Here is a 60,430-nt window from a genome sequence, read left to right on the forward strand (position 1 = left end):
CATGGGGCCAGCAGGAAGAAGCCCAGCGGTGCAGCACCCTCAGTCCTGCCTCCCACCAGAGGAAAGTCAAAACTCACCTAGAAAAGCCTGACAGGAACATCCTGATGTCCTCCTCCTCACAGCTGGTCCCACCAGGGTGACAGGGCTGAAGAGCCCTAAATGCACTCAAATCCCACAGCCCCCAGTACTGATCATCAGGGAACTCTCTTGTTCTTTCTATTGCAAACCTGATGGGATAAATACTACATTTACATCCCTTTCCATTCCAAAATATAACCCTATCCCTTAAAGATCACGGGATGAGGCCCTGAAGGGTTTCAGCAGAAGCTGTCAAGAATACGCTGACTCGCTGACTACAACAACACATTTTTGTTCATTTTCTCCTCTGAGCTTTGTAACATGTGTTATCTCCCATTTAACAGATCAGGGGATTGAGGTGACAGCAGTGACAGACAGCACTTTGTAGCAGGCATTTCATCTACTTCCTCTAAGACACGTCTCCTCTGACACTTCACCTGGGGACACACCTTCAGACTTGTTTCCATAAAGACGGCTGTGCTGTACGATGTCTGTAAAGCAAAGGTACAAAGGATTAATCTGAATTTAGGGCTGGGGAAGGAGCATGAAGGGTGACGTTCACGGAGACAATCTTCACCAACCTGTGTGTGTGCGATGACCGGAACCAAGCAGCAATGCTTGCGTCACCAGGGATTCCGCCTCTGAGTCCACATGCTGTTGCTGGCTCAGTACAGCTCCGTACAGTGCTCGTGTTACTGCAGCGTGCCACCACTGCCCCCCTCCCCCTCCACGTAACAAACTTTCAGAGCCACTTTCTAGTTCAGCTTGATTGGTTTATTTTAGTTTTACACTTTGTCCCTCACATACAGTTATTCCATAGTCCTGCACTGTTAGTTTTCTACAAAAATATCAATTTTTCAAAAGCAGAAAAGAGGGAAAGATATATTTTAATATATAAAAGGAAAAAAAGCTAAATCTGACATTTCATTATATTCTTAAAAACATTCCAGTCTATTTACAGGTGTGTAAAAAACAAAATCTCCAGGTCTCTTGGTCTAGTGAGGATGTGCGCCTTGCAGGGCTTTCCTTCTCCTGACTCTAAAACCTTCCCATGTCACGTCACATTCTTGCATTATTGCCTCAACAGACAGCATACAGCATTTTAAAAGCTCTGTGCCAAATAAATGGGAGTTTGAGGAAGAAAAACAAAAACCAGGGTAGGGTGCGAGGGGGAGCAGCATTTAAATTCATAGCGAAATATTCACCGCAGTCAGGAGCTGGTGGGACGAGGAGAAGCAAGAACAGAGAGCATTTCAAACACGCTTTGTTGCCCGGTCTGCACCAACCACCTTCTGCAGCTAAATCTGGGCTGTGCTCCTACCTGACATACTGCGCTCAGCAACACACATTTTTTCCAAGCATTTCCCATTACCTTGATACTGAACAAAACATCTGCCAAAGCAGAACACTGATTTCAGATAACCCTTGTGCGGCTTTAAAGCTGCCGCTTCCTTTGTCTTACAGAAAGAAGCGTGCAAAGCACAAAGCTTTTTAAAAGCACTCAGACAACACAATTCTGTAGTTACACATCAGAATTCAGCGACTGCGGATTTGAAAGGAATCACCGCAGCTCTGGTTGTCGTTTCATGCACAGGGGGCCATAAAAGCACTTGGCAAAGTGAACTGCCACAGGTTATTAAAAAAACAACTCGAGCCTATTAGAAATGCTCAGAACCAGATGCCCGGGTAAATCATTTTATGTCTGATGTAACGCTACCGAACTGATAAAGTTACTCCAGACTTCCACTGACTTAAAACGAGGTTTAAAATCCTTAGCAGTGAGCAGAGTATGTGTATTCACACATCAATTCCCTTGGAGAAGGGATTTTACAACTGTCAGACTCCTCATGACTCTCAGGCTGGCATATATTCTCTCTTCTAAAGAATTAATATAACGTTGTTCTCAAACATTTAAATAGTAAATAAGCAGATGGCAATGAGATACATGCAACTGCCTTATAACGCATCACCACTTAGAGTGGCAGGGTGAAGACACCTTACTCACACAGGCTCTGAAGTAACTCGCTTGCATACCTCGCTCTAAGGGCTCCTCTCCTTCGCAGCATAATAGAAAAATGATAAAAAAGACCAGGAAACACCCAAGATACGCACATCCCCTAGGGGGCACAAGCAGACACAGCTCCAGAAGCTGCAGCTTACCCCATACGGTTGCAGAGCACGCAGAGCAAACGCTGCTCTCTAGCTGCGGAAGAACATCATCACTCAGCACCGCACAACCTCAGTGCGAAGATGAGATCCCTCCTGCAGTGCCTCACCAAAGACTGGGAACCTGGGATGATGGGGGAGAAATCCCAGCTGCTGCTGCTGGAACAGCGAGTTCAGGGGATTACATTCCTAAACGTAAAGCAAAATGCACCTCCTGTTTTCCAAACTGTGGATCATTATCACAGCCATGTTTCTGCCTTCCAGGAGCAGTTCAGAAGCCCCTCAAGTGCACCATAACTCCCATTACAAACTTGATAGGAAAAGACCGTGTATGCACTCATTAACAAATCAACTCTCCTAGGCTGAAAATTTCATTTTTCAAGAAAACTATGAAAACAAAAACTGCGTACAAAAATATAAATATCTTTACAGTCTGCAGGCCCTTCGCCTCCAACAGAGGGATGGCGAAGAGCTCCTACAAGTTATTGAATAAGCAGTGGCAGAGAAGAATAAAAAATACATCTAGTGATTCAATACTGCCCTATTTCCCTGGTAATGAGCATTTGTGTTGGCTTTTTTTTTTTCCTATACACATCTTGTGCAAACGCAGTGAGAAACCTCTGAGTACCTTTCCTGAATTCATGAAGAAATGTAAGGTTTGAAAAGCTATACACATATTTTCATATATACATTCACATATACACCTCACTCCTTTATTTTAGGCTCCAACAGCCCCGAAAGCGTTCTGTATTTCACGAAGAAACACTTCCTATGAACACATCTGGCCACCAAACGCGTCTTGAAGAATGGCAGGAGAAACAAAGAAGAGAACTGGGAAAATGCTCCAGCTACTTCAGCACTGTATTCAGAGATGGAGCCAAGAGGTACCCAAATTCTTCTCTACTCTCTGAAATCTTCCCTTGCAGATGCCCAAACCACCCAAGGCAGAGTTATCTGGATAGGGGCATGAGGTCAAACTGGTGGGTTTTCAATTTTTCTTCTTCTTTAAGAGCTTACCTACTGTTCTAGTTCTAATTACAGTGGGAAATATCTTTCCCATGTACTAAGAGTTCTGTGCATAAGCTACTAAAAGGAGTCTCTGCCAGAGCACTAGCACCAAGGAACTGAAACGCTTCACTTCAGCCCTCCACACAATCTGCAGTTTCCCTTCCTCTGCTCTAGGTAACAAATCTGAGAGTAATTGCAATCTCATTTCTGCACATGCATTGTATTCTGCAAAACACTGGATACAATAAACGTGAACAATTCCATTTCTGCATAGATAGTTTGCCTGGTACAAAACCAAATACACCTGATTTTTAACTCAACAACAAACAGCTGCCTGTCTACTGGGGAAAAAAAAAACCTGTCAACAGCCTACGTTTCTCAGTCCTCTTATGAACTATTTCCTCGAAGATCCTATTTTGGAAGGATACCATGTGCCCAGCAATGGTTTACAGATCATCTTCCATATTTTGTGACGGGGAATGAGAACTCCCAGAATACAACAATGAGGTAAAAATACGTCAGCATGCTTTAGTTTCATAGCACTTATTTCTCAATACGGGGCCTGCCCTCAGATGAACAGTGCTGATGCCACACAGAAAACAAAATGATGCAGACAAGGGAGGTTGCCAAACACAGCCATTGGTTCACACTGCTCCAGATCTCCATTCCACTCTCTGATAAAATATACGCACGCTTATTTGCCAACAGAATTTGAAGGTAGGGTCCCACAATTACTAAATTTTGTACCCACGGGAGCTAATGCAGGCATTACTTTGTTATCCTGTCCTTCTTGAGCGGTTACAGATGAAGTTTTTACCCCAGCGGGTGCCAGTTTCGCAACTATGGGTGCCAGCAAGGGCATCACTTTAGCACTCTGCCCTTCTGAGTCCACTGGCAGACTTGCCACTTTTAGGCCAAGCGGAGCCAGCTTGGGCATGGGCCTCCACAAAGTGTCAGCACTGCTAGCCTCCGGATTAGTTTTCATCTGCAAAATCGGTGGAGTCACACCAGTGTTCTCTGCCAAGTTTGCTACAGTTTTGCCATTCCCACCACTGGTTACGGACAGGTTGGGAAGCGCATCCTTCATTTCAGCACCTATTACTATTTTCAGAACATCTGCTTCAGATGAAGGCTCCCCAGAGTTCTTGTCCCCCTCAGTAAGGTCATCGTCTTCCAGGTGCAGCAAGAGAGGGCTTAAAGAGCCACCACCCTCTGGAACCTCAGAAAGGTCTTTAAAAGCGCCTCCCAGATGGCCGAACTGGAAGGAGGAACCATCTGCAGTGGTCAGATCACTGGCTGCTCCCTGGCGAACCTCTGCATCTCCATGGGAGAAATCTGAGCTCAGAGCGCCGGGCAGCTCTGACATACCTGCAGCGTCATCATTCAGTTGCTGATTGAGAAAAGCAATCTCATTGAGCAGTGAAGTGAGGGTCTCATCAGTGTCATCACTCTCCTCAATGCTGCTCAGTAACTCACCTGCATCCAGCTCTGCTTCCTCCATTGCGGAAGCTACTTTCCTCAGTTCCATTTCTATCCTCGAATCTTTGATCTGCAGCTTGCGAAATGGCAGTTCTTTCATTTTTAATCTTTCTCCTCCGTGATCACCATCCTTCTTCCTGGCTTGGCTTCCTACAAGCTCACCAATGCAGAGCTTTTTGCCAAAAGGCTCTGGATGTTCTTTTGCACACGATACACTCTGGAGCTGTGGAAAACCACCCTTATTTTCAAAGAAATCTTTTGTGGACCCTGTGGCACTCCTTCCCTCGGCGTCACTGCCTCCAGGACACGCTTTGGTCTTTTCTTCTAAGAGGATGCTGTCACTTTTCCTATTTTCGAGAGGCGTTACCAAAGATTTCTCAGAAGCCTGAGTACTTGCAGCTGGCACGTTACAACTTTTGTTTCGGTTTGGGTTTAGACTCAGGCTTTCTTCAGCAGCCAGTGATGTTACATTAACAATCTTTGGCATCATGAACGAATCTTCACTTTCTGCAAAACCAAACAAAGCACAATCCATCCCGATCCATACTAACTGCAAGATAATTCCTATTTATATTTCATTTGCTTACTTTTCTCTGGTAAGCTGCAAGTCACAATTTAAACCACTTGCACAATTTTGGTTAAGTGAAGATCCAAACAACTTAATAGTGTAGTTTTCATCGCGTGGAAAAAAAACACTTGCCCGATCCCTTCCTTCAGAAGGTTGGCCAGATGGAAGCAGCTGCAATGCTCACAGCTCTTAGAGCAATGCACGAAGGAAACAACATCTTTGCCCTCACAAAGGTTTTCAACAGCCCCACTGTCCCTTTTTCCTGAACTTCCCTAGCTCGATGCTTTAGGCCAAGGACACATTCTAGGCCTCAACTCTTTTCAGTTTGCTGAGGGCCAGAAGAATCATTTAGACTAAGAGAAAGACTTAGATAAATTAAAAAAAAAAGAAAAAAGAAAAAAGAGAAAAAAAAAGAAAAAGAAAGGTCTTGTATTTGATCCTGTAAGGTCCTTCCAAACTGTTACAAAGTTAATGCTGATTTCCCTTGAAAACCCCAACAACAACATCTATTGTTACTTCCTAATAAGAGAAACAGTTTAGCCTCTTTTTTGCAAGGGTAACCTCCCCTACAAACATGCAGAGAGATCCATAAAAAAATCAAGAGCCTACCTGAATGGGACTCTGGGGCTGGTACTACTGCTGAGGGCACTGGGTTTCCAGCAACAGTTGACAGTGTAATGGGAATGGCAGAGTTAGTAAGGATTCCTTTTACTTGGACAGGAACCGCTGATCCTGGCAGCTGAATCATCACAGAAGCAATACCTTACCCAAAAAAAGGGGAATGGGAGTTGAGAGGAAACAAGATCCTTTCAGATACTCAGTCAAGCCTGGAAAATAAAAGCCTTACACTTCCATGCAAGGTTTTACACGCTAACACCAACCGAAAGTGGTACAAGATGTAAGTATGGATAGGTTAGGTAACAAAAGAGATCTCAAGTTTTTCCTTCTGCCTTTACTTTCTGGAGACTTCCCATCTCCCTAATTTAAGAACAGTGAAAATGTAACAGATTTTACTTACCTGTTGACAAACCAACCATTTGAGATAATCATGTAATATTTATCTTATCAAAATCAGGTTGTACCTCACCAAATTGTAAAGAATGAAAGATTAAAGGAAAAACTGAATGTTACCACATAAACAGAGACGCACAGCTCTGAATGCATGGTTATCTCCGTTGACGTGTTCTCACATGACCATACCTGGCTGTGCTGTCATGGTATTGCTGGCAGCTCGAGGCTTTAATTCAGCCTGCAGGAGAGTGGAGGGCACAGCTGCTACCTGCCCAGGTACCAACGGGCTCTTCAGCGTGAGCACCTGTCCCTGGGGAGTCATCACTAGGCTTGCAGCAGTTAGTGTCAGAGAAGAGGATGAGGTGTTCTCTGTAAAAAAGAAATGTGTCAATCATCAATTTATTTCAGCACAGCGCCTGTAATGGCAAACGATACGCTGCAATCCAGCATCAAGCACAGGCATACAAGAAGTTCCAGCTAGAACGTTCGTGATCCTGAGATTAGAAATGTGCTACAGATGCGACACAGGCTCCAGGAACCCTCTCTATGCAGTGAGAAACAAATCCACACTTCCTCTTTAGGCAGTCTAATAGCCTAACCCTATGGAGTGACATTCTGATCAAGTATCACATCAGTCGTGATGACATTAAAAGACGACTTCATTCAGTGACAAGTGCATTCTTTTTAACTCACCTGTGGCATGGCTTCCTTTTCTGGCAAGTATCAATGGCTTGCCTCTTCTATTTGTCATAGGCACTTTGCTCGGATCTCTGGGTAGAGCAGAAGAAGATGCTTCTTGATGTGTGCTAGCAGGTGAGGTTACAACAGATTCTGCCGGCTGAACACTCTTCTTCTTCTTTTGTGCTTCTCCGGCTTTTTGTTTGGCATACATGTATTCTAGCTTCTTTAGGACAACCTCTTCTGTCTTCCCTACAGAAACATCATTGGAAAGTTAATCTATCTTTCCAAACACTCTTTCCAAACCTAAACACGTGAGGATGGAACTTCAAACTTATCACACTGATGTGATTTAACTACTTCACAGTAGAAAACCTCACCAAGTCACCAGCAGACTTAAAACCAGAGAGTAATAATCATGTATTTAGTACAAGTTATTTTTTTTTTTTCTTCCAGAAGCATCCATACATTTCAGAACTCTTCTGCAACTTCGATAAGAAGAAATCAGCTTGGATATGCAGTAGCTCCTGTTCAACAGGTATCACTGGGATCCAATTCAGAGTTTAAGTTCTAACGTGGACAATCCTTGTGGGCCCCTTCCAACTCAGGATATTCTGTGATTCCATGAGTCTTAAAACCCCACAGTGAGCAGCAGCTCAGAGTACACTGCAACTCTCTTTTACAACAGAGCTGCCTCCTCCATCTAGATTTTACGAGTGCTAGTTTTCAAGAAAAGCAGGAAATGGTCAGTTATTTGCAAAATAGAGCAAAGAGTCAAGAGGTTTTGGTACTGATGTTATCAAGTACATAACAGTGCGTGCTTGTGAAGCACTGAGCAGAAAAGCTGTTTTGGGAAGCAATCAATCACAGAATTAGTATTTTTTCCCCCTAAAACATACCTAATACACAGGAACTCAGGCCCATGGCTTGCAACACATATTATTCTACATTTCCTTTAGGCATTAAGAAAAACAAAAGCATTTCTTATTGGTGTGAGTGTATCACTAAGTCGGAGCTTGGCAAGCCTGGCATGAAGGGTCTATCTAAATTTACATGAATGCTGATGACTTACCGAGATCCCCCCAAAGATTAGATCTATTCTGTTTCTTTTATTATTCCATGTGGTTTGCACCTAAAAAACATCCTCACCTGAAAGTATGGAAACTTTTCGAATCAAAGTATCCTGTTTGCGTGCCAATAAGTTCTTCAGTCCAGTAAGCTTATCTGCATGGTCAGTCAATCCCTGGATTTCATCGAAGGCCTAGAAAAATATCAGGAAAATGGTTTATAAATGAAGAACACACACACAAAATTACAAAATATTTTTCCTTCCAAGAAAGCTTTACAAAATTTATTCAGACATTCTTATCACCGTGAGAAAGCAGGACTCAATCAGAATGTAAAGTATATCACATAAAGCTAGCTTTCCCTAAATGCAAGTTGAAAAGTGATAAACATACTGGTCATCCCCCATCCCCGGTTTTCCATTTTAAAGAAAATCTATCTCACCATGTCAGGGTACAGCTGATGAACATAATTATTCACCTACAACTTATGTTTTGTTTCCTATGTGATGGGGCAGTGCAAGTTAGCAGATGACACAAAGCTGAGAGGAGTGGCAGACACACCAGAGGGTTCTGCTGTTATCCAGAGTGAAATTAACAGGTTGAAGAAATAGGCCAGTGGAACAATTCTAGGCACCAGTACATACTAGAAGTCACCCAACGAGAAAGGAGCTTTGTAGAATCTGGAAGAACCTGGAGGTTCAAACTGACAACATTCCCTTGCTGCAAAGTGGACTAACGATACACTGCACTGCAATAAGCAAATTATTGTCAACAGGACAGGGTGGGTAATCCTTTCCCTCTTCTTAGTACTGGTGAGGCTACACCTAGAGTAGTGTTCAGTTCTGGGCTCCCTAGCACAAGAGAGGCACAGGCACACTGGAAAGGGCCACAAGATGATTTGGGGCATCTCTCTGCTGAGGCAAGTCTGAGACTCTACAGCCTAGAGAAAGCTTGGCAGGGGATCTTATCAACATACATAAATACCCAAAGAGAGGGTAGAAAGAAGATGGGGGTGACAGAGCACAGGCTTGCCCACAGAGGCTGTAGAGTCTCCCCTCTTAGAGATCTTCTAAAGATGCCCAGACACAGGTTTGAACAATCTCCTCCAAGTGGACCTGCCTCAGCGAGGGCTGGACCAGAGAGCCTCCAGAAGTCCCTTCCAAACTCAACAACACCACGATACTTTGTTTGGATTAAAGCTCCCTCACCCAGGCTTCAAAATACTCACTTGCTTGAGAATGTAGCATTTAGACACCTTGGGAAGACTGTGCAACCCCAGAGCTCTCTTCAGTTTTTCAAAGAGATCTCTCATTTCATTACGTCGCCGGCGCTCATTTGCTGTGTGTGTCTGGCGGTAATAAGCAAAAACATCTACTTCGGACTTCTGCCTTCTGCTCCAGATTGGACGATTCCGCTGGAAAAGTAACCATATGGACCAGTTTAAAGACAAAAGGAAATCTAACAGCAAACTATTCAAAGGCATGCTTCTTTTGCAACGTTTCAACAGACACCTGAAGATATCACCTCATGCTACTCGTTTATTATGTCTTCATGAAAGAGCATGAAATGCCGACCAACAAAAAATGAGCGTTCTGTTTTTGCAGTACAAGGCCACATGGGTAAGCCATGGTGTTACAGCAAAGTCACACATTTGAGCCCAGTGGGTTTTTTTTCTGTTTGTCAAAACTCACACTAGTAAATGAAAATATCCCACACATTTTTTTTCCCCCTGATGTTGAACTGATTTTGTTTGTATTTTCTTTGATGGGTAAATATAAATAGGAGCAGACAGACAAAAGACACTGTGATACTGATCAGCCCAGACACGTGCCAATTAACAGACAATGTCAAGGTCAGACTCTGATTTTGATTAATTTTGTTTGTGCCCACAAAGCCTGACAGGCACTGATTACCCTTACAGGTTTAAAGATTTGGGTTTTTTTTCAGCATTACCCTCACAGTTTTTCCATTATTATGATATTTACTTCATGATGAAATAATTCTTTAAAAGTCTTAGTGTAATAATTTGATGTCATTTTTGGGCCTGCTACGAATCCCAGTGAATCAGCAGAAAGACTCCTTGGGTTCAGCAATGATATTCTTGAGCTCTTTGGCCTCGTGAGGAGTCTGAAGGCTCCTGATGCTGACTTTTGCCCTCACAGGCAGAATAAGCACAAGTAAGGCTGTAATTCCATCTACTCTTCTGCTGGGCACAAGATTCCTTTACAGGAAGGGCCTCTTGCCAGTTTCAAGGGCAGAGGGAGTAATACATGAAGGAGGCAAGGTGCCCTAAAACCCATCTTCATCTCAGGCAAAAACATATGTACCAGTCTGCTCTAATATACAAGACATTCACCAAATTCACAACCCACCTCAAACCCCACCCTCCCAACAGGTTTAAACTTTAAACTGACTTCAGGTGCATCGCTGACAGTTATCACAGTTAGTGAAATATGCCCTAAAGTGACCCTAATGTACAGCATAAGTTCAGGAGGACTGCTATGAGTTTAGCTTTGAAAGGCTGCTGCACTGTCTTTAAATAATACATCCTTAGGCAAGTTAAACTACTGTTTTCAGAAATCCTTTACTGCAATCTACATAATCCTACATATTACTGTCTTACGTATTTTATGGGTGCTGTAAAAGTTACTTACACCAAAATCACAGAACCTCGGAGAACGTAATAGCAAGTAAGAGGCAGGTATTTCTCCTGTACAAGAAGCTGAGTAAGAATCACTGATGGCAGCTGCAGCCCTTCTTTCTTTAATGAGATTTGGACTGCTTCCCCCTTCCCCAACACATATTTTGTTTCTTGCATTTAATCACCAATACACAGAAGGCAGATAAATCGCATTAGGGCAGCGCTCGAGATGAAAATTTATCTTTCAAATGGAGATGTGATACCAAAAGGAAAGAGGAGAGCATATACCTTCGTAGGACTTTCTGATAATTTTTCATCCGAAGAATTACGAGCATGGTATCTGGAAGAAAGGCAGAAAGTTTTTCCCAACACTACTCATCTCATGCACTCTACCCTCGTTAAGTATTTTTCAACAGCCCAGAATTGCTCAGCTTTACCCCCTGAAATTAACTTTTCCTTTTAACTACACGAAAGCAGAATAGTGTTGATCTTTCTCAAGGAAGTCAACTATCTTCAATGCCACCGTCCTGGAAAAAAAAAAACAGCTGGTCCAAAAGCTGTGAAATTAGCCCACGGTTCAACAGTGAATTAAGCCAGTGCCTGTTACCTTTAGGAAGTAGTTCTATTTGATTTCAGAGAGCATTTTGGCTGTTATTTTCTTTTTGTAAACACGGATTAACACAGATCAGATGATGTAACCGCCCCCCTCCCCCAACCAAGATCAATCAATCAAAATCCTCACCTTCATTTCTATCCTTACATATAAAAACAGCTTCCTCATATTATTTCTCAGGCATTGAAGAAAACAAAGAACAACACACATATGAAAGAACTATTTGTACACTGCAGCATCTTGACAGCTTATAGAGAATAGCTGATTCGCTCTCAAAGAATGAAAGCCGAGCTGCATCTTTGGAAGAAAAAAAAACCCAGAACCACCTGGGAGGCACAGAATAACTCCCATCAGATTACAGCTGAGGAATAGCCATGACCATCCTTCCATTATCTTAAATAAACCATGTTTTTACGTTGCATTGTCATAATAAATGCCAATGTAGCAGCAGCAGCAGCAACAAATAAAAACAGAACAAAAAAAGAGCCAAGCTATCCAACCATGGCAGACTACATACAGATAAGAAAAGGGCTTTCTTCACTGGGGGCAGTGGTCCCAAAGTCAAAGCTTTCATTTATGGGATCATGGATGAAGTCCATGACTGCTCCTGCCTAGAAATCTACCAGCAAGAATAAACAAAACAGAAGCTTGCAAAATCTTATTTAAAACCAAGGTGGCCATGCTTATAATATTCACTTTGCAGGAACTGAATCAATTCACTAATAAATATTACATGTTGCAAGATACATATCCTTATAAACAAATCAATTACAAAGAATTATAAAAGACAAAACAAAACAGAAGCTAAGATAAGATACCTCACATCTACTCTTAGTTCTGACAGCCCCATCCTCACGGACACAAAGGTGCACCAACACTTAGGAAAACCTGACAAGCCTTGCTTTATCTTACCATTACGTGAAATCTCTTGTTTAATAGGCTTATTCAGTATTAGCTCAGCAATAAAATACAGAACTGTAGTGCTCTCCAAGGATGCTTACTTCTCTTTGGAAGGTCGGATATTAGCAGCTGTGGCCTTCAGACGGGCAATGTTAATCTTCTCTGAAAGCTCCTCCACGGTCTCAATGTCCACCTGCTCGTCATCCTCACTGTATTCACACGCATCCTGGAACAGTTTTTGTTTTGTTTTTTAAAATGAGTATCTACTCAGCAATAGAGCTCAGGCCTAAACAAGTTGCACTTCAGCCTCAAAACAGTAATATTAAGAACCTTTAAAGAACGGCACTCTTCCGCTACACCAGCCAATAAACAGTGCTAAGCAGGCAGATCCTGTAACTGTCACCTGAGGAATGTCTCCCACTAGCAACTTCACCACATTCACATCTGCTAATAAACGCTGATTTATAGATTATGTGCAACTCATTAGTGACAGAACACAGTAACGCTGCTGTCCTAGGAAACTCTTATTAGAAAGGAGAACGCACTTCAACTTCTCAGATGGCCATGGATTAGACTACAGTGATGTAATAAGAACAAGAATAAAATGAGAGTGGCCTACATTGTCCCACAAGCATAACTAACACGTCGTTAATGATGAATACTTACAGTTATCACTCAAGAAATTCATACCTGTGAAGTTCTTAACTATATGTTAATTGAAACATTCCTGATTTGCAGCCAGGAGCAACTCCTTGCTGATAATTTCCTTTTTGACAGAGGACTATCATTTCTGATCACTTCGAATGCGATACAGTGAAGAGCACAGTAAATTGCTGTCGGCTCCCAATGCCCATTTAGAGTGACCACTACATGCTGCCACACAAAATAATCTGGATTTTTCAAAGTCTTGTAAAATAACATCTCCCACGGCTGTGTGAAGCAGCAATAGAAAACAGCAACCGCTGTAAGAAATTAAGTCTGCCCTCCTTTACTAATGCCTATGTTGATAATATAGCCTTTAGTAAAGTATATAGTGTGTTCATGCATACATACACAGAGAGAAAGAGTAAACACATTTATAATGTGTATATATATGTATAGCACATACATCCACATAAGCTCACACATTACTGCCTACAGAATCTTCTAGTCCTTTAAGCAGAATGAAACCATGTACGGTCCTCTATGCAAAAAATACAGACTTCTGAACTTCTCACACATGGACAATCTGATGCTTCTTCCTGAATGATGAATTCTCAAGAAATTACTAATGAAATAAGGGAAGGTGAATCTCAGATTCACCAGCTTTACTAAGGAAGCAGTATATGTCACTTGGAACTTGAGGGGCTGGGCAGGAGCTCTGTTACTACCGCTCCCCAAGACAGACAGCACAAGAATGAACGTCAGGAGATATCGTGGGCCGCCCTGGGTCCCAGGCATAACCACATGCTGCTTGCAGTTGAGATCCAGAACGTGGAGGCTACTGAAAATGAGACCTGGGTGAGATACTTGTTCACTGCTGCTTAAATATGCTAAAAGCTTACACATACTGCCCATGATCAGTGTGCAGCTTTGCTGCATGCCTGGAAAGTGGGTCTGTATTGCTGGGTTGCTTCCAGAAACTTCAAGTCCTACCATACAAAAATCTAACTTATATACTTAAATATCACTCAGCCCTACAGACGACTTCTCACATTCATATTTGCTTGTTACAACCTTTGTCAATATTCAGCTTTAGTGTTTTGATTCAAATCAAGTCACTTGCTTCTTAAGAAAGATGCATCCAAATTGCCTTTAAGTCAAGCCAGAACTACATTTCCATTTGCCCGACTGAAAAGCAAAGAATGATCCACATTTGTACAAAGTCACGAAACTGAAGAATGTAAACGTGAGTCTGAAATTAAGGTCTACTACCTGGGAAGAGAGGAGGGAAAGGTAAACAAAATGGAACTAAATTAATTAGAAGTTGGAAGATACTAAAATTACACCATTTTCCACCTTCTGTGGAGCTTCAACATGAAACACAGCACAGCTGTTTGCACAGCTTTTTTTTTTTCCTAATCCACTATGAGCATTTCTAATTCTTGTTTGCTCTCCTTGATCATTCATAGGACATCCCTTGCTGTTGGAAACCCAGAGATATCTCCTCTAGCATTCCAATTTTATCCTGTGATCCTACATGCAAGAGATGCACAGTTTCTCTTAAGACAGTGAAGCTATGCAGGGAATGGGGTTTCTGCAGGGCCTCTCTAAAGATGCTAGGATTAAGAGTGAGAAAAAAACCAAAACAACCATGAAATTAACTTCTACTAGAACCATTACCACAGTAAAGCTGTTGAATGCTGACAAGTCCTCTGGGTTAACCAAAGGGCTGAGAGAAATGATCCAGATAGAGCTGTTTTCATGGTGAAACTTGTTACATGTTATCAGACTAGAAAAATAGTATCCAAAACCTGAGGTGTGGTGTATTTTCCAAAGAAGACAGAGTAACTGTCCACTGCCACTAAGAACATCACATCTTTAAATGTACAAGTCCTGCCTGCAGACATAAGTAAAACAATCAACACTTCCTACTTTTAACAGCAAAGGCAAAAATGCTTCAGAATGAAAAGTCTTTCTTCTCTACTTTTTTTTTCCTGACTTCCCAACATTAGGAAATGTATCACCATTACACATAACTACAAAGTCCACTTCCTAAGTTCTGCCATGAGATCAGCGATATCTGGCATGTAGTAACAATCCCCCATTGGCCAAATTCTCTGTACAGCCTAACATGACTTCTTCTTTGTTTCAACTTCTTAAGAGCCTGTGGAAGCTTCACCTTTCTCAAGTTAGCAAGTCCCACATTTCACAGAAATGTGTTAGAAAGGACCTTAAGGCTCATCCAGTTCCAACTCCCTACCATTGGGTAGTGAAGCTTCCCGCTAGACCAGGTTGCCCCAAGCACCACCCAACCTGGGTCTGAGCATTTCTTCCCCAGTTGTGTCACCCACAACGTGTCTAGGCAAGCTGTCTGTCACCCTCGTAGTAAGAAACTCCCTCCTCTTATCAACTCTCCCTTTTTTAGTTTAAAACTGTAACTCCAATCTTGATCTCTGTGATAAGGTTTTCTGCATTGGTGAACAACAGGTCCAGCAACATCACTCCTGATTGGACCTTCTATCACCTGTACTGGGAAGTTATCCTCCATGCATTCCAGAAGCTATAAAACTCCTAAATGCCTTTGACCTTAAAATAATGGGGATACAGCCCTGCACTAAACCAAAACGTAAAGTTGCTACAGAAACATCAGCACTTTTCCCCTCTCTGCACTTAAATGACTGTTTCTAAGTGCATTCTTCATTTGTCTGCTCCTGGCCGCCTACATCCCTCTTGCTGGTTCCTGAACAGTGAATTGCCTAATGGCAGCGGGTTTTCTGTGACAGTACTAAGGAGGAAAGTAAATAACAGATGTCCCTAGAGATTCCCCAAGGAAATTCTTCATTTCTGGATCTGCCTTGTGCTCTACAATGTCTGCAGGTCTCACATGTGACATATCTGTATCAAAAGCTCAGACCTTGAAAAACCTGTCTACTCATTAACAGGGACTGGACTTAGGTATCTGTAGTCCTTCACAAAGGACTTCTGCCACTCAATATTGGGTCTTCACAACCTGAAGAACTAGGATAAATTCTAACAGCTCATTGTTATGGGAATGCCACTTCAACTAGCACTGTTTGCTCTTGAGGAAGATGTTTGTTCAGACCTGTAAACTACTCTTGGAAATCTTATCTAAGCTTCCCACTCCTCAAATCATATTAGCCACAAAGCTTGAGCGTAGCTCTCAAGGGCTGAGCAGCTCCAACTCTTCTGAGGTCTTTCAGGCAGAATTAATCACAGAAGCAGTGCTACACGGAGAAGTGCAAAAGGTTTAACACTGACCCACTTTCATACTCCTACTTCTGTGTTTTCAGGCCACTGCTGATAAACTTCAGACCATTCTTAGCAAAGGAATTTGTTTCCTCGTGAAATAAAAACATAATCTGCACATCTCAGGAGCACAGGGAAGGGAATCAAGAAGTATTTTCCTCATTCTATAGATCTACTGAAAATGTCATCAGTAACAATAAATAAATAAATAAATAAATAACAATGCTTAAGTGCAATTCTCCCAAACAGGTGTTCCTGGCTGCGTCAAGTCTTTTTGAAACAAATACATTCTTACCAACAAGCTCCCCAGCACAGAAGACTACAGACTTACTTAACTAGATTTAAAACTGAATTATCTGAATTAGGCCTTAGACGTGTTAACTCGACCTGCAGGCAGCACACACTGATGCACCAAGAATTCACCCAAATTCTGGACAGGTTTTAAAATTCCTCTTCAAGATCTCAAGGCCCAGCTTTGCTGCTCTAGAACCAAAGCTAGTTTAATCAAGTTTGTATAAGCTTTAGTAAATACTTAGAAAATACCTCGTATGGTTCCCTGAGCTGTGCTAACCGCTCTGGAAACACGCAAAATACACTTCTTCCAAAACAAATTCTTCTTAGAATCTCTGATAATTAGTTTTATTGTTCTGTCATAGAACACAAAAAAAAACCCAAAAACCCAGATCTTTAAAACATCAGTCCTGGCAACAGGCTCCTCTGTGACCAAGACACTGCATTTATTATCTGTTTGTAAACAAACAGATTCTTAAGGCTACTTTGAAAGGTTTATTGGCCAGCTGATACCTATGAACTGCAGTTCTCTAAACTTGATGATAACCCTGCTGAAGATACAGAACTGTCAAACTGCCACCACCCCACTCAACACAAGACAGCAAAAGCTCAATTTTGCGAATTGGAAGAGCTTCCGAAAATCACAGATGCTTTTGTTTTCATCACCTTCATGCAGCTGGGATGCTACTATCACGGCTGAAAACTGTGAGCTGGTACATCAATTGGTTTGTCTATTTTTTTCTTAAATAAAATACGTTCTTCAGAAGCTGTGGTTGCTGGCTCAACTGAGTTAGTCTGGGTATCATTACAAGAGGAAGTAGTCTAATTTGGTCTTCAATAGTAGATAGGAATTAATAGACAAGAGGTAAAAGAATTTTACATGATTGGAATTATGTATCTGGAGCTTCACATTCTGAAAACGCTAGTGCAGACTACCATATTTTAATCCATTTACTCTTCAATTCTTCTCCCTTTTATCTCTTTCCACTTTTATCTCATTGCCCCAAAAGACTGATTTCTTACATCCATTTACACCAACCAGAAAACCCCAACTCTGTATTTTTTAACAAACAGTGTGCTGTTTCTGAAGCTGCATGCACGCTCCGCTGGGTGAAGAACTGGTTGGATGGCCGGGCCCAGAGAGTTGTGGTCAATGGAGTGGAATCCACTCGGCATTGGTGAGACCTCACCTCGAGTACTGTGTCCAGTTTTGGGCACCTCAGCACAAGAAGGACATGGAGGTACTGGAGCAGGTCCAGAGAAGGGCAACGAGGCTCGTGAAGGGCTTGGAGAATCAGCCTTACAAGGAGAGGCTAAGGAAGCTGGGGCTGTTTAGTCTGAGGAAGAGGAGGCTGAGGGGAGACCTTATCGCCCTCTTCCAGTACCTGAAAGGTTCTTACAGCGAGAGTGGGGCAGGTCTCTTCTCACTAGTGACAAGTGACAGGATGAGGGGAAATGGCCTCAAGTTGCGCCAGGGCAAGTTTAGGTTGGATATTAGAAAGAACTTCTTTACAGAAAGGGTGGTTAGGTACTGGAATGGGCTCCCCAAGGAGGTGGTTGAATCGCCATCCCTGGATGTGTTTAAGAGCCATTTGGATGTGGTACTCAGGGATATGATTTAGCAGAGGTTTGTTGTTGTGGTGGTTTTTTTGTTTGTTTGTTTGTTTGTTTTAAGAGATGGGCTACTGGTTAGGCTGCGGTTGGACTTGATGATCTTCAAGGTCTTTTCCAACCTGAGTAATTCTATGATTCTATGATACAACAAAAATGCAAGAAGTAGTTACACGTATGATTGTTTTCGCTTTGGAACAAAATCAGATGGAAACTCTACTAACATTAAAACCTAAACTTATCTTACAGAGATTAACCACACCACTTCCCTTATCCTGTGGCTTCTGTAGCCAGTTTCTTTTCTACTGAACACAGAATGAGAGCTTTCAGTGCTACTTGAATTTATTACTAAACTTCAAGAGGAATTCAAGGAACAATTCAAGCATTCTTTCCAGAAACAAACATTAACTAATAAGAACTATGAACGCTCAGTAAAAGGAAACAGATTAAACTAATGAGAAATTCCAGACTGATACAATTTAGAACCCTATGTCCTATTAGGCAGAACCAAGTTGCTTGAGTCAATATAGTAGCAACAGCACATGTAACAGTTCGACTACAGCTGTTTCAATGTAACACATAATGAGAAACAGTTTCTAAAAGGCCACTTACATGCTTCCCAATAAAAAAAAAGAACTGACAGTTAAAGAAGTCAGAAGCATTTTCACTTGGGAATCATATCTAGGATTTCTACAGAAACTGAGGCCTAGAACACAATTATACTTTCTCTTTCCAATCCATGGGTTCAGACATGATAGCTGGTTAATTAAAAGAAGTCCCTTCATAAAGAGTTAAATACTTACCACTTTTTCAACATCTATTTCCTCTTCACTTGAGAAATCAGAAGCGCCATCCAGCATCTCATCAGCAGAATCATCAGTTTTTTCATCATCATCATCATCTTCTTCTTCTTCCTCCTCCTCCATATAATCAGTTGTATCAGTAGTAGGCGTAGAACTCTTTTTGTGATGCCTGGGTTCCTGTGCCTTCTGTTCAGGTATCATGAAGTCACCTCTCTCAGATCTGTCAGCTTTCTTATCTGCTTCACTTCTGTTTTCTGAAACAGGAGCAATGCTGGATATTTTGCTCCAAGAACTGTTAGCATGTATTACAGTATCTTCAACTGTTTTCATTTCCCCCTGAGAATCAACAGCACCTTGTTCTTCATTTTTAATGCCTTCCTGCATGGCTATGTTGGTTTTGCTTTCCTCAGTACTTACTGCCTGCTTATCTCCCAAAGCATTATGTTGCTCTTCTGCAGAACTTATTTCAGACTTGTTTGGTTTTTTCTCTCTCGAGCTTTCTGCTTCTGCAGAATCCTTGCACTCCCTTTTTTCCACTTCTGGCTGCACAAGACCATCCTGGAATTCTTTTTTGTTCTGTGACACTTTAGTTCCTGCCTGTTTGTCTTTGTTCTCCAGCTGCGTATCTTGCTCTTGCTGTCTGTGGGACTGCCCAGAACTTGCTTTGTTATTCTCTTTCATATGTGTCTGCACTTCACCTTCCTGCTCTTTAACTGGTTTATCTTCCCTTTCAGCATGTATTCGTTCTTTTTCATGGTTCTTCAACCGTGCAGTCTCTTGATCCTTAAGACTCTGAGCATGTGCATCATTCACAGGAGCAACTAGGGAATGATTTAATGACTCACAAACTGTTTCAGAGATAGTTGAAACAGCCCCTACATTTTCAGAAGAGACAGAATTCTCTTTCTCTTCTGTGATTGTTTCATTTTCCTCATCACTTGGCTTTTCGCTGATGTATGAATGGTCAGATGATATAACATCTGTGGAAACATCATTCTGAAGACAGGGGTCATCATCACCAGAACCCTCAAGAACCTTTGAATCCTTCTCAAATGCCTCTAAAGCAGAGGAACTTTTAACAGTTGTGATTGTTCCAGACACTGACTCTTCAACATTATTTGACTGGTTTACTGACACCTCCATTTCTTCTTGTTTGCCACCTGACACCATGACCTCAGACTCTGCAACTGCAGTCTCCTCTGAGTGCAAATCCTTCCCTGTTTCTGTTTGCTGAGCAGCACCTGAGTCATCTTTCTGGCTTATTTTCTTGGAGTCCTTCTTCATCTGAAGAGATGCAAAATGGTGAAGAATGGAGTTTGGTACAGTCTTCTGTCCTGGGAGCTGAAGTAAAGCAAAACTACCAGATTGTAAAGGTACGACATTAGCATTTGAAGCTGGTAGAATGCCTGAGTTGCCAGTTATTTTTGATTCGGTGGTGGTTTGATTTGTCACATTACTAGCAGCAGGAGGTGAGATCTTCAGAGTCAGAGTGCCTGCTTGTGACACGTAACTTGTTACTGAAGTAGGAACAGAAGATGCATGAGTAGCTGGAGTGGTCGTAGAGGACGACTTGGGTCCTGCAGTTTGTACAGTTGAATTTGTGACAGGAGAAGTGGAAGACGCAGACGAAGCAGGAGAAACAGGTGGCTCAGGAGGCTTAGAAGGTGTAGGCAACCGAATTCCTACAACAGATCCTGTGAAGAAAACAAAATATCAGCTTAAACTTGCCCATACAAATTTCTTTCAGAATATGACGCTGTACCAGAAGCAGCCGGCATTCTCACAGATCACAACATAACCAGCTTCGTAACGATTTCTCAGTGAAAAAGTCAGTACTGAATAAAGTAAACGATTCGATTTTTACACAGAACTCCCCTCCCCCCCCTTCAAAAAATAATGAGGTGGTCACTCGGGAACAAACAGAGGTAATGGTATATTTTCATTTATTATGGGGTCCTTTTCACTCTTCAGGTAACCCTTGCATCATTTTTCTTTACTGAAGAAAGCACTGTATTTAGCTGAAATTCTTTCCATTTTACTCTTTCCCACCTACCAGAAAACAGGGAAATGAGGATTTCTCTTAAGACAAATGTTTAATCCTTTTTTTTCCTCCCCCAGTAAAATCTTCCACAGAGAGAAAAGGTGACAAAATCCTGTGATTATACCACAATCTTTTTCAGCTTCACAAACCTATCAGTGCATTTGATTAGACACACAGAACTCCTTTTAAAACAAGAAAAATAAGACCAAAAATAAGACCACTGGCAGCAAGCTTCTCCTGTAACAGGCTAAGTCCTCATATCAGAAAAGAACTTCAGTTCAACGAGACACAGCTAACAGCTTGTTCTCTTTAAAAGCGTCTCCAGCAAGCATGATTTCTGAATTAGGAGATCATCAGCTCTTTAAGTGATAATACAGCATGTCACACACACGGACCCTTTTACCTGCTGTGAAAAACTCCCAAACGTTGGTAATTTAACTGTTAATTGCACTTTCTGCATCTTACATGGGCTGAAGTCCTGGCTAACTATACTGAACAGTCTTTACTCACAGAAAACTAAATTACACCTTCCTCTATTACTTTCAGTACGATAAACAAGTATCACAGACAGAAATACGGTGCAACAAACATAAGTAACACATCAATCAACCAAGAAAGAAACCTTGGGCTTTGTACCTGGATTGCGGAACATTGCTGGCTGCTGCATGTTAGGCTGGGCACCAGGCTGGGCACCTGGAGCTCGAAAATGCTGCAGTGGGACGAGCTGAATTATCTGTCCATTAGGATGCCTGAACAGGTTCACCCCACCAGGGCTCCTGAGGGGCTGAAGAATCATCCTCTGTTTCTGAGGAAGCTGCACATTGTTTAACGGTCGCAAAGCAGGGGATGTCTGGGGCACCGGAATCAACAACAGCCGCGGTCCTACACGTTTCTCTGTTGCAGGAGGTATCTTTGGAGGTGTTTTATTTAGAGCTTGTGCTTGTGGAGTAGCATCTTCTAAAACATGTTTTAAAGTTACATAAAATAAGGTTAAGAAAACATTCTATAGATCAGGTATTATCCTTAAATCAGGCACAGATTTTTTTAGAAACAATTGGATCTTTATACGCACGTCTAGTTCTCAACCATGACTCAGAAAACCCCCAAGTAACAGTGAAAAGGTAATTCCACACCTACTGCTTCAATTCTATACCAGTAGTGAAATCATAGCAATCACAGTAATAACGGTGCTGCACATTTCTACAAGCCAAGAAACAATGGGAGAATTCAAGATCATTTTACAGCAGACACTGACCAGGTAACTTTTTTTTCCCCTTTTCTAATAGTTTAGGCTAGGCTGGAATAAAAACAAGCCACTTAAGAGATTACATTTCTTACCCCATTTTGGAAATAACGGTGAGACAAATGAGTCTATACTTAAAATGGGTTCTGCAATTGCATACTGTGATCCAACAATGAATGAGGAAAGAAAAAAGTAAGCATTTGCAACAATACACCGAAGCAGACAAATCTTACCTCTTTTTGGAGCCAGTGAAGGAGCTGACTTCACTCCTGATAATATAATTGGAACAGAGCTGACAGAGGAAGCTGGTGTGGTTACCACGGATGTAGCCACTGCAGTTGTTAGTACAACTGTAGAAGGGGATGTTGTGATAACAGGACAAGTAATCGTTGGTGCTGTTACTACAGTAGGGAGTGACAGAGTTGGTACTGGAGCAGCAATCACAGTTGCTTTTGCTATGTTCACAGTGGCAGTAGGAGTGGCAGCTGAGGAAGTGGTGCAAGTGTTGATTCCAGGTGTTGCAGAAGCACTTGTGACTGTAATTGCAGGAGGAGAGGACGCAGGTTCATTAGCTCCTGCTTGGTTAGGAGCAGACACAGTAGATGGTGCCACACTGGTACTTTCCACAGTAACAGGAAAAGTGGTGGTGGCCGTAGTGACCACAGGAGAGACAGTACAGTGAGCTGGAGACAGACTTGAGGGAACCACAGGAGTGACAACCATGATTGGTGTAGTATTGACACTGAACTTCTGTGGCCCTGACACAGGCTGGCACGTGCTCACTGAAGGAACCTTCTGCTGTAGAGCTCCAACTTTGTTCATCACAAACTTTGTGAACACACCGCCAGGGTAGCGTCGAACAGCTGCAAACAAAAACTTGCAGGTCAAAATTTTAATAGACTTCTCTTTGCTGTTCTTCAGGCACTACAACTGGCATTTCATTGAGAATTTGGGTTTCCATTCACTTTCTGAATACCTGGTAATTAACCTGAAACCTTCATGGCAGTCCTGAATATGACTCACCTATTAGAAATATGCATATATTCTACTGCATTTCCTCCTGGTCAGACAAAAAAATGAGGTCTTGAGGTGTTATGTTTTTTACCATGAAACTATGAGTATATAATTTCAGAACAAGGAAACAAATGACTAGGTGCAATAACAGGCTCAAACTATGTTCTGAATCTCAAATTCTTCCTGTTGCAGTTTTTTCCATCTTCCTCTTTTCACTGCTTCTTAATTTTCTGACTGTATATAAGTTTAAACAGCCCCAGAGGAAGGAGGACCAACAGGAAGAAATCACTATCGGGAAGCTCCTTCCCCTCATCCCTTTCTCTCCAGGGATCAGAATACCATATCTGTATCACTCCAGATACTTACAGATGAGGAACAGGATCTAGATACATAGTACAACCATGCAGAGATCACTGCGCAAGCCCAACTTAAGTATATATGCAATGATTGCTTCACCCATCAATGAAATGCAGCCACCTTTTGAACAGTGCGTTAACATGTAAAAAAAAGTAGTTCTACCACAGGAAGAAAAGAACAACACAATCATTTACAACGCAAGGAAAATTTAGGCAGAAGGAAACAGAACCATAGTTAACATTTTGCCAGGACACAGGTAACATCCTTTTCTCTTGCAAAGTTTCTTCAGAGATTTTGTGAAGATGGAGGAGAATGTGTGGCTGGAAACTAGATTTCTTTGTTGTTTTTTGTTGTTGTCGTTTAAAGTCATGCTAAACACAGTATTTAGAAGCAAATTCACCTCTTGCCATGCTGGGTAAGCACGTCAGTACCAACTCAGACACAAGTACCAAATGCTTTTCCTGACATTCCTTCCTTAATAAAACAAACAAAAAAACCCTGGCAAAATAAAGAAACTTCAAGAGTGCTGACTAAGTCCAACCCTGTTTAGCTTGTGAAATCCAATGAGATCACAAGCTACTGTAGTTACCAGCTACACACCTGTTCTTTTGCTAATCCAGACTTTGAACATTTGTATTTCACTGTACTGCTTCACACAGCTTTGCTGGTCTCACAAGTTCCAATTCTAAGTTCAACATCATCAGAAAAACAAACTTTGAAGAACTACAGCACAGAGTTTTATCCTTTCCGACTTTAAACCCCCATTTTCATTTCAGTGCTTGATGTGAAGCAATTAAAAAATAATAGCAAAAAAACTCTCAGAACAAAAACTGAAGCTCAGTAGGTATCTGTACCTCTTCTCCCTTGTTTCCTGAAAATATGCTCTAGTATTGTTAGCAAAATAACTGAAGTCAACACCACTAGTCTTATTGTGAACTCAAAATAAAGCTTTCTACTTTAGAGAGGTTATTTATTGCAGAGGCAGCTTAGTTGGCAAGTCAGCCAAAGTCAGCAGGCACTGTTGCTAAGAAATCAACAGCAATGCTGTACACTTACTTTTTATTTTACCTTCACGCAATTTAAAATACAGTAATAAGTTCCAACCTACCTATCTGTCTCAGTGGTGGGATAAGAGCTTTCAGAGTCTTCACACTGGGGTTTGAAGTAGTGCTGGTGGAAGATGTAGTTTTGGGAGCTGATGTTGTGGGCACCTGGACTGATGGTGTCCCAGAAGCACTGGATGCTACCTTGGAGATCACAGTACTGAGGTTTGAGATACCAAGTACTGTGGGTCGCAGCCTGCCTGTGACATAAGCAGCTAGCCGACTGGCGGGATGTAATGCCCCCATCTGTCCCAAAAGCAGTTTGGCCTGAGGATACCTTTTATCATTAACCTGAAAAAAGTGGAAAAGGGAAATTTTGTGAAAAGAAGGCTAATTCACCACCTCTGGAGAGGTGTTTCATTCCACAGGACTTCCAAGAGTCCTTTTCAAAAAACAAAAGCAAAGATCCACATTACAGTTCAGAATGGGAACTTCTAATTTCCCTGCTGCTCAGAGTAACTTCAAGCAACTCTGTTGTATCATTGTAATACAGATATTAGATGCTGCTCAAGACTCTCACACAGAGCCACAGAGTCCAAAGGAGCACGAGAAATCGCTGAAATTAAGTAGAGGGAAGCTAGCACGCGTTTTTCCTCTCCTACTTACACTGCAGTCCTGAGTTAAGAGCAGTTTTCCAAATATGAGGACAGTTTTAGATAGAATTCTCTAAGCTATGAACACCTGACAATACAGAAGAAAGAACACATACATATACATCGGGACAAAACTCTAAGGACTTTGCAAAAGCTCTGTCAGCTTTCTTTTCTTGTCTGTACTGTATCATGAGCTGACTAACTTCACATTCAGATCTGCAGTTGTAACTGAGAGAAGAAACAAACTTTTCTGGATATCAGGCTGTAAGCCTAGTGGTAAACAGGAAATTTCATACTAACTTGGTTGGCAGTACTGCATTTTACTTCCAGGCTGCTCAGTAGTAGCCTCTAAAAGGCACTTATTTTAACACACCATAATGAAAAAGAACCTTTACTCTTTAAAACAAAAAAAATCTGCCCCTACGCTGCTCCTTCTGCTAGCTTCTCCCTGGGAGAGCAAAGCAATCTACAAAGCATTACACAAATAACTCAGTTTTCATTTTCTACTTCATACACCCCCAGTGCAAGTGGTGTTACTATGACCACAAAATATCCTCGATAAAGAAGAGATCCTAGCCCTACAGCTCCTTCCAGCAATTCCTAATAGCAAGTTGGCAGCATGAGACTGCAGAGAAATGACATGCTCTGAATTTAAGTCTCTTCATCACTAACATGTACTCAGAAGACAACACGAGCTGTTAGTCAAGACTAGCAAACTGAATAAAAAGCAATTTAATGTTTATGGCTTCCTTTTAAAGTTTTGTCCCAGTGTACACACCTCCTCTGAAAATATTCTTTCTGCGGCTTCTGACAGCCACTTATTCAGAAGTGTTATCTGACAAATGCATCTGCAGGGAGTTTTCAAAAGCTCAAAGATCTTGAGAAAGATTCTGCACTTGCGCCACCAAGACCTAGAAGGCCAAAAGACCAATCTAAACCACCAGACTTCAGACTTGGAATCAAATTTCCAGTTAAAAGGGACAAAGTTACAGAGAGGCAGAAACGTCACTGGATATGAAGAAATCTTGTCCGGACAGTCAGAAGACTAGGTAGACAAATTAAAAGAGTGTTTGCTCTTCTCTTTAAGGGGTTCTACGACACTGGATGAAACTGAATCTAATCTCCACAGTAAAGGCAGAGGGACCCACCTGAATCAAGCCTGAGCGGCTCATATTAGCTTTGCGTTTGTAGACAACCAGCTTTCCTGCAGGAGAAATTCCTGCATAAAAAGGCAAGCCTTTGCCCCCATGCAACTTCTCCCGTAGCTTGTCCAATGTGTAAGTCTGAAAGGACTTTACATTTTCTGCTTTATTGCATGACGGCACTCCACTATCAGGAGTCTCCAAGTCAGGTGACTCAGGTTTCTCATCACTGTCCTGGTTGGATGGCACTGAAATTTTCACTCTGGAGGAGTACACAGGAGGGTTGTCTGCATCCTGAGCCTTGTGTTCCGAAGCCAATTCAATAATGAGGCTACCCACTTTGAGGCTCTGTGGCATGTTACTGCTGATGTGCTGTGATAAGATGGTCAAGATCTTATTGCAATCTTCATTCCAGCTGCAGTCAGAGATAATGTCGATAAGTTTGGCTGGTGCACATGGAGTGGTGGGATGAACACAGGAGGCGGAGGAAGAGTCCCCCTCACTATGGGAAGACCACGAACTTTTCTCTGAGAAAGAATTGAAATAGGTTTCTGCAATACTATGGCATTTTAATCACCTGGATATTCAAAACAGTTTTATTCTGCCCACCTCCACCCTTGTCTCAGCTGCAGGGCAAGTAAAAAGAACTGTTCAAAACATCACTTCCCCTTGCAGAGCTTCACAGGCAAGTAAAAATGCAAAACTAAGGTAACTGTTTCTCACAGTTAATTCACTGTAGCCATACCATCCCAGGTTGTATCCCGTTGCATCTCACAAGCTAAACAAAGCTGGACCGGTTCAGTGTGTGGATGTAACATCTCCAAGCAACATCAATATGGAAAGCATCACTCATTATTCCAGAGATGGCACTTTTCTCTTGGAGTCAGAAAAGGACCAGTGTCCAATAATGCTATTTTTGACAAATAAGCCACTAGCAGAACTGTCTTTTGTGGAAGATGTTTACCAGAAGTATGACTTTTTGCTGGCACTGGAGATCCAACGTCACTTTTTGCAAAAGTGTAAGGATGTTGAGCCCTGTGTCCTGGTCATTTTAATTTTGACCAACCAATTCAGTGTTTTCAACTAGTTGTATTATGTTTCCATTCCCATCCTTAAACACAGAATGCTGCTGTATACATTAAACAGTGGGAAAAAAATCAGCTCAAAAGGGCAGCTGTATTTCATTAGTGGATGACACAATGCCTTGAGTACGTCTCATTTTAAGAACTGCAACATGATTTGGGCCATTTCAAACAGAAAGAGACAAAGATGCCTAAACCTTCCTTTTTATGAGTTACAAACTCAAATCCACATTCATACATAATGTACTGCAAAAATTCAGTTCAACCTTTCAACTTCAACTAAAATAATTCAACATCAAACAGCTCCATACAAAGTAGAGGTACTTCTTTGACCCATACAGTTCTAAGTGGAGAACACAAGGGTCTGAGACTCACAGAACCACTTGTAAACTTATTACTTCTTTAGTAATGAAAAAGTAATGAGAATAGGGAGGGAACCCTCTGATTTCCATTCCTTATTAAGTATCCAATGACCATCCTTAAAGACAAGTCTGTTGTATAATACAATCTTTTACTCTGAACAAACTACTGTAACACTGATCATTTCAACCTTGGAGCAATGGCAAATACTTGGGAGTTAGCCTGCTGCATCTCCCACATGACACACATACAACTGATTAAGGAAACAGGAAATTGCAAGCACATCATAAGATTTTTTATTGGCGACTGTAGAAACTCCCACAGCAAATGCACTCATTTCATCAATAGTTCCTTCCTTTTTAAGCCAAAAATGTGAAACTATCAACACGTTGAATTATACTTAAGATTCAGCTCTTACCTCCACATTTTTCAGCGTCTTTGTTGTTTATCTCATTGGTTTCTTTCTTACAAGTTTCTTTCTTAGAAGACTCTTTTTTAGATAATTCTTTCTTAGGAGTTTCCTTCTTTGTAGATGGAAGTCCTTGTTCATACATCTGTGGAAAGAAAAAAATGTGTACAAAATATTAACTTTGTGTATCCTCCTCCACAATAAAAACACATGACAAAATACAGTAGTTCGTCACATTAATATCCAGAACCACAGGAAGTATTTTAACTTTGACAGAAATCAAATGTTCATCTTCTAACAGCAATTTTAAGACTCGTGCAATAAGGCGTTCCACAGCTAGGAATTTCCACAGACAAGACAATTTATATCACAGTAACAAGATAAGCTCACCATCACTGCATGCTGATTGGGCTCCATCACTACTTCACTATCAAATAAAAGCCAAGCCCCCATGTTATGTAGAAGTTCCTGAGGATAAATTTTCTTCCCACTTCCAATATTTCTACTTGTTGTACGATATGTGCCGGACACAGTGTGATCTCTTACCTTTACAAAAGAACTCTGTGAATCCTTTTGATCCTTCTGTTGCTTTTTTTCCTCCTTCCCAGGCTCATATACTCGAACCCGTGCACAAGTCATCATACTTTCAAAATACAAGTAGACAGGATCCTTGTCCTCTTCTCGAATCTACACACACACAGAAAAATACACCTCTCCATTCTGGACGTGCACTAGATTTATAAAGCAGTTTTGTTTTCTAAAAGAATTTAACATTACTCCTACAGTAGTAAATATAAAAAGAAAGCTCTATTAATAGAAGTTGAATCTTTCCTCCCGCCCCACCTAAAGAGGTGTTCAAAGCTAGGTTGGATGGGGCCCCAGACAATCTGATCTAGCTGGTAGCAACCCTGCTGATGGCAGAGGGGTTGGAACTGGATGATCTACCAACCCCCTTTTCAATCCAAGACACTCTACGATATCATCACTCAGTCTACAGATTGCTCCCAAATTACACAGGGGAAGAAAAACAGGAAAAAAAAACTACCTGTTTAAATTCTCTTATCAACAGAGAAAGAAGTCCTGAAGTTCATTCATCATTTAATTATCTGATACATATTAAGTAGCAACTCTGACATATTTTCTTCTTTAGATGTAACTAGACTCAACCTCACTACTATTCTTCCTCTATGACTGCTATTGCCTGTGTTAGATAAAGGTGAGGGGAGAGGAAAAGCAAAGACTCCTACAACACTGGCAGTGAAGCCACAAACAAGAACACAAAAGCTTCTACAACTACAGCGATCCCCTGTGTCACTGTTCAGACTTTTTTCACAAATAAGTTATTAACAAGGCTACACCCTGCAGACAGTAACTGCTACAAACATTACAGGACAAGCAATCATTTTACCCATAAGCAGCATATATTACTGCATTATTTAGGAGGTTATCAGCAAAACATTACCACCTTTCTCATTGTGACAGAAAATCCTCTACAGAAGACTAACATAGTTAAATTATATATATGTCAGTTCATCCTAAGTTATCAACATGCCTATCACCTCACTTTATCTAAAATATACAAAAGTTTTTGGCAGTATTTGCTTTAATTTTCAGCTTAAAGAAAGAATTAATATATCCCACTTCTTACCACAGGGTTGGGTTTAGGAGTATACACTCTGCCTGTTTTCACTCCACTGGAAGATCTATGCTTGCTAGAAAGCACAACTTCTGGGTTAGGCAGGACTGTAGATTTAACTGGTTCAATAACAGATGGTGTTGGAATGTAAATAGGTTCTGGATCTATTTCACCTTCTACTTTTACCCACAATGGACAATTCCTAAGAGGCTTTTCTGGCTCTGAGTCACAAATAGCTGGAAAAAAAAATAATAATAATTAAAAAACCCAGTAATTTATACAAGTGAAAACTAATGTAGCATGACAATAATGGAAATTTTAGTTTGAGTCTAAAGTCCAGCCACATACCACTAAGTAATTCATACTGAATTAAGAAGATAATACTGGTATATTTTCTTGTCTCAGATTCAAACAAGAAGCCACAGGGATTTGTTCACAAATGCAGGAAATGAAAATGATTCTACACTAATCACTGTTTCCTAGCAGTGCTCAGATAGCAGATTAAAAACCACTACAGAGCAGGGGATCTTGACAGCAAATTTCAAACATCCTAAAAACATACTTTATAACATAAAAATTTATTTACTCCAGTGAAACACCAGATAGCATCCGTTTGTTTGTTTTTTACCATTGACAAAATTAATACTAAGACAAAGCTGATAATGTAAGTTCATGGCCAATTTCTGTCATATTTCTGAACATATCTTAAAACAGACCTAAAACTACTCTAAATTATTACCACCACAGTCAATGAATTATACAGTTAAATAGGAATTGAAAATAAAGCTCCAGATGCTTACTTGGTAAGAGGAAGAGAAAGAACAGAAGACAGTAAAGATTACCAAGAGCCATAGCAGTAATTATCTCATATCTTTAGTCTCTGAAGATATTCAGAGAATTCAGAGAGGGTGAAAATTACCAAAAAGAAACGATCTATTTGAGCAAGATAAACACCTGAGTGATGCAAAAAAAAAAGGCTGTAATAGGTAGGAGTTAGTTAAAGGGAAAAGGTGTGATTACCTGCCACTCAGTTATATTAATATATTCTCATTCCCATTTCTGAATTTAGTAATGATATCCCTACTAGAACCTAAGAAAGTTTCCTGGCCAGACAGCTGATTTCAGAGACATTTAAGAAATTACTTTTTACCCAGCAATACTCACTGTATTCCACCTTTTTTCTTTTCCTCTTGTCTTTCTGCTTCATCTCATCTTCTTCTCCAACAGCTTCTTCTTCTACATCTTCATCTTCTTGCTGTTCTTCTTGTGATCCACAGAACACAAGATTTCCACGCACAGCCTTTTTTAGTATTTTCTTGTGTTTTGACCCCCCCTTCACCACCAGTACTTTTCTCTTCAGGCAAGTACACCCAAACATACAGTCTGGTCTGCGGCAGTGAGTAGGCTGACGTTTTTCCAGTGCTAGACTGGCACATATACAACCAAGTCGACAGAAATCATTATTGCAAGGAGGTGCTCGTCGTCGTATCATTTTATGGATAGGTTTGTTTTTGAGAGAAGCCTGAAAAAGTTTTAGATAGTAAGATATACACTTAAAATTTTAGCAAGATGAAATCAAGTGCAAGTGAAATTGCTATTCCAAGCTCATTCAGAATAATAACTCCCTCCTACTACATGGTCTGGTTATCTATGAAAATTTGTCACACGTATGGAAAAAAATACAATAGAGGGGAGTTTATATTTTAATATTCTGAGATGCAATTTAAGACAGCTAAACAGCCTCCCTAAGAAGTGGGCGATGAAGAAAGCAAAAGAGTTTATCAGCTGACAACAAAGTTACACGATGTCTGTTTTGTTTCTTTAGTTAGCCCTACTGAAAAAAAGAAGTGTCAAATAGTAAGGAGATGCAGTTATGGAATAGCAACTGTGTCCATCAGCTTTTAATGGGGAAATTGAGATCATTCATAATTAACGTTATTAATGCAGTTAGTATTTTCACATACTGTTTGTTAAGACAGCAGATCTGAACTTCCAATACAAAGGCTACAACACAAAGGAAGATCATGTTTTGCCATGTTCATAAGTAGCCTCAGTCTTATTTTCTGCATCTACAGGCAACTTCAATAACTACAGACTATTGAAAAAGCAACAGTACTGAAAGACAGAAAGAAAAATAGTGCTATGTACCTGAGCTGTAAGCAGGGTAGCCAGAGAGATATCTGCTCGTTCTTCTGTAATGTAGGTTCGTGGTTTGCCATCCCAGAGAGCACAGTCTTCCAAGTCCATTAGCTTCACTTGAGATTTAGACAAACCTGGCGGACGAGCTGCTTGGTGCTGTTGTGGCGCATGGCGCAAACTTATTTGTTTTGGCAGTATGCTTTCATCCAGATTTGGCATCGGGAGACCATCTGCTTGGTTAGTCGAACTGCTACTTGAGAGAGACTTAGCAGCCTTTTCCACTGATGCTGAAAAGTTCTGTTTCTGCTTGGCAGGAAAAGGTGAAGGCAGTATAGGCTTGTAGGATGATCTCCCTCTACTGTTTGAAGACGTCTGTCTGTTTTGAGTCCTTGTCTTCCTAGAGGTAGATGACAGAGAAGCAGGCTTGAAGGTGTGAGATGTGGATGGAATTACGGTAGATTGTTTCTTCAAAACACTGTCTAGTGTTCGCACATAGCTAGTGCTCTTGGTGGGAAGCTGATAGACCACAGGGGAAGTGGACGTGCTAGAAGAGAATCCCATACTCGTTTCCATCAGCTTTCCTTCATTTTCCAGGTACTCATCCAGCTTGTCACTGCAGAATGCTGAGCGATTCTTCAAGGAACCTTCTGAACTTCCACCTAAATAAATGAAGAGCATTTTACCTGGCCCCTGGGAAAGCACGCCGACAGGCTTATCTTATATATATATATATATACATATGTTTAAATCTTACTACAATTAAACAGTAAATACTTCTTTAAAGATGTATGTAATTACTTTAAGAATACAACACACAAATATCAAATATAACTCAATCTCAAGCCCAGCCAGCAGTCTGAACAACTCTTTATGTAGAAATTTTACAAGCATGTACATTCACAAAAAGAGAAAGTCTTCAACAGTCAGTGCTTCTGTGCAGCTTACTTTCGTTTGCCCTAAATATGTATCCCACATGTATCTGGCAACAGCAGAATAAATCTGTAATACCCCAACACAATACTGTATTCAAGTGCAGAAAGTACAACAGAAATATTTCACCTAATTTCCAAACATGACCTGGCAAACTGCCGAATACTCATTTCTCTCTGAGGCAGGGCAAGGAGTTTTATATGTAGAAGTATTCACCTATCTGGAGTTAAAAATACATCCAATCTAAAAGAAAATCACTTTGAAGTCTCTAGGGCAACAGAAATCTGGAGTTAGCACACTGCTCCCCTGGTTAAACCAGAACTGACGAACATAACCAAAACTAATACCACTTTCATTGTCACTGAAACCTTCTGTGTAAAACAGAATACGCTTTTTGTTGATTCTGTTCTTTTTATTATTTTCAGTTTCTCTTATCCCCTCATAAGCTCTCATTCTTGGCTGTTCATGGAAGTAGCAGCAATATACAAGAAAGTCCCAAAACAAAAATAAACCTCTCATTAAAACACACACTATAACTGAATTGCAGCGTCTCTCCAAGGTAAAGAAAAAGATCTTGGAAATAACTGCACTCATCGCTTTTATTTTAATCCCATTCTGTTTTTTCTACCTTCATTTCTAGAAGCACCATGAAGCTTCCCTCGCCAGCCTTTGATCTTCCTGAAATCATTTGTCTTTCCTGTTCTGGAAACAAAAGGAAATCCAGTATCTGGAAAAGAAGAAAGCCAGCCTCAGTTTGTAAATCAAGATTGATTGTTATAAATATCCTAGTGCATTGTTTACTTATTTTCAGAGATGCAGGCACTCTTATAGATCAGAAGACAGAATAAGATGCCTTTTTTTTTTTCCTAATTAAGGGAATAAATAACAAAGCCAGGCATCCAGGACAGTTATCATGTAACTATGCATTCCTCTATCCCATACATAAAATATCCTCTCCTCTTCAGTTTCACCCTTCTTCCCTTAGCAATAATGCAAGCAGTTGCTTTCAAAATGCAAATAGGCTAAAATGGGACAAATAAGTTTTGAGCTGAGTGGGGAAAGTAAGTTGAGCTTCTCATCCCCGGTTTAGCCAATGAATTTGAGTGACTTGTAGAAACTACATTTAATGTTTGCTGTTCTGTCAAATTCAGCAGAATATCTGTGAAGCACACAGATGGAATAATCACAAAAGTTAAACAGTGACAGCTCTGTCAAATGATCTATGATCTCTGAGTGCTGAAGTGTAATGTGGATATATTAACAGGGTCCTTTGTAGCTGTTTTATATATTGCTAGTCTAGAAGCAATTGCCCTTGACACAGAGCTGGACTAGGGTGCTCTGAATTGAATGTGCCTCTTTTGTGGCGTAGGCAGGTCTGGGACACAAGGACTGCCTCTTCACCAGATCCAAAGAGTACAAGGAGAAAACAACAGCTGTCAGAATACTGAAGCAAGAGAGACGCTGGAATTAGCCACCCTGTGCTTTGTTTAGCAAACAAGTTTACTGTTAAAAAAAATACAGTATTTTACCAGTAGTAGAATCAGTCATGTTTTAAAGAGAAACTGCATTCGTTGGGATACCAAATAAATTAACACAAGAAATAGTAATTTTACAAGCATATTCCATCAACAGTTTTGTGGGAAAACAAAAAAACAAAAAAAAACAATCAAATATAATGTTAAATGCTTTTTATAGTGTTTTGTTTATGGGCTTTTGGAAAGTTGGATATCCCTGCCCTAATGAAAAGAATACTACCTCTGAACAGCAACACACCCCGAATCCCTCTGATCAACAATACAATGTAATACTTTCAATCTCAGCAGATTCATATTCCACTCACCTGGAGAATTGGGGTTTGTTCCTGGATAGCTCCACAAAGAATAATTTGTGTAGGAAAGGGGAAGCTGCACCCCCAAGTATTTCAAGTCAATGCTCATTGTTGGATCCACAGAATTTAACTTCAATCCCACTGCAGGAAGCAATTATCAGCATCAATACAGCAAGATGTGAAGGAGAAAAGTAAGAATGTTTATTAAAACAATCAAGTTTCACATTACATACAGACTTTTCTAGCATTCATCCATGTTTTAAGAGTTCTGAAAAAAAAAAAACATTAGTAACTGTTACTTACAATGGATCTTCATAGTTATGAACTAAAGAGTATTTTAGGGAGATAAAAATAGGAAGAAAATTGAATGACTTGATACTTTTTTTGACTGCTACTGAAGTCTCTGCAGAATTTTAGCAATCAGAATGTCAAGTGTTCTATTCATTTCCACAATAAAGCTGTATTCAGCTCTCTCATGATCTCTCCATGGGTCTTTCCCAGTCCCCCATAACTCTTGTTACAGATAAGCCTGAAATTAGCTAGCCAGCCATCTTGTTACTATGCAATAAATCAACTCTCCTTCCTTTTTCCTTTTATTTATTTTTTTTTTTAAAGCAGGGATGTGATTCCATGATTCTATGGCTAAAATGAAACAAAACAGTCAGCTTTGCTGAATGGCACTGCCTCAGACACTGTACTGCTTGTTAACATCTTCCTTACCTCCCCCAAATAGTTAGCTGGAAAGACTTACTTAGCCACAAAAGGTGTCTTTATGAATTAGCAAATCAGATAAGGATACAGAAACAATGAGGAAAGCAAAAAAAGCTAGCAGAATTACTGTTCAGTGAATGAAAGAATTTATGGTTATCCAACTCAGCTCAGTCTGGAATAGAGAATATTTGCTTTGTTGTTTTGTTTTTTCTTTTCTGGTTCTTTTTTTGTTTTGTTTTGTTTTGCAAGAGAAACCTACAAATGCTGCTGCCAAAGTCTGAAAATCAGTGTTAAGTATGCAAGATTTGAAATAAAAATGTATGACTTGATAATGCTCAAGACAGATGAAGTTGTACCTGCGCATAGAGCAAAAACCTTTTGTTGGCAGTACGCATTTATCTTTACAATTAGCAAGCACAGTCACTTGGTAACTGGCAGCCTAAAAACAATAGATGCAGAGCAAATCTCAGATGAGGCTATTAAAAGAACACCTTAACCAAAGACAGTCTAATGAGATACAATCCTTAAATCTACATGGCAAAGATGAGCACGACAAGTAAGGCGATGTAGCATTTTGTATAAAAACACATCAACTGCCAAATGTCAGGACAACAGCTATTTATTTTTTCAAAGTGATTTTAAAGTAAAAAGGAAAGAGCAACAGTTTACTCTTCATGACACTGTATTTGAATTATTGTGTTGCTTTCAGAACACAGTCTGAAGAGAACAAACATGTCTGTACGGGCATCACTAAACATGACAGGTAAACTATCACTTCTATCAATTCCTCATCATCTCCAGTGCACTGCTAAGTTCAGTTGCTGCAGTCAAACAGTAGCAAATTAAGAACTCCCCCCGTAACAAGTTTCTCTGAAGCATGATGCCAGACAGCAGTGCTTTCATTTTCAGGAACGTGACAAGGGATTTGAATAAGTTCAGACAGAAAAGGCTCTCCATAGCAATGCAGTACTCTAATAGGAGCTCTCTTCCTAACATGCTGAAGCTGAATTCCCATCTTTCAGAATCATCTCCTTCCTGCAGTCCCACTGCCTATAAAATCTTCACAATCACCTCTTCAAATGCACGTTGCAATCCATTCTTTATCCGAATGCTAGTCTCCACAGTGCTGAGAATTCACCACTACCAGAGAAGCTGTGGATTAGCAATACAAGCTGGGGGGTGAAAAGCTGAGTGAGGTCCTCTCAAAAAAGATCCAGGGATACCAGCGGATGGCAAGCTGGACTTGAGCCAGCAATGTGGAATCCTCTGTACAGGAGAGACACAGACCTGTTGGAACACACCCAGAGGAGGGCCACAAAAACCATCCAAGGGATGGAACACCTCTCCTATAAGGACAGGCTGAGAGAGCTGGGGCGGTTCAGCCTGGAGATGAGAAGGCTGCGAGATGACCTGATAGCAGCCTTTTATTATCTAAAGGCGAGCTACAGAAAAGAAGGGGACAGACTCTTAAGCAGGGTCTGTGGTGATAGAAACAAAGAGAAACAGTTTCAAGGTTACAGAGGGTAGATTAGGTTGTATATAAGAAAAAGGTATTTTACAGTGAAGGTGGTGAGGAACTGGAACACGCTGCTCAGGGAGGTGGTGGATGCCCCATCCCTGGAGACCTCCAAGGTGAAGGTGGATCAGGCTCTGTGCAACCTCATCTAGACCTGGACATCCCTATTCATTGCAGGGCAGTTGGACTACATGACCATTTAAAGGTCCCTTCCAACTCGACAGATTCTGTTCTATTCTATACCCCATCCCTGATGGTTATCCCCTAGACTAACCTGCATAGTGCTACGGGCTACCTGTGCTACCAGGAGGTGTCCCTGCCCACAGCAGAGGCATTGGACTAAGTGATCTTTCTCCTACCTGAACACAAGATAGAAGTATGTTGCTGGGCCTTTCTATGTGGCTAGTGCTGAATCTACAGCAACTCAGACAATCAGACTTAAACATATGAAAAGTAATCCAATTTAAACATTTCTCCATTCCTAGCTCCATCTGCCCTCTACAAAGATCAACTCACCACAAAACAGGCAAGTCCTAAAGTCTCAGCATCTTCTACACAGGCAACATAAAATAACACAAACCCTCTTACTTTGCTGTAAGAGATTTGGGAGTAATCCCTTACTCCCATCCACCCCTTCTGGTTTGCAACACGAATGTATGGAAACAAAAATACTGTTACTGGCTGGCTGAAACTACTTTGGAAGTCTCAACAAACAAACAAACCACAAAACAAAACAAACACCCTGCATAAAATACCTTAGATTTTGTGACATTGCCACAAGTAGCAAGAGAGAAACCAACCGCAGTTATGGTTTTCCTTTCATATTCTCCTATTTGTGCATACAAAGGCGTACATTTTTCAATAACATTTGTCTACAAAAAGTAACCAAAATCAGATGCCAACTGTATTAGGCAGACATAGTTTTAAATCCAGTAGGAAATTATTGACTCAGTTAAGATCAAGTATAATATACGAGGTGTAACAATACATACGCTGCACACTTACCTTCCTGCAGACTAGGATGTATTACTTGCTTATGCCTCAGTGTTTTCAGCTCTTCCATCAACTCCTTTTCCAGAACTTGTATTCTCGCCTGACAATCTTCTCAAAAATATAAGAAGTATAAAAGATATTTCATGTGCCAAAAAATGACTTAAATATTTAATTTTCCAACATGCCTTTTTAAATTCCCTTACCACAGGGAATATCCACTCACAAAAAAAAAAAAACCAACCCAAAATTACCTGGATCATTTGTAGTCAACAAGGGAGCCTGAAGATTCTGTGATTCTTCTCCAGCTCTATCAACAGTGTGAATGTCAAGAGCTTCCTACGTACATAAAGAGCCTTGAATAATATACCTCAAAAAACTGCCTTAGTTGTAAACTAAGTCACATCACGTATCACTGAAATATTCAAAATACAAACTAACAAACAAGAATGCTTTATCTTATACAGAACCCTACATCCCACTACTTCTCCAGAAGTCATTAAGTAAGACAATGCTATGATTAACTTCGGGACAAGATAATGACAGAACTGAGGTGGTTACACACTTCAAAATTCAGTTTAAATGGAAATACACCTTCAGCATCTAAGTAAAAACAGGCTGAATTTAATTCAAAACAGTTTGGTATTACCTTTGATGCAAAGGACACAAAAAGGACGCCATCAACATCTTCAAGGTCTGGCTTAACATCTGGAAGGATACTCCCAGGCCCCATAGGGCTGTTCTTGCTTGCTATTACATGTTTCCCTATACCTTTTGGTGGCCGACCAGCCTTGGAGATTTTCAGTTTCCGTGGCCTTCCTCTTTTAGTGGTACCTGATGATAGCGAGTTTTGACTGCTACCAGAGCCTTTCAGGGACGCAGAATTCTTCAGTACTCCGGTTTTTTTTCTTCCACCAATCTCTTTGTCACTAATGGAGCTCCTAAGATTAAAATTAGGTGATTTAGAGAGAATCCATTGGGCCTCTTTAACTGAGGAATATTTCTGTGCCAGTTTATTTCCAGGAGGCATTTTTTTCATAGATATCTCCTCAGTAATAGAGGCTGTGTCTGAGTAAGAACCTTTGTGATTTTCAAAACAGACAGGCAAAGAATCCAGTACTGCATTCAAAGAGGATTTGTCTTTCTTGCAAGAGGACAGCATGGTCTGTGGCAGCTCAGATATCTTCACCGTACTCTTTGTAACTGCACAAGGTTCCAAATAGACCACAGGCATCTTCCCACTATCCAATTTTAACATTTTTGCCTTGGCCACACCTGAAGGACTGGATAGTACACGCTTCCTAGACTTGAAGTCTCCATCATTTCTATCTGCTTCACTGTATCTCCTCAGGCATTTTTGTAGGACAGGACCATCATCATCATCAGTGTTAGAATATTCATCAGTTTCTTCATCTGTGTCTTCCTGTTTCACACTTACTCCTTGTGTGCAAATATTTGCCTCATAGTCATAATCATCAGCAGGTTCCTCTTTAATGACTACATTGAACTGTCCATTGGGGTCCAATGGGGATGCCACTCGGGAGCTGCTCTCATAACTGCTAGCAATGGGGCTGGGCAGGGGGAAAAAAAAACCACAACAAATCTTTGTAAAAATCTCCAGCTTTGCCAAAACATTGTCACCTCCTAGAACCCTCTGTTATACATTGTAAAGAGCTCCCAAAATGCTCCAAGACTTGAGCTGGCTAAATAAGCTGTCATTTACAAGCTCACGTTTTAAGTAGCAATCATTCAAAAACAAACAACCAAAAAAAAAAACCAAAAAAACCCCCAAAATTCCCACCATCTGCCATCATTGAAGACAATACAGCTTCTCCTAAGAAGGCAGCAGCATCATTTCCTTCCCTGGTAATATTGGGATAACACTTGCAGTTTTCCTACTTGAGACATAACATGAACTGATGCAAAGTGTTCACATTTTAAATGCTTAGAACTGGTCTCCGTTTACCAAATATCTACCTGTCACTTTAGTAAAAGCCATTTTATTTGCAAACGAGAAGCTAAATAAATGCTTAATATACTTCAGTTCAAAACATTTAATCAAAATTTTAATTAATTCATCCTGAAGCCACACAAGAACCATTCCTAAATGAAACTGTTGTTCCAAAACAATTACAGAACGTTAACAATCTATTCAACTGTGCACCATCTTCCCCTCAGATGGAGTACTGACCTAATCAGAATGTTACACACCATGCTATGGACAGCCAGTCACACTCCCAAATGCTGGGCTTCTTTGAGGTACAGGCATATCAGTCAGGGAACTACAGTCAGCAGTTCTGGTAAGAACTTCAAAAACTGGCTTCTCATCGTAAGAAAACACTCAAAATACAAAACAAGAATTTCAAGTGTAGAATGAAACTCAGAAAGTAACAGAAGTCCATTAGTAAGCATATTGAATGCTATTCTAATATACTCTTCATAAGTATTACACAACATTATATAAAGTATATTAAAATATAAAAGTTATATTAGTATTATGTAATTACTAAAATGTTCAGAATCAGTACTTGTGTTAAATTTTGTTAATGTTAACAATTTCAATAGTGCAATGGCTTTTGTAACATATACCCTATATAGGGATATTTTAGTGCAGTTTATACAGGTGATATGTACAAACACTGAGCATGTTCTCCCTGTATACTTTTTCCTCTCAAAAAATGACTATTCTTAGTTGAATCCTGGACTGATAAAGGGACAGGGAGAAGGAAGAGCTTGCTTCAGCCTTGTGTAGACTTGGGGCACAGTTAAAGGTGAAAACCTGGAACACACCAGTCATGACTTGGAGCAGCTCACAAATAAAGACTGTGGTGTAAAACAAGGATGCAGATTTATACGCTTACGAATAAAGTTCCTAGGAGGAAGACAAAGCCTATCTAGAGAACCTACTGGGACACACTGAGTAACCAGAATTAAGCTTGAAGCAAAAAATGCGCCTACTTAGGTAACAGTAGTGCTGCAGGAGAACCTTGTTTTGTCTACCATCTCCAGCCACTGAGTTTTCTATAAGCAAGTTCCTAACATTCATTTCACAAAGAATGTCAAATGCAAGATTAAAAAGCCTTTCTTCTTCAAGGAGCAAGAGAAATTCTAAGCTAATATGCCTAGAGGTGACAGGCAACTCAAAGTCCTGTCACACTAAAGACACAGGTTCATTCAGCACAGCAAATCCACAGTTAAAATTAATGCTATTAAGGAGATCTGATATGCTATCTGAAATTCTCTAAAACGAAGAGACAAATAAAATCTAACCATCTTGCTGGCCAAGAATAAACATCTCATTCAAATTCTACTGTTTCCAATTGAAAGCCAAAGTCTGGACTTCTCCAGACATCTTTCCTTACCCACTGCAAGACACACTCCTCAAGCTAAGGAATACCAGTCTGCGAGGGATTTGGACAGCAACAAAGCTCTGCTGTAAGAATCAATTTCCTAGGCACAAATGCCACTTTCCTCTTCCTATTACAGCTATGAGCCAGACGGTGACAAGTGAGGTATCATCCATGTGTGTACACAAAAAAGATCACATATTTGTCCAAATATTTTCAATTCTAAAGCAATTATCAACTTCACAGACAACAATAAACAAGCTTCTTTGTAGTGTTGTTCTCATTTCTTTTGCTTTTTATTATTACTACAGCACAAGGAGGGAAAGAAAAGCAAACTTTCAGACTAAACACAGCGCTAACTTAGAAAAGGAGGCCTGCGGGAGCATCCAAAACTCCCACAGTATTTCTATTTCTGAACCAAAAACTTCAAAAGACCTTGGAAGGGAAAAGGCTGCAGCAGCCTGTAAGACTTAGGAACCGCTCTCTTTTGCTTGTGATTCCCTCCATACTCCCAACATTTGAGTGGTTGCAGGTATAAACATCCACTTAGGAATGCCCACAACTGAAACTAAAGATTTGCTTTTCTTACAATACACTCAATAAAAAGAAGCATATTTCAAAAGCGTTTGATGAAAAACACTACCTGGTATAATAAGAATATTTATTTCCAAGTGCAGTAACTATTCAAGACTCAAATTGTTCTCAGCTGCATGCACCCTCTTATGGAGTTCCACTTGAAGCAAAGGAAACCTTCCAGTCAGCAAAACTAAGCACAACTGTGATAAACATTCTACACTATAGCACTAGGAACGTTGGATGCATTACCTGAGAGCAGCAGCTCCCAGTTTCTAACTCATGCACAAATCTAAAGCCAGCCAAAATCACTACCCTGTCTAGAGGCAAGACAGTACCCATCAATTTATAGGTAATACTATCTATGGGGAAATAACAGATATCAACATGTAAATGTTAACACTTTGATAAAGTTTGATATAGGAGGATACCACTCAACCAAACACTGTCCTTGAAAGGCTGATGCGTGGCATGACAACTCTGTAAGCAGATTTGAAGGGAAAAAAAGAACCAATGTCCTGAACAACTTGACACACAAATAAAGAGTTTTGCTCTTCCTTGGGTGAGATAATTTTTTATTTCCAAGTACAGAATTTGGCTGTTCTGCACAGATTACAGAACACAGAACAAAAAGCTGGACTAATTTTGGAGGCTGTTTTAGGACTGTAAGAAATATTTATGAATAAAATTATTAATATTTCCTAACACAGAACAGAGAAAAACCCTTTAGGGATTCTCCCTTTATAAGCAGCTTTAAGAACACTTCAGAAGTGAACTGACCTAGAAGTGAAACTGGAGAAGGCATCTAATACACACTGGACCAGAAGAGACAAAGCCTGTTGACTCAAGTGAGCTGTTCTTCAGTAAGGTTTGAGTCACTAAAATTACTCAAAAGGGAGAAAAGAAACAGAGAAAATCATTCTAAAACAGCCCCAAATATAGTGGGTCAGGTACTGTATGCACTTTCAGCACTACCGTTTTTATCCTTTGGGAAATAAAGGGAACAGGAGAGAGGGAAAAAAAACAAAACTGCAGAAGCTATTCAGTTGAAACATCTCTCCACATTGTTTGTTTCAATGACGCTCTTCAGACAAAGCAAATGAACAATGTGACCATGAACAAAACTTTAAGCTTTTGCAACAGGAACTGACTCCAAAGAGAGGGAAAATATCAGTTGTAAGACAAAGAACATTTTCAAACTTGTCAGTAGTTACTTTCAGAGACGTACTCTTTTACTTACAATCTGCACAGTTATGTAAGTGCTGATCTATAATCAGAATGACTTTCTCTAGAATTCACATTTTTGGAGAATCTAAGAAGTACAGGAGACATTCTCTCTAATATGCTGCTACTGGAAATTACTGCATAATCTAGGACACTCTAAATCCCACAGCAACTGGAGTAGTCTTAGGACTAGTCACAATCAGAAAGTCAAAATGGAGAACTTTGCAATTCAAGGTTTTGCAGTTACTCAAAAGGCAAGAAGATCATCCCTCCAAGGAAAGAACAGCCAAGCTAATCTTTACCCTCTCTAAACACACCAAATGTAATACAGCCTTTGAAGCAAGCTACAATTACATTGTAAGTAACACATTTTTTTTCCTTCTAGGAAGTGAGCTTGAATTACACAGTTAACATCATCCCGATATCCTAGTTACTTGACACAGTAGTTATGTGTAGTTAAATAATGTCTCAGTGCTCATTTACACAAGGTTGCTTCTGATACTGATTTTTTGGCAGTTTAAGTACTGAAATACTGAAAGGTGGGATGCTTCAATCTCCCTTGAGGAAGGGAAGAATTCACACAAGTTGTTACTGACAAAACAGCCACCTTGGAGTAAGTACTACACATAGCCAGTCCAGACACACACCGTCCTCACACGTCCTCACTCATTCACTAATGAAAAATGAAGAAACAGAGATAAGACTGTTGTGGTGATGAGCAACTCTTAAAAAAAAATGTGCTCTCTTTAAAATTCAAAACAACTAAATTTAGGCTTCTAAATACCACAAGAGTTAAAAAGACTCCCTCAGCATTTCTTTAAAAAGGCAGTTACGGCAACATACAAAAACCACCAAACTCTTAGACTCCTCAGATACATGAGAAAGTTCAAACTGCTGAATGATTGTCCAAAGGAAGGAAAAGCTTTCAACAATAAGTGTTCCACCATTTCAGATTAACAAACTTTATCCACACATCTGCCTACTAAGCATCTCACTATACGATGCTTTACCAAATACCTCACTCAACAGGTATTTATTATAAAAACAGAATGCTAACTCACCTCTCAGTGACTTCTTGTTTCAGCTTTGGCATATCACCGGAAGGCAGGCCAGCGTCCAGGAAACCTACAAAGTCTTGTTCTGCATTAAAGGATTCTTTTTCTGGATTCACGTCTGATGAGTTCTGGCCAATGAACGAAGAATCTATTCTCCGATGTAATTCTAACGTGTCAACTTCAGCAGGGCAACTACGAATGCTGGCTGAGCTAAAAACATTACTTTCTTCCAGTTCAAAGCTATTGTTTTGTTTCACATCGCGCTGAGGTCGACTATTCAAGCCATCGTCTCTGAATCCCTTAGCAAAAGGATTGTAATCTATTTTCAACTGGGTAATCTGAATATTCTGATAGGCTGTAACTGCAAAGAACTCTGTCTGTGGAAAGGTAAACGTATGGACATCTGGGCCATTGAGCTGAATGACTTCTGTGGCTTTGTCCGCAGGAACCAAGTGAAGCCGTGGCAGATAGCGGTGCATAGAATGTAAGATGATATGACCCTCCTGGTCTAAAGTATTGTTGGTAAGTTTGAGTTTGTAGAAAGATACCGGCTGGTGCATCCAGTACTGGCCAGTGGAAGGTGACTCTGGATGAATAAACACTCGTCCAAGAACATGGGGCTCTGCCTTCCCACTGGGCTCCCACCAGCGGCCATTCCATTTGTATCGATGATTGTCCACGGGGGAGATGTCCATGACCAGGATGTACTTCTGGCTGGCATCCAGACCTGTAATCCAGTATCGGCAGTATGGGAACATGCGCCTCCCCTGCTTCGTCAGAATCATCTCTGTGTTGCGATGGTAGAACTCATTCCACATACTGTTGTTGTCTAGGGTGACGGTGATGCCCCCCGAGACACAGTCAGCTGGGAGGCAGGTCTTGATTTTGGGTTTTACTGGCATTAATACGCTACTGGCCAGAGCACAAGCGTCACGGTTGGCCACTAGGATTCCTTGGTCAGCTTTGCCGTTCCCCTGCTGTTGTTTCAAGATAACAAAAAAGGCAGGTGCCGTACTAGACACTGTCCCACCATCCCGGTTAGCCAACACAATCTGCTGCTTCTCCATGATGAGCAGTTCTGGAAGTTCTCAGGTAAAAAACAAATTCTACACAATTCTGATAATCATCTGCATGTATTCACCATTCTGAAAAAGATCAAATAAAAAAGTAAATTCAGTTAAACTTCCTGAAATACATTCCCTCTCATAAGGAGGTTTTAGCATCTCTCAAGGTTGTTATTTTTGAACAGTTCTGCACTTTAAAAATTGAAATATAAACAGTACTACACAAAACCAAGCACAATTAGGACACAACAAATCAAGGCTGTTAGCGCATACATAACTCCATTCTTACAGATGTGGGTTACAACACCCTTACAAATCACTTTCATTTAATGCCTTGCCATAAGGACACTTGTTGCTTTGCTTAATGCATCAAAGTGCCCTTTGGGCTGATACTGGTTTAACACTTCAGGTCATCTACTGAAGAAACAGCACTTAGCAAAAGGTGCAGAAGTTTTCAGAAGAGGGGATGGCACATTTCTCACACAAAGGAAAAAGCCGCTTCGCTCTCCTCAGAAACAGGTCTCAGAGGTCCAGAATTTCTCAAAAATGAAAAGGAGGAGGAAAAAAAATCCTTCACGTTTCTGTAATGGAAAAGTCTGTGCAGGTGGGATTTCTTGGAGATCCCCTCCCTCCCCATTAACCCAAGTTTTTAGAAAAGCCTGTCCAAGACAGAGACAAAGAACGGAAGGGAGAAAAAAGCAGTCTGAATGGAAAAGCTTGCCAACAAAGTAGGCAATCTAGCCCCCCCAAAAGGGCAAATCGGCCAAGGTAAGATGTAGAATGGAAAGCACCAGAGCAACATTAGCTATCTCTCTTCTAAATTATCTAAATAATTAAGCAAGAAAGCATCAGTACTATTATTATTATACACGGAACATCACATTCAACGAACCAGTCAATTTTTATAGCTGGAGGGAAACCACCACCTGGAGTTAACCCGTGCAAAGCAGCTACCACGTGTCTGTGGGGCATCACTTAAAAACTCAGAAGACAGGCAACATTCACCAACCCCATGAGGAATGTTCTCAACAATGAAGGAATACAAGAGACCTACCTCAACCCTTCCAACTTCACTATTCAGAACTTCATACGTAAGTTGGAGAGGAAAAAATGTTCTGCACAGGTTTTGGAAACTGCAAAGTTACAAGACCCGGCTGCCAGTTTTACTCAGAGAAAAGAAATACTTCCCCACATAAGACTACTGAAGAGGGTCTAGAACAAAGAAGAGCCATCACAAGAACGCAATTGCATTCAAAGCTGCATGACTTCCCACACACTTACAGACTTCACCTTACTGCAAAACTACACCAGCTTATTAAAGAGATTCTGCACTTGGTAAAAGATTCACAAAAGACTGGCTTTCAGCTTGCTTCAAGAACATGCCAGCCATGCATTCAGCCAAAATACAACGTATACAAGAGGCTCCGGAGTCACCGTTCCGTTCTGCAGTATTTAACACCACTGTGCTATTTCAGTCAGTTGTGGGGTACGCAGTGCTCCCGGTACTGGATCTGCCTGGGATGTTTGTGGTTGCGGTGCAATTATGGGCAATCAATTCGGTACCAGCACCATCTATTCCCAGCACTATTTCACACACATTCTTACGCTCGGTCTGACACAGTAGCCACTTTCATTATAACGGGGAGCTCCGTGTACTTGTGGAAGCCCCGGTTGTACCCAGCTTCAGCTACTTTTCAGTTGTGTGCAAACCTCATGATTGAAAGCCGGCCCTTCATTGGTCAGCAAACCGAGCAAAAACATCGCGAGCAGCTTTAAAACGTGCGGGAAGGCAAACGTGCAAAACGCAAGAGCTCGGTCACGAGACTCCTCGCTGCCGAGAGAAGCGGCCGAGGCCACCGCAGGCAGCGCTCCCGGGCAGGGCGTTCCGCGCGCGCTTCTCGTGCCGCAGGCGGCAACGGGCGGCGGGACAAGGCACGGCACGGCACGCACCGCCGCCGCGCTGCCGACGGGAGCGCCGCGCCAGCTCCAATAGCAGCAGGCACCGCACGCGCGGCGCTGCCGTTCAACGCCGCCCGCCGGGCCGGAAGGCGGGCGCCCCGATCGGGGCAGGTGCGGCGCGGCACGGCCGAGCGCTCGTCACTGCCGCCCCGCCTCCCCCGCGCCGGACGGCCCCCGCCGGAAGCCCCGGCACGGGAGAAGCTGGACGCCACCGGGAGCCGCCCGCGCCTTTCCGGGAAGCGTCCGCCCGCGCGCGGCGGCCCCGGCCGGGCTCGGCCGGTAGCGGTAGCGGGGCCCGCGAGGCGCCCAGGCTGCTCCTCAGCGGCTCGGCGATGTGCGGACGAGGCGGAGGACGCGTGACTTTGCGGGCGCTCCCGAAGCGGCGACTGCCCCGCGGCGCGGCGGCCCCGAAGCGGCGCCTCGCGTCACCGCCGGAAGCGGCCCGCACCGCACGGCAAGGCCCGGCCCGAGCGCCTCGTGGTGCGCCGGGTGTTAATTTTCGCAGTTGGGGCGGGAAGCGCGGAGGAAGGCAGCGCGCGGAGAACGGGCGCTGCGAGCGCGGCGCCCGGGCGACGCCGCCGCCGAGCGGTAGTTACCGTGCGGCAGTTACCGTGCGGCGAGGCGCCGGCCCCCCGCTCCCTTTCTCTTCACGCGGACCGTGTGTCCGCCAGCTGGGAACAACGTGCGTGCGCACCGCGCTGACGTCATCACGCCGCAACGCGCGCAGGCGCACCGCCCGCTCACGCCCCCCTCCCTCCCTCCCGCCTGCCCGTCACGTGCCCGCGCCGGGCCCGGCCCCGCACCGCGCGGCGCCGCGCCGCGAAGCTTCTGGAACGGGAGCGGGATCGACGCCGCCCCGCGCGCATCTCCGCGCCGCCCGCGGTCCCCGCCGCCTTCGAAGCCCCGCGCCGCCTCCGCCCCGGGGCGCGGACGAAGCGCCCGCCCGCCCCGCTCCCCCCCGCGGGCTGCCCGGCCCCGCCTCCGGTCACGGGACCGGCCCGGGGCCCCCCGCGGCGGCTGGGACGCGGCCCGAGCTGGCGCACGACGGCCGCGGGGCGGCGCCGGCCGCGCCCAGCGAGGGCAGAGGCGGCGGTGACGGCGCGCCCCGGCCTTCGGGCGGCCGCGCCGCTTCCATCCCTCCCTCGGTGCTTCCCCGGGAGAACGCGAGCCCTCAGCCCGCAGGGAGCCCCCATCCCGCAGGGCGGCCCGCCCCGACGGCACGCCGCGGCTCGCGGGAGCGGCCCGGAGGAGCCATTCCTGGAGCCGGGAGCGGCCTGCGGCCCGATCCTCCTGCAGCGGTTGAGCAGAGCAAACCTCACGGCACCACGAGCACCCCCAGAGTTCAGACAGCACCCGGAAACCGTGCCGGGAGAGCCGGTGTGCTGCGGTACGTCGGCAAACCCGGCAGGGAATGGAAGGAGGCTCAGCATAGCCCTCATCTGTCACAGTTCTCTGCGTCTGGGCAAGCAGGGCTCGACCGTCCTTTGGACTGGTCGAGGAAAGCATGTTTGCTAAACCAGGTGCTTTGAGAATAAGCTCATTGAAGCATCCCAAACATACAGGAATTGCACATATAAAGTGTATGGCTGACGGCACACAGCTGTGTGAACCCCTCTACTCCTCTCCCCGTCTGTCAGGATGTTCACTTGCATCTCCTCTGTGGAGGCACAGATAACTGGAATGCCAGGCTGTCAGGCTCACATCAAGCTTCAGCCTCCAGCAGCCCCAGCCCTGTTGTGGCTGCAGCTTCTGTAAGGACACCCTCAGTTACTCAACACAGCTGTGCCACTGCTGTCAGGACGCAGAAGACGGGTGCAAGGAGCCACACTACAAGGGCCTCAACCCCTGTAGAGGTTTCTAGGCTGCAGAAGCTGATTGTAGAAGAGATCCTCCCAGAAGCACATAACAAAAGGCCGTAAGTTTTACAGGCACTTGAAAAGCATGCGTCAAAACACTAACACACGGGTGTCTGTACAGTACTTCTTTCAACTAGAAACAAAAAAATGCACAGAGAAACTGCTTAAACGCAACATTCTGAAAGTCAGAAAGAATTTCAGGTAGTGCTTCTGCTCTGCTTGCAGCAGTTCCCAACGGGGAGGCACGGAGGCAGGAGGGAGGCTTTCAGTGCTTATAGCAGATATGGCTGGGGGCGGAGCAGGGTGGGGACCAACACATCCACTGCCAGCAGCACCTTGTGGGAGCAGGGAGAGAAAAGAGAAGCAGAGGAACTAGCCCGAAGAAGACATGGAAATCACAGAGCTGGTGTTCTTCTGCTTAAGGGTCACGTTCAGCCATTCTCTGAAATGGCGTGAGATAGTTCTTGTTCAAAAGGTTCTAAAATATGTCAGCGTATGAAGAAGCCAAGGCTAGCAGCCACGTGCTTTTGTATTTCATAGAGCAAACGAGAACTGAGGACAAGGAATGAATCAAAAAAGCAACCCAGTCTATAGGCAGTTCATGTAACTCAATTTGTAAACGTGTCAATCAACTGGCTGGACTAGCAATCCCTATATGGGGTGTACTTGAATCCCAGCTGCTGTCACCAGTCCTCTCTAATACTTTTCTACCATCTCCCTACTATCCCATTCTCATCCTTCTGGATGTTTCTTTCCTCCTGCCCTTCCTTCTCCACCTCGGTCTCACCCACAGTCTCCACGCACCCTTCTGACAGACATCTGTGTAACCTTCAACACACTCCAAACACCAGTGAGCATTTAGGTGGAACCACCTCAGGAGAGCAACGCACAGAAGAGCGCTATTAAAGGTATAACTTGATGGTAAAACCACCAAGCCATGTTTTATCGCTGTTAAGCATGCTACAAATAGTTTGTTGGGTTATGAAATAAGTGCATCCAGCATTCCCGACTCTGCAACACAGCAAATGAATTTGCAGTTGTGCATCACCCACCATGAGAGAAGATGGAATGTACAGATTGCATCTTCTGTGCAAGACCAAAGCACATCTAGGAAGCTGAACGGAATGGCCACTGTTGTGCAGATCTAGCTCCAAAGCAGAAGTTAACTCTGTACAGTTATCTTGATTAAAAATGTGCATACCGTACATATATCAGATCTAGTGGTCATCAACCGAGCCATGTATGCCAGTAAGAGAAGCTGCAATGAGCTGAGGAGCAAAAATGGCCACATGCATGGCCCAGCAGCACGTCTTCCAGAAACAATAAGAAAAGCTGAAACGGGGACTGTTGGTACTGCCAGGGATTTTGCTACCATTTGACCCGACTCGTGCACTGATCCTTGCCTGGAACAGAAGTGGAACCTCTAGTTGATCAACAGAGCAAATTCACCTGTAAAAGCACAGCAGCTCTACTGCTTCTCACCAGCATAGATAACCATGTTCTGAGCAGTTTATAGCTGTCAAGGGACAGGAGCATTGCAGCAAAGTGCATCCTATTTTGACCAGTGAAAACGACAGCTTTAAGGCTTCATTTGTGCTAGACATCAACCGGCGGCATAGAAATGTATTGGTCTTCACCACCTGAGTACTGCCCTTCACAATCAGCAGAGTCACCTTATGGTACCTGGTAAGGTCACATGTTCACTACCAAGTAGCACCCTCACCCACCATGTGCCTCTTTCAGACTTATTTCCTGTTCTGCAGTGCCTTGAAAGCATGAATTACAGTCCTCACAGCTGTATTTCCCAGCAGCATCAAGTAAACTGTACTCACTCTTTCAGTAATGCCTGCCAGCACAAAGTACCAATTCTAAGCCTACATGTTACAAGTAACAAAGATAGAAAATTTCCACCAACCTGCAGTCCACAGAGACTGCCAGCAGAGCTGTAGTGAAAACCAGAGCTTTTCAGATACTCCCATTCATAACTTAGCTCAAAAAAGAGCTCTGTAACAGACCTCTGGCTGCTGGTCTAGGCTTTGCTAAGGATCCATATCTGGGAGATCAACCAATCTTAAGCACAGTGCATAATGGTCGCAAACCTGCATAATATATAAAAGAGGTGCTGACTGCATTTGCCTTTTGTCAGCAATTACCTCTTCAGTTTGAATATAAAGACCACAAGCAGAGATGCAACATGAGACTTCTGTCATACAACATACTTTCATATACAGTACGTGAAAGGCACTGCTGCTGGAGCACTACTCAAGCACGAAGGAGGCTTTCAGCTCTCAAATTCACTAGCTATTAGTGACAGGAGCTGAAACTGGCTAAAACTACAGCCACCCAAACCAAGTGTGATGATGTAACACACTGACAGCAAAAGGAAACCAGCAGCCCTAGCACACAAGTTTGTTAGCACTAAGACCAAGTAGCCGTGACAACTAAATGAAGTCCCAAGGTATGGCCATAGAAAAGATTGACAAGACCTAGATACTTAGTCATGCTATAAGTAGTAAGTAGTGTATGCTACAATAGAACGTATGCTAGAAGGGTTAAAATACAAACAACCACTTTCTCTAGTCAATGTTCTGCCTCCTGGGAGAATGATTAACACAGTATCAAACCACAAGAAAGTCTGTTAATTCTCAAACTGCAAGTGGAGTAACTGCCTATACCAAAATATCTAGTCCCACTTTCCATGCCATTACATGTCCTACTGGCCTCCCATTGCTTCTCCAGAAGGGTTTGGGCCTGCCAGAGCTATATGTTTGCTGTACACACCTTGTAGTACATTGGACACCTTTAGACCTCCCATGCTTAGGCAACAGATCCCAGTATTTTACACCATTTTATTTATAAATGAAGTAGCATAAAACGTTCCTTCAGCTACAGTGCGAAAGTATAATTTCATGTCAAGAAGATTACAGGTATGATGGTAGAATTTAGCTTAAGTGTATGATTTAAAAAAGCAAACATTGAGAAACTGACTGTTACAGAGTACTAAAAAATAAATAAAAAGATAAAACCAGCGAGAAGTCTGCTGGGAGCCTATAAACGGGAGGGAAGTCAGCTTTTTACATGGGTAGACAGTGACAGGACAAGGAGAAATGGTTGCAAACTAAAGGAAGGGAGATTTAGATTAGATATCAGGGACAAGAGAGGTGAAGTGCTGGAATGGGCTGCCCGGAGTGGTGGTGGGTGTCCTAACCCTGCAAGTTTTCAAGGCCAGGCTGGATGGGGCGCTGGGCAATCTGATCTAGGAGTACTTGAAGCAGTGGGGTTGGAACCTGTTGATCCATGAGGTCCCTTCCAACCCAAGCCATTCTGCAGTTCAGAAGATGTTTCATAAACCATCAGCTGCGTCCCAGTAGAAAACCAAGTTTCTATTCTGCAGACAAACATTTTGGGAAGGTTGGAAGTGCCCACTCCAACTGTCCTCCAGCAGTACTGTGCCATGCACATCACAACTTGCTGTCCCCCATAAACTCACTGCTTGAACAGCATTAATGACACAATGCAAAGTGCACAATATTCACACCTTCTAAAGAATTATAACTTTTTGGTACAGCAAGAGATGTTCCCGAATACTGAAGGCAACAGAATGGAAATATACAACCCATTTATATGGAGTACGACACTGGTGAGAGGATTAGGAGAAAAATCAGTGCTCACTTCAAGCCACTATGGTGCTCTACCTGTACAGATATTTGTGGCATGTTGTTATTTCATTATTTAAAATCATGCACTTTCATTACTTTCCGTACTGTATCAAAGAGTCATTGATATGCTCACAACTCATATACTCAATGGTTGCTTTATTTTTTCCATATACCATTACTTCAACTACTGACATTCAAAGAATAAAACAACGCCTTGTGCTTCCTCCCATGCAATGATGGCCCTAATCAACACACACAACACCATTTTGATGGACCTCAGTCCCTGTATGGACACACCACGAAGAATGTTTGTCACAAACTAAAATCTTCAGTTGAGGATGTTCTCAGCATCATAGAAAAATATAGCAAAGGAAGTCAGGAAAAGACATAACTTTCAGGACCACTCTTCTCAAATCAAGTGTTGCTACAGTCATCCATGGCTCTCATCCATCCAACTGTAAGTACCACAGAAGTCCCGTCCCTCTTCGAAGTTACAATATATAGGATTAACACCAACTGAAGTACCAAATGCTGGCAATGGGTTCCAAGTTTTTCTTTAATACCTGTCTTCATTTCTGACAATACCCTAGGGGCAGGCAGAGCACACCATACCAGCAGCAAGCACTGCACTGCAACAGCCAATAAATCAGCACAACCACCAGTATTCCTGTAACAGCAACTGGGTCACAACCTTCAGATCTTCAGGGCTTCAGGTGATGCTGCCACACAGGGCTGAGGGCAACGCGATGCCGTGTGCTGACAGCGGGATAGCGAGAGCGCACGGGCTCTGAAATCTTTAGAAGCGAGGTGCAAAGCTCAGACTGCATCGCTGAAAGCCTCTCCGTTTGCTAGACTGAAGAAACACCCTCTAATCCTCACGCCTACCGGCCACGAGCTGAGCTCACGTTATCGTTTTCCAGCTCGGTTTTAAACTTCCGATCGACAACGCCGGCAACCGCCGAGAGCCGCAGCGCCCGCCCAGCGTCCTTCAGAGAAAGCGCGGCGTTTGTTTACCGCGCGGCCCCGTGTGAAGGCCGGAAGCAGAGCGGGACGGGGAGCGGGGGGAGGTGGAGAGCCGCCCCGCCCGGCACCAACGGCCGCCGCACGGGACGTGCCCGAGCGCACGCGCGCCGCCAGCCGCTCGGCGCAGCCGTTACGCCCCGCCCCGGAGCGCGCCGCCAAGGGGCAGCGGGAGAGGCCGCGAAGCCCCACGGCCGCCGCAACCCCTCCTCTCCGCCGCGATCTGCAGCGCCGCGCGGTCGGCAGATGGCGGGAGCGTCCCGCGGCCCGGCCCCGGGTGACGGGCAACGCCGGCCACGCCCCCGCCGAGGGACGGTCCCTGGGAGCGAGATAGCCCCGGGAGGCGGCAGCCGCTCGGGGCCGGGCCTCACGCCGACCCTTTCCGGACGCGGGGGCCGCTCGGGGCTAATAACCCGCCCTCCCCTCGTCACGTGACAGGCGGCCGCCGTCACCCCCAACCCCGCCGTCCGCGGCCCCGGAGGGCGCGGGGCGGGAGGGGAGGGTCGGACGGCGGCCCGAGCACCGCCGCTCCCGAGCGCCGCCGCCCCGCGGCCCCTTCGCCTCAAACGCGGCCCTCACGGCCGAAGGGGAGCGAGCGCGCACGTGTGATTGGGCGGCCGCGCTCACGTGACGCGCACACCTCACGCCACCTCCTCGAATAAAACTTCAAACCCGGGAGAGGTTCGGAGCGGGGGGGGGTTGCTCCCGGGCGGCTCCCGCGGCCGGCCGGCTCCTACCTGCCTCCAGCCGCCGCTCCCAGGTGCCGCGGGGCGCCGACCGCCGGCCCGGCCCACGCGCCCCGCTCGCAGCTCCTGCGGCCTTCGCCTGCCACGCGCACCCTCCTGCCGTCTTCATTGGCCGCGGCGGCCCATCACGTGGGACGCTCCCGTTTTTCCTTCCTCTCGCTTTCCTCCCCGCCGGGCGGGAGGCGGCTCGGCTCGGCGCTCCCGTGCTCCGGGCGGGGGGGGGGTGGAGAGCGCGGCCGGCGGCGACCGCGGCAAAGCAGCTTCGCGACGCCCGCCGGCAGCGCGCCGCCGATTGGTCGGCGCCGCCCTCGGACGCACTTCCGGTTTGCCCTCCGCCGGGACACGCCCTTCCCGCCCTTCCCCCGCCCTCGCGCGAGGGAAACACGCCGCTCCCGCGTGGGGAGCCCTTGGCGGGCGGCGCGCGAGGGGCCGGCCGCGCAGGCGCGGGGGGGGGAGCGGACTCGGAGCCGCGGGGGGACAAGCGCTGCCACGCGCACCCGCGCGCCCCCCCCGTGCCCGCGGCGGTCCGTCAAAGAGCTGAAGGAGCGAGTGTGTAAAATGGCGGCCGGACGATCCCCGCGGGGCTCTCGTCACCCCTCCCCTTGCTCGACCGTCCTGAGGGAACGGCGGGCGCTCGGAGCGCGGGGAAAACAGGCGCATGCCTTCAAAAAGCGGTCACGGTGTACAAAGAGTTTGGTTGCAGCGCCAATAATTGCACTGAACGTCAGCCACCGCCCTTACGCTTTGATTGTGCCGTTAAAATGCTTGAATGGAGCGTTTAAAGCCTGCAAAATGTCAGCGTGAAGGATGCGGCTTCCTGCGCACCGAGTGAGTCAGGAGCACACAGAGAATGTGTGAATGTTTAATGAAATCAGCCTTACGCACACGGGAGCCAGATTCAGACCGCTGAGATCATTGTGAAGACGGCACTTCCTGCCTTTACAATGGCCGTGCTGCATCCCAAAGCAAAGCTTCCTTCTCTAAAGGCTCATCTGCGGTGGCTGCTTTCTGAGAGCGCCCCCCTGGCACTTCTGTGGGGCAGAGTCACTTTAGTTGGCCGTGCCTGTGCCGTGCATCACCGCCGGGTAAGCCTGCGTGTTCCTAACCTATGGCAGAACCATACCGTGTAGCTGTCACCAGAGCTGCCTGCTGGGGTGTGCTGTGAGGAGCAGAGCTTTATTCCCAAATCTCATGCCAGGGCTCCACCCCGGCTCTGACAAGATGAGGTTGGCAGCAAGTGCTGCCTCTGCCGGGGCTGGTTCTCCAGGGACAGGGGCTGGGATCTCCCCCAGGGCCACGCTGAAGGGCATCAGCCAGCACCCTGTCTGCATTAACCGCTGCAGCATAGGCCTCTTCAGCTGCAACAAGTCTCGCCAAGCCCGATATATTTCCAGTATATTTTCTGCAGCCTTACAAATCCTTCCCTGCCCCAAAGGGATTAAAAAAAAACAACATCCCCACGTTCCCAGGGGCTGGTGTTGTCCCTTTGTTAGGCTCATGAATGGCTTTGAGAGTAAGGGGTTAAACCTTCCTCCCACTGCCCAGACTGCAAAGGGGGGCGGTAGGGGGGGGTGTCGTGCTTCTTGCATGGCAGCTCCCTGAGGGCAGTTTGTTATCACGATAGATTAAGACCTTTTAATAAAAGGGGGGTGGGAACACAAACATTTTCTGAAATACACTCCTGAGGACATTTCCTGATTTCCGAGGGTCCCAGCCCTAGCTGATCCCCATTGCCTGGTACCTGTCTCAGATGCAGGTGGTTGCAGATCCCAAATGCATACGTGTGCACAGAGTAGACACATGGGGGATCCGAGCTGGGTCTGTGTGCTGCTGCTGCCTGACAGACCAAAGAGCCAGGAGCTGCATGCAGAGTTGGCTGAAAGCACTGGCCACAAAGCACTTTCTCTGTATCCATAAGCCCCTGCACCAAAGTAGCTGCTGCTGCAGCGGCAACTTGATGGAGTGCTCCTGGCTGCTGCTCTGCAAGCACCCCGGCAGCTGGCTGCTTCACAGCATTATTTCCTTTCAAACTGGAAATGCTGATGATTCCTCAGATACGTGCAGTCTGTAGTTCTCATGCAGCTGCATCCTCACTTGAAGAAGCTCTAATCGATGTTAAGGATCTAAATGGTGCTAAAAGACAAACTACATCCGTGCCCTGCAGCTTCCCCACCTGTCAGCACGGGAGGGTGGGGGCAGGCAGCAGGCAGGGCTTGGGCTGGCGCTCTGCCCCCATCCCAACCCTGAGGCACTTGTTCAAAGCCTCTGCTTGCATATGATGCATTTCACCAAGATGCATCCAGAGTGTCTGCCAGGGGGATGGATGCCAGAGGCATCTCTGCTGCTCTCCCTTTCTCATGCTGCGGGCCTCACAGGGCAACCCTCAACTGCACACCCAGAAATCTCTTCAGATTTTGCACTCCAAAAGTTTGCACAAAGCGAAATAACATCTTTGGGGTCAAATTCTCGTTTTGGTTGCTTCCCATAGAGTTGTAAAACCAATCTAACTGTGCGCAAGTTCACAGTATCCTCCCCTCAAACAGAGGTTTGGTTGGGAAGAAAACTGATGTTATCTGTGGGTTCGTCCACACTGCGGTGCTTTGTCTAATGGTTGGCAGCCCACACAGCAAGGGGGCTGAAACCAGGTGATCATTATGGTCCTTTTCAACCCAGGCCGTTCTATGATTCTATGATTCCATGACTATCTGGTGAGAGCAAGGCAGCACTGTGCTTCCAGCTGTGTGAGCAGCTCCACCAGCAGAAAATCCAGGGGGAAGCTGGGCTGCACCTTGCCCTGCTGTGCACAAGGATGAAACCTTGTCTTTAGGATTTTAACCGCATTTTGCTAATGGTGAGCTCAGGACACCTTTTAATTTTCAGAGTTCCTTCTCAGTGACAGTCTATTGTCTGCACCACTTGTAAGATATTTACCTAAGGAAGAAATCCGCTATTTTTTTCTAATGAACTTTTAGAGCCTTCCTGGAACGAAGGCAAGCACAGATTTCCTACAGTCGCAGATTTCTGATGCCAGTAAGAATTTGCCTAGAAACAGGCAAGCTGTAAGACACGATTTTGAGCTCTTGCCAGCCTCGGTCAGGCATCATCCCGTGGACATCCGCAGGGAGCTGCTCATCGCCCCTGCTGAGGGATTGGCACAGAGGCTCAGTGGTGCTCAGTGGCGCTCAGCAGCACTCCAGCACAAGCACCAGGAGGGAAAAGGATCCCAGCCACCCCAGGAAACCGTCTTCCTCCAGGGGCAAAGCCAGGTGGGCTCACAGGCTGCAGGCTACGTGCAGTGTCACAGCAGGGAAGCGGCTGTGTCAGCAGAGCAGAGCTGACACACTGACTGCCAAATGCAAGAGCTAAATCCCCAAGTAAAGCTCCCGTGGGCCACACGTTGTTTGCAGTCCCAGTGCTGCAGCCCTGCAGTTGTTTGGGACTCATCGGGCTGGGAACGTTTCCCTGCGTGCGTTAAGAGAGAAAATGGAGAAAACGAAGCCAGGCGATTTTCTGCTATAAATAGGTCCAGCTCTTCTCGTTTGAATTTTTGCCTGATTATGCCTGCAGAAAAAGTTGGCCCCTTGACAGGGCGGCAACCCTGAGCGATGCAGGCGGTTGACCCGTGAGATTCCATTTATAAGCGGGAAGCGCAGACAGCCCTTCCTAGCAGTGAGGCGAATCGCTGCCCCAGGTACCGCCCGGTGCTGCAGCCTCGATGAGATGGCACTGGCGCAGTCGTGAGCATTAGCAGACGGGCTGGCGTCAATCAGGGGGTGAGCAGTTACCGGCTGCTAGCTCTGCCAGAGATTTCCACCCCCGCAGCAGCGCCGGTGGAGACGCACGCCCGTGCTTCAGCCGCTTGCGTGCAGCCTATGCCGTCTTTCGCCTCACCATCCGCAGCCCCGGGATCCCAAAATGCAGCGGGGGGGAGCAAGCAAATACAAAGGGATGGTCTTAAGCTGCCCCGGCTGCTCGGTCGGTGTAAATGCTGGTCCGAGCCGGAATGCCAGGATTTGACGCTGTTGGTATTGGCAGCTCAGCACCCGCATCACATCCCGCCCCGTCCCTTTTGTTGTAGCCCCCAGCTCTGCATCTTTCATTACCTGTGCACTCTGCAACCTGGGTGCAGGGTGACGGGCACCAAAGGGCTGTTACAGCTCAGCCCACATGCCTGCAAAACCCTCCTGCTTCTCCTTACGTACCTTCGTGCAAGAGGAGGAATAAGGCAGACAGATAACCCTGGGAAACGTATCAATGAGGCCTGATGTTGATGGAGGCATGCTGGCATGCTTTGTTTAGCAATGTGAGCCTTCGTGGGTCTTATAGCTTGTTTCAGCGCAGTTTTTTAAGGGGAAAGAAGCAGAGGCAGCTGCGAGTGAGCAGGGCCCCCTTCTCCAGCACAGGCAGCAGTGGCTGCAGCAGCAGCACACACCAGCTGCCAGCAGTGCGCTCCCACACAGCTCGGTTAATGACAGGGTAGCAGCCAGGATTGCTGTCATACGGATTAGCTGGGAGAGCAGCGAGCTCCCCAATTTGCCGTGCTAATGGCCGTGGGCAGAGCGCTGCTCTCACCTGCTCCACGGTTTCTCTCTGCTCCCACTCTTTGTCAGCTTCACTGACGTGTTTTCTCCAGCAGGTTGTGCAGTATCTTATATTCACAACCAGATCGCGTCTGCATGCAAACCCTCCTTCCTCTCCACAAAGTCCCATCCCCTCACACAGCATGCTGCCAAAACACAGCTCCTATAAAGACTTTCTGGAAGCTCATCCAGCCCCATTAAATCCCTACTGAACACATCAAAGCTTTAATCAACAAGTGCAACCCACTGCCCCAGTTCAGATGTATCTTCCAGCTCAATTTTAGCCCTGAAAAGAAAGTGGAGGAAACTGGATCTGGGCAGCCTCGGCCAAGGAGCTGGCACTACCCAGCCTCTTGTTTCAGCACTGTTCCCAGCACAGCCAAAAGATTTTACATTTCCCCCGCCTGCCCACATATGGAAACACATTGGTTTGGCACGCCTGAAGGCAGCGGACGCTCAGGGCAGTCAATAGGCAGGGCTCCATTGTCCTGACTTTGCCACAAGGCTTCAGGACAGTGGCAGGAGCCTGATTCACACTGATGCCGAGTTCCTCATCTGTGACAGAGCCCACGCCACCAAAGCCCGCGTCTGTCGGTTTTCCTGGACCAAGTGATTGATTTTGACTTGGTTTCCCATGGTAACAAGGCTTCCCGATCACAGCTTTTGTATCCTGGGCTGGGAGGGACCTGTAAGGATGACCAAGGCCAGCTCCTGGCTGCACGTGGGAGAACCTGACATTCAAACCAAATTCAGAGCTGGGCTTCCTCAGCACCAAAATAACCCCTATAGAAATTTCTGCTTGAAAAAAGTGGGAATTGGCAAAAGCTGGCAGCTGAGCATTAGAGAAAGAATACTGCCAGCAGAATGCAATGTAAATTGGGAACAAATACATGTGCAAGTGTCTAGCTTCTCTGTTCTGCAAGGCACAATCTTTTACTCATCATTAACTGTATTTGACTCCAGTGAGAGTTTTAACTGAGTAAAGCCTGCAAGGCCCTCTTCCCCACACAGGCCAAGAAGGAGGTGCGGGCATGAGAGCAGTCATGAATCTCTCTTTGTGCATTAATACAGCCAAAAAGAAGGTGATCATGAAGGATTGAGAAACCAGTATGGCACAACAGTGCCTGCATCAGAACTGCTGGCACAGAGCAGCACTGCATCCTCCAGTGCCACCCTACTATTTCCTCCCCTCCTCTTCCCAGAGACTCTCTCTCTGCTGCTGCTTGCGTACCTGATCTGAGCGGGCTCGTGCGCAAAAGGGATTCAATCATCCTCTGAACCAGATCCAAGGGATGGCACCGAGCACCGGAACCGCACAATACTAACCAAGCCAGCCACTCTGCGCTTCGGAAGTCGTTCTCCCTGCATAGCAGATGGGGGTGAGCGCTCCCTCCCACTGCTCACCATCTCTCATCTTCCTGGTGTGAGTG

General features: G+C 44.1%; 1 protein-coding gene across 7 annotated transcripts; it reads right to left on the bottom strand.

Annotated features, from left to right (window-relative positions):
• Window positions 1–839: 839 nt before the first annotated feature.
• MGA (MAX dimerization protein MGA) lies at window positions 840–54,694 on the bottom strand. Of its 7 annotated transcripts, none has more exons than XM_072337673.1 (25): window positions 54,412–54,694; window positions 44,123–45,261; window positions 38,567–39,488; window positions 38,172–38,256; window positions 37,933–38,028; window positions 34,713–34,841; window positions 33,501–33,599; window positions 31,952–32,601; window positions 30,968–31,325; window positions 29,816–30,039; window positions 28,714–28,854; window positions 28,177–28,312; window positions 26,323–26,843; window positions 24,587–24,872; window positions 22,341–22,970; window positions 21,501–21,818; window positions 18,824–20,517; window positions 12,311–12,435; window positions 10,985–11,036; window positions 9,284–9,469; window positions 8,138–8,249; window positions 7,004–7,240; window positions 6,500–6,679; window positions 5,909–6,061; window positions 840–5,238 (listed from the first exon to the last, which is right to left on the bottom strand). In XM_072337673.1, the coding sequence occupies exons 2-25, from the start codon at window positions 45,181–45,183 to the stop codon at window positions 3,947–3,949; spliced, it is 9,687 nt and encodes a 3,228-aa protein (XP_072193774.1). In that variant the 5' UTR covers window positions 45,184–45,261; window positions 54,412–54,694; the 3' UTR covers window positions 840–3,946. The 7 variants fall into 7 exon arrangements, with proteins under 7 accessions (XP_072193774.1, XP_072193771.1, XP_072193772.1 ...); XM_072337670.1 differs by having other exon boundaries at window positions 21,501–21,821; XM_072337671.1 differs by lacking the exon at window positions 54,412–54,694 and adding an exon at window positions 47,750–47,858 and having other exon boundaries at window positions 21,501–21,821.
• Between the last annotated feature and the right edge of the window lie 5,736 nt (window positions 54,695–60,430).

This window comes from Excalfactoria chinensis, chromosome 5 (assembly GCF_039878825.1).
Source record: "Excalfactoria chinensis isolate bCotChi1 chromosome 5, bCotChi1.hap2, whole genome shotgun sequence".
Lineage (NCBI taxonomy): Eukaryota > Metazoa > Chordata > Aves > Galliformes > Phasianidae > Excalfactoria > Excalfactoria chinensis.

Coding starts and splice junctions, on each gene's coding strand:
- MGA (XM_072337670.1), bottom strand. CDS start 45,183: ATGGAGAAGCAGCAGATTGTGTTGGCTAACCGGGATGGTGGGACAGTG. Junction 9,470..10,984: donor TATCAGAAAGTCCTACGAAG/GTATATGCTCTC, acceptor TTACTTTTCCAG/CGGAATCGTCCAATCTGGAG. Junction 7,241..8,137: donor AAAAGTTTCCATACTTTCAG/GTGAGGATGTTT, acceptor ATGTTTCTGTAG/GGAAGACAGAAGAGGTTGTC.